Raw genomic sequence first — 72,089 nt, forward strand, 5'->3', positions numbered from 1 at the left:
TAATAGTTATACTAGTAACAGTAATAGCACAATATGTAATAGTTTTAGTAGTTCAGTTGTATTAATCAAAGTAATATATATATTGATATCAGGAGTGGCATCCATCATTAATAGTGTTGTGTAGCCATTTTAGCTATAGTTCCATGCACGTTACTTTAACACACTAGGCCTGCCGCTGTGCACTCTAACCTAGATATATTTTATTCAGCTTAATTTTATTATTGTTACAATAGCCACTTTCACAGTCTTGTTTTTTTCTGTTTATCTAACTGTTTTTGCCCAGGCCAGCACTCTGTTCTCAAACAAGACATTCTTGCTCACTCTGTGCTTCATCCAAGGCTACAGCAAGATAGGTTGCTGATGAACGTGATATTAGTTCAGTCTCCAATATTCGAGAAAAAACAAGCATATTTACGCAGGGACATTTTCTTAGAACATCAGCTGTTTTATTATAAAAGCACTTCCTTGTCCCTTACACATTAGAGGGAGATTCCAGCCAGAGAACCACAACTGTATGCTGATTTTTGAATGCTTCACTACAGATGCTAATGCAGACTTCAGGCCTTGGCTCAGGTATGGGGGATGATGTCTTCCCAGGGGAACCTGAAGGGCAGAATTAGAGCTTAACACACTGTGATCTGTTATAGACTAGGTAGGAATTAGTCTGTTGACTGTAGTGACAATATGGTAGCGTTATTTTTATGCTTCACTCTCCTTGTCACAATTTTAATACTGTCATGTTGTGTCATCCTGGTTATTTCAGCTCACACTTTGCTATCTAAGATGCAGTTGCTTAATTAAAATCATTATTGAAACATATACTGCCTCTGTTTGTCATTGTATATATGAGACTAATGTAATTGTGAGAAATGGATGAGACCTGAGTGACCACGGCTTCCCCGAGAAACCAATTATGTCCTGTGCTCGGCTGCCCAATCATCCCTGCCTTTGGGTATAAGTGAGGCACTGCTAGTTAGATGGAGCAAAACCCGGATTGGAGCAACAGGTGTCACCTGCAGTGGGTTAGACTTACTCTCCCACACCGCAGGCGATTCTGCTGCTCAAATTCCAATAGTCTCATTAGGCTAATGAGAGCCTATGCGACAATAGTACTTGAGGAAGTACAAGGTGTACTATAGCTAATAGCAAATGCAGTAATACCAGAACTGGAACCACTGTAATACATACCTTTCGCTTCTAGGATCTAGCAATCCACCTTTACGTCCACTAGATTTGTGGTTGTGGGGATATATGGGGTTTGTCAGTTTTCCAAGAATGCAAGGTAACCACAGCAAACAACTGAGATGCACTATACAATGGGTTTTCATTCAGTACCGAGTAAAGACCAATTCTCATAGCGAAATAGGTAGAGTGAAACATGGGTATCAAGGAAACGTATGTATTTCTGAAATGAGCACAAGATATGGAGTTTAGGAGCAGTCATTTTTACATGTCTGAATTTGTGGGTACCCGTATTAGTAAATGATTTGAAGGGTATTTTTCAAAATGTCATCTTTCAAATACGCTGCCTTACATTTGAAAGGCTCATATGCAGTGAAATCAAGTTGGTAATGACAAATGTTCTACTATTCTATGCTCCCTCAAGTCTTTCAATAAAAATGGTACCTCACTTGTGTGTGTAGTCCTAGTACCCGTGACAGGAAAAGGCCCAAAATGCAACATGGATGCACTGCATTTTTCCACTGAAAACAGACCCTCTTTTTCCAAAGTGGGTAGCTCTAGATTTTGGACCATAACTCAGCCGGCACCTAGGGAAACCTAGCCAACCTGTACATTGTTTGAAACTAGACACCTAGGGGTTGCCAGGATGGTCTGACTTGTGTAGCTCTCACCACATTGTTACCCAGAATCACTTGCAGACCTCAAATTTTGACTAAAAACATATTTTCCTCATTTCTGTGATGGAAAGTTCTGGAATCTGCAGGAAGTCACAAACGTCCTTCCACCCAGCATTTCCCAAAGTTTCCTGATAAAAATGGTACTCCACTTGTATGGCTAGACCTAGTGTCCATGACAGGAAATGGCCCAAAAGAAGGCAACATAAATGCAGCATGTTTTTCCACCGAAAACTGACCCACTTTTTCCAATGTGGATAGTTCTAGGGTTTTAACCCTAACTCAGCTGGCACCTAGGGAAACCTAGCCAACCTGTACATTTTTCAAAACTAAACACCTAGGGCTTGACTTGCCTGGCACTCACCAAGTTTTTTTCCCAGAATCTCTTTCAAACCTCACACTTTGACAAAAAAAAACAGATTTTCCTCAGTCTTCTGTGATAGAAAGTTCTGGAAACTGCGGGGATCCACAATCTTCCTTCCACACAGCATTCCCCTAATTCTCCCAATGAAAGTCGTTCCTCTTTTGTATGGGTATACCTAGTGTCTGCGACAGGACGAGGCCTAAAACATAACATGGACGCAGCATATTTTTCGACCGAAAGTGGACCCTTTTTTTCCAATATGGATAGCTCTAGATTTTGAACACTAGCTCAGCTGGCAACTAGGGAAACCTAGCCAACTGCTACTTTTTTGATAAGTAGACACCTAGGGTAATCGAGGATAGTGTGACTTGCATGGATCCCATTAGGTTTTTTTACCCACACTTTACCTTAAACGTTTCTTGAAATCACACATTTCCCTAACATTTCTGTTTAATGGAAACTTCAAGAACCTGCAGGAATACACAAAATTCCTATCACCTAGCATTGCCCACCTGTGCTGGTAAAAACTCCGCCCCACTTGTGTGGTTGGGCCTAGTGCTGTGACAGAAACAGATCAAACGAAGGACATTGAGAGCCCTTGCGTGGAGACTCCTATTAAACTTGGTTGGATCAGTTCCTTTCACTGGTTTTAGGCCATCTAAACAAGAAGGGCAGAATTTTTATCAGGTGGGGCAATGCTGAATAGTAGGAATTTTGTGGATTCCTGTGGATTCTGGAAGTTTCTGTTACAGAAATGTAAGGAAAATGTGTGCCTTGAGACAAATTTTGAGGTTTGCAGAGCATTGTGGATAAGGAAATAGTATGAGTGCAAGTGAAGCACACCACCCTGGACCCCCCAAATGTCTACTTTTCAGAAGTGACTGGGTCTGGTAGGTTATTCCAGGTAGCAGCCTATCCAAGCACAAAAAGTGCAACCCTTCACCAGTGCAAGTGGAACAATTTTGAGAGTTAGACAAGATCTGATGGCCCATATGTAAAATCAACAACCAAAAGAATCAAATGTCCTCTTGCTTTCCATTTGGATGAGATGCCTCACAGGGGGAACAGAAAGACTGTTGCCCTCTTCAGGTGGGGTGTGGGAATAACAATGTTCATGGTGGTGGACTGCCCCCACATCTCTATTTTTTAAACACAATCCCTGATGTTTAGTGGGCTGTCTGCCCACTAAACACCAGGACTGCCCCACCAGGTCTGCCTTGTGCCTAGTGGGCTTTGAACCCCCCAAAGGAGCTGATTGGTGGCTACTGTCCCATCTGCCTAAGACTGTGCACATTTTTTTTTGGGGGGGGCTGGGGGCATTGTCATGCCCATACTGGGCAATCCCTACCCCTACAATAATAAAAAAAAGACCCTGATGCCTAGGGGGCTTTCTGCTCCCCCCTGGGGGCAGATCAGGGGCTATTGCCCCATCTGCCCCCCCCCAGGGGGAGCAGAAAGGATGGGCTCATTTTTGGGGGGATGGGCTCATTGACAATTGCCCCTGTTTTTCCCCCAGGGGGCCAGAAAGATTAAATATAGCCACAAAAATACAAAGCAGGAGCAAAAGCCCTTTCCCAAGTTGCCTTCCTTCTCCCTGGTATCTAGTGGTGGAATCCCTGCTTGGTGATTGCCCTCTTGCTGCAATCCCCAAGCAGGGATCCACTAGGGAAGGGTACTATTGGAAAGGAGACATTCTCCCATTCCAAATGATACCTCCCCCATCTGCCTCGGAGCATGGGAAGGCTGGGTTAGCCTCACAAACACCGAGGCATGAAGGGGAAATGAGCCAATCTGCTCATTTCACTTTTTCTTTCAGTGAAAGGACACCAGAGCAGCGATCGTCATTTTCAGTGAAAACAAAGAAACAGCCTCAGGAGTTGGGGAAGCTCTTATCCAGCTCCAGAGGCTGTTTTTTTGCAGCAGGAAATCCCTCTGGTGTGCACACCAGAGGGATTTCCTGGTTTGTGTGTGGGGATGGCTGGGAGTCGTCTGACGCACATGAGCACTGCGGTGTCGGTTGACTGCCAGCCATCTGCGCATAGAAGTGGATATAGTATGTACTGATTATAGTAATAGTATCAATCGTTTATATAGTGACAGTGCAATTGCCCCTGTTGGTCATAATACAATTACTAATACTGGTAATAGAAACAGGAGAGACATCACCATTACAATTTACTATTACTATTACTAGTTTTGTTAATTGAATTAGTTGTGTATTTTGTTTTAGTAAATTCAGTATTGTAATACCAGGAGTGGGAGCAACGGTAGAGTTAGTAGCAATAGTTGCAGAAGTGTAAGTAGGGACCTTTTAAGTGTACTAGCATTAAGTGTACAAAAACTACCTGCAATATCAGTAGCAGTAGTTGTTATATCAGTAGTGTTATCAGTAGTGATCATTTTCTGGATTTGTCATTTAAAAGTATTGTTGTGAGCTGTAAGAATAATAGTCGCAATACAACTAGAGATGATATGCCAATTATAACAACAAAAATATGAGTAGTTCATAAGAAATAGTGGCAGAAATACTAAAGTCATTATCTGATGTGGATCACTTACTGTACTTTGGGCCACTAGTCTAAGTGTGTAAATATCTGTTATAATTGAGCTGTTCTTAACACTTTCATACATCTTTGCATTGGGTTTTCACTCTTTATCCCTTTCTCTTTACTCTCCCCCATTCCGTGTGCTCCTTCAGGGCTTTCATGGTTAAAGATGCAGGGCCAGATTTAAGGAAAGTTGTGCTGCACCCAGTGCAGTGCCACTTTCTTTGTGCACCTTAGGGCCCCCTAAGGTGCCCATGTGTGCACCGTATCTAAGATACAGTGCACCATGCCAGTAGTAAGGGAAACTAGGGTCCAAATTTTTGGTGCTAGTTGGGAGCTTTGCAGGACTAGCGTAATAAATGTTAACGCTAATCCAGCAAAGCCCAATGAGGCCCAGTGAAAACAATGGTATGCCTCCTTTTAAAGCCTGCTCTAAGCAGGCATTAAAAGTGGTGAATAAAATAATGCAAAGAAATCTCTTAACGAGGAAATGCCCCCTCTGCATACATTATGCCTGGTGCAGGCATAATGTAGCACAAACTGTTACAAAGTGGTGCAATGCATGCATTGTGTCACTTTGTAAATTTGGTGCTGCGATTTTGGCCTTGTTGGGCCACATTTGTGTAAAACAAATTATGCTAATGTGCCGCAAGGAGGCGCTAGGGGATCTTAAATCAGCCCCTCATTGTGATGATTTAGTAAAAGACTGAACAAAGGGCCAGAGTTATACTTTTTGCTGCAAACCTGAGTTAGCGCAGGTTTGCAGCAAAAAGTATTGCACCAGCTAGTGCCATTCCTAGACGCTGGCCGGGCGCCATATTTAAGGAATGGTGCTAGCCCGCGCTAAGGCCCTGTTGCGTCCTTTGAAAGGATGCAAACAGGGCCTGGGAGGCGTAGGGGGAAACGGGGCTTGTGCACCAAATTATGGGGCTACACTGTTTAGAGGCAAAAAAATTGCCTCTAAGCAGTTTAGTGCAATTGTCTGGCACACAAGCCCCATGGACATGGCTCCTGTCTCCGAAAAGACAGGAGCCATGCCCACCATCCCAGTGGCCATGCCCAGGGGATGAATCTCCCCTGGGCATGGCCATTGGGGCCAGTGCCGTGCACGGGGCCCCAGTCAGGGCCATCGAGCGGCGTTGGACCCCCCAAAAAAAATACTCACCTGGACATACCTGCGGATGGGTCCCCCATCCGTGGGTGACCTCCTGGTGTGGGTAGGGGTGGGTAAGGATGTCCCTGGGGACAGGGAAGGGGACCTATGGGCAATTTCCATGGTCTCCAACCATGGAAATCTGCCTGCAGGTCCCCTTACGCCTGCCCATATTCAGGCGTTAAATAATGGCGCTAAGCAGGCTTAAGGCCATTATTTAAAACCCTCCTTCTTCCGTGTGTGATTTTTACACGGGACGATAAATAAGGCACTAGGGCCTTAGAGGCATTTTTTGCCTGGGAACGCCTACCTTGCATCTCACTTAAAAATGTTGTTAACTCTAATATTTTAGCGCTAGACATGTCTAGCACCAAAATGTAAATATGGAATTAAGATTGACGCAAATCCGGCAGAAACAGAGTATAAATATGGGCCATAGTGTCACAAAAAGGGGATTTCCTGAAAGGTAATGGTCCTTCATCCCAGAGAACATTGCAGCTTTCTAACGCGTGGTATTTACTAGTCCTAATTCTACTATAAGTAACCGACCAAAATATTGGGCACTCGTCCCCTGCCTCTTCCTGTCACTTCTTTTGGGTATCTAGGGTAAAACGCATTCTTCAAGTTGAGCCTAATTGTTTTATCTCCTTTAGCGTGCGCCTTTGACCTCTCATATTCTTCTCTCGAGGATCATCACCAGCTCTAATTAATCTTCCTCAAATGTAGCTTTCATTTGTCTAGTTGTATCTTGAGCCGAGCCTCCTAAGGCTACAGTGCTGTTTATCAGAGCGCCTTAAGTTCTTGTTTTGCACTGTCAGAGCTGTATTACAATCCTGAGCAATCCTGAAAATCAGTTATGAGAAGTGGTCCTGCTATAGGGACTTGCCACGTGAAGGTACGCCTAAACTGTGGAGCTGGTCTTTTTGTGTTAATTGCTTTTGTGTTCTGAGTGGCATCTTCCTTTATCACATTTAAGTCAGGATATATATATATATATATATATATATATATATATATATATATATATATATATATATATATATATATATATATATATATATATATATATATTTTTAGATGGGGGTGCACTTGCTTCAACAAGTTTAAATATAGTTTCTGACATCTGCCTGTTTACTTGGAGACAGAATTGCTAAAGACTTGTCTGAAGGGAGTATCGCCAAGAATATGAGAGAATATAGTGGAAGTTTCGTCCTTTCCTGGAAGGTGAAATAACTGAAAATGCAACCTTCTTTTGCCCCTATGGTGACAATATGTACGTGCAGTTGGCACGTTCTGTTCTCACTAGATGTAAATTCATGTTTCGGGAAATGAAGGCAGTTTTCAAAATTAAGAGGCAATAGCAATAAGCAATAGACTACAGCTTACAAAAACTGCAAAATGGTAATAATTTGAGTAAAAGAGTCTAAGATGAATTTAAAAGAATGATATGAGAAACAACATATTTTTAACATTTTTACAACAAATTGTCCCTTCCTAGAAAATATTTTAGCCCTAAAATGTGTTTATAATGGGAGTGAGAACGCCACACTTTCTGGAGTTCACATAATAAGCTTACCCTGAGTGAGCAATGTGTTTGGTTAAGTGCCATGCCTACAATTCGTCTATTAATAAAAGGTGAGTGTGACACATCTGGCTGTGGCATAACAGTCATTTTAAACACTACAAATAGTAACTGCCTTCTTTCAGATTCTATGCACCATTCTGGAGCACCTCGGTGGTGTCATACCATTGCAAAGATGCAGCTACCGTCAGTGAATGTAAACATAATTGCTTTATTTGGATACATCATGGAGTTATAAACCCAGGTGTCTGAAACAGACAGAAATAAAAACAACGGTGATGTGACGAACAGTCAGGTATGATTACCGGTCCTTCAGGCGTTGAAAGTTGCGCATGGTAGCAATACACCAGAAATGTGCTCAGCGCTCATTGCCAAGCTATTGATGCTAGAGGATGAATGGAAAGTGCTCACAGACTGGGGGAAAAGTCGGATGGATAATGTATACCATATTGAGGAGTGGTTGCAAATCAAGGCAAACACATATGGGAGGATGACCATCGTGGTTCTAAGTTACCAGCCAGCACACTTCCCTTCCAGTCCATGGGAGACAAGTATTAGATGGTTTGCTGTGGGTGCATGATAGTGCATTGTGCGAAAACCTATTTGCTTTATTATCCTGGGAATGTCATGCACTTTGACGGCCATAATAATTGAGGGTCGACTCATCATGAAGCTTTATTTGCTATTTGGTCAGGTTCAGGAATATGTTTTGCGTGAGTGCTCATTTCTGATTGGTATTCATTGAGGTAGATGTTTTAGATATAAACCCCACCCTTATTTCCCCTGGGTGTTATAGGATGGAGGTTTCAGTGAAAAACAACTCTACAGTGTTCCATTTGCTTACGGCTGCCATTTTCAATAACGGACCTCTTCAGATGCACCAAAGTTTCAAATTAGCATTCAGGTCACAGATACACTTCTTGGTTTAAGGTAGAGGGTCATTCATCCACATCCCTTTTTTAAGGAAAAAATCAGGCACTCTCAGGTTTAGTAGAGGACCTCTGCTGGCTTTACCAACATATTGAACGCAGTCTAAATCAAAGCTGCAATAAATGAGCTATTGAATGGATGGCTGGATTTGCACCCACGTTCTTGTTCTGGCTTATTGGAAAACTGTGAAATTAAAGAGTAAATATATGGGTTGTTAAGTGACACAGAAGGAAGACAGAGTAAGGTGTTTTTATTAGCTTTGCTGTTTTTCTACAGCTGCTTAGATGTAAAATATAATGTTTAATATTGTATGGGGTTTAAGAGGCACACCCCCTACCCTGATTCCCCACCCACCAACATCGTGAAGGGAGTGACAGATAACGTTAATGGCTTCCTATTCAATTCAATTAAGTATACTGTAACATTTCACGTTTGAGTATTTGTGTAGCATGTTACCAATAGTATTAGGTATCGCAGATAGCAAACTGATTTTTGTACCATTTCGTAAAAAGTGTTGTTTACTATTCAGTTTAATGGATCTCAGTTTAGCGATCTCAGTATTCTGTAGCCTTGATTTGATTCAAAATTATGCCTTAGTGGCTATATTCAGGCGCTGGCAAAAGGCATAAAAGTGCAACAACTCGACCAGAACAGTATTATGCAGTTTACAGATTACAATGGAATGCATTCACAGAATGCAGGAACGTGATAACACACAACGCAGCAACACAGTTAATATTAATGGAAATAAATAATTTCAATCTGCTGACGAAAGTGGAACAAAATATATGTAGACTGCATTGCTTGACCAATCTATTTCTGCATCGAAAACTACATGACATTTCAACTTTTCTGTCAGAGAACACATGACCTGTGCTCAACATTTGGCAAGGAGAATACCTTGAATACGTTCTCAAGCAGAGATGGCGTGGGCTAGAAACTGATGTGAGAGGAAACCAAAGTAGCAATGCACTATACGTAGAATTGGAGTGTAAATGACAGGAGCACGATATTGTGCAACAAATTAACATTTATAAATAACGGAATGGAGCTGGCAATGATCTGACTGTATGACTTCGCCAAATTGATGAGAGATATACACAGCGGAAATGGAAGGCTACAGGACAGCAGTTAAAGCGCCTTGACCCAAAACCTGTGTCTAAGAGGTTTAAAGATGGGGTTCGTGATCGTTTTCGTTTCTAAACTTTTCCATTCCTTCGAGTCATTTTCATCGGTCAATTTGGATTTTGAAATTCTCTTTTTTATACAAATAAAAAAGTACTAATTGTAATATTAAAATATCTATTGTTGTCTCCCTCTCATTTAAGGGGCTTTATCTGTGTGACTATGAGTATCATACGCTTTTTGATCAAAATCCAACAAATGTTCACTGACTCCCAGTTAATCAGGAAGCAGCATTTTGTGTCACACTTTTGTAAAAAAGCTTTTTCTTGTTGAGTCTTTCTAGAAAGCATTTCCCAGAGTATGTACTAATTTATTGAAGGCACTTGACATTTACAAAAATAATAATTTCTACAACTGCTGTGAAATTCATTAATCCACATAAAACAAAATGTAAATTGAGTCCGTAATATAAACAAACTGCTGCAGGCTCATTCAGCACTACCTTGAAGTAAGCTGGGATTTGCTCACTGTATCGAAACCTTCTGTTTATCACTCCTTTAGAAAAGTAAATCATGGTTGTGAAAACCCCCGTTTTTTGCTTTTGAACCGCTGGTGCATGGACCTCTCCCTTGAGTGAGTTTCCCTAATGGAGTCTCACACACAAGGAGCTTACGTTAGAAATGGCAACAGTCAGTGGCCAACTTAAAAAATAAGGTCACCAGCTTTGTACAGATGGGATAAATGGTTGTGTTAGACATGTATTTACATGCATGTACCCATGTGTTGAAGCCGAAAGAGGGACTCTGTGTTTGTCTCAGCTTGATATCTGTGCACAGGTATCTCTTTCACAGAAGGAACCCATATTAAATTGTTTCTTACCTGCTAAAACTTTATAATTCGATTGGGAATTCCCCCTTTCGTCTTAGAAAATTTCTAAACGCTACAGTCTTTAATTTGTTTTTACACCTTCCATAAAGTTTTCATTGCCACCCCATAGGAAGGTAATTTATATGCCTTTTTATATAAATGTATGGCTAACAAACTTGTATTAAAAGTTAGATGTAATCTCTATAAGTTTGCTTATGAACTGGTAACAGTGTGCACATTTTCAAGAGCAAGCCGTAAAGGAATTCAGGGTTTGAGCTATCCTAGTGGGCTAGGTTGTTAGCCATCTCCTAGCAGAGAAAGGGAGCCATAAGCTAATTATCCATACGCTAATTACTTCCACTTCCTAGGGAAGCCCTGGATGGATGTTTTATGTAATATAAAATGAGCGTTATCACTCCTTTGGCTTCAGTCACTTCAATAGGGTTTCCTTGAAGCAGAGCTTTACTCAGAGTGAAGGGTCTCTACAAATGTTCCAACAAGCTGCCATTTTAGTTCTTCCTAGCATGATATTCATGAGAGCTGGACAACAAGTGGACTACTCCCTCAAAGTGCAGGCTAAGGGTGCCACGGTCATCCAGCCTCTCAGAACTGGGTATGAGCTTCCAAAATGCAATACCCTTTGCCTCCATGTTTAAACCCTGCACAGGGAACAGCAGTTGAGAAACAAACAAGAACAGAAAGGGAAGAAGATGGATTTGCAAGGTGGATTCATTCCTGTTTAAAATGTGGAGCAGCCATTCTCGAATTTCGTTTCTGGGATCTTGTGGACTTTGTCTCTAGAGCTACAAACACTTGTTCCCCATCTCCTTCTCAGGCCAGTAGAAGGTAGACTTGCTGGGGACACTGAAGGAAATAAGTTTCCTTGGAATTCCGTAGACTGGTCGTATTGGTATGTGCCACATGTAAGGGCATGCCAGGCTGCTGTTAGACACAAAGGCAGATCTAAGGGATGTGAGTGCTGAGGGAGTTCAGGGAGGGAGAGGGGTCAGCCTTGAAATTGTAGGGAGCTGCTTCCAGGGAGACACTAGGTTATTGGATTACCATTGCTGGGCCAGAAAGATAGGTCCAGGGTCTTACAGTCCAGCCTGCTAAAAGAGAGAAAGCAGCAGCTCAAGTGTGTGTAAGAAATCACCAGGTAAGCTACAATAAATCTATGGAAGTCAGGAAGCTCCTCAAGATCAGTCCTACTAGCCAGAGCATGCCAATAGTAGCAAAACATTAAAAACCCTATGTATTTTGGTCCAACGGAGTTATAGACATAATGGAATACATCTGCTGCTTGTGTGCAGTAATTTCTAACTTGGGGGAGATGCCCTGAGAATTGATGACACCTCCTGAAATCCAATCAGAGATAGCATGTTTGCCCTTGGAAGGCCATTGGGAGGTTGGTTCCCTAAAGGGACCAGTAGCCCTGTTTCACAATTGTAAAATACCCCATTGAAGGTGGGGATAACATGTTTATATGGCCCTTCCATCCTACCTTTTGATTGCAAGCAAGTGTCCTAGGTTTGTGCCATGAATTTCTCTAGTGTGGGTCTCATGGGGGTACCATTGTGTTGGAGCTTATTGGTGCACCACATGGTCCAGGTAGTGTGTTTGTGGTGTTTTCTAGTGTCCTGGTGATGCAGGAGAATTGCTGGGTAGGAACATAAAAAAGCTAGTGAAAAAGTAAGAGGAAATAGATAGGAGCCCACAACACCTGGATCAAAAGAAACACTGTGGGACTGCAGAGTGCACAGTACACTTTTGTGTGCGGCTATAAAAGTTTTCATATTTTTCCTGTGGTGCCCTTAGAAGGGCAGGATCATTACATGTGTGCTGTGTACTGTTGAGTGGGGTCATCCAGGATAGCTCTGGCCCTGATAGCCTCTTAGAGCAGAAAGAAAGATCACCAGGATGGACCAGCAGTGGACCCAGGAGAGCCTGGAATCTGTGTTGAGTTTTGCCATAGGTGACCTTGTGACATACCTTTGAGAGTGAGCAGCCTTGTTTGTAATTTGAGGGATTGTTGGTAAAAAGTATAAATTAAGCATGGACAATATTTAAATTACGTCAGTCTAATTCATGTAATTTCGTGAATTTCACATTACTTATGTTAAATGTAAAATTCCCAAACTTATAACATGCCATATTTCACTCAATTATACACACTATATACAAATTTACTGGGGAAGCACAATACTTGGTAATACTTTACCATACCCCCTGCAGTTTTCCAAGATCTTTACAGGTATGTACAACCTGCCATTTTGAAGATATGTGTAGTTTTGACTGTAATATTTATTTTTATGTTGTTAAAAGGATAACACTGACTGACTGATATATTGATGTTATGTGTTGCGCTGCTTAGTTCTAAGCCTCTAGCCCACTACACCCTCCTACACCAGCCTTGTACTCCTCTGCCTCGGTTCCATGAGGGTCAAGAGAAAAAACGGGTTTTTGACCTGCAGTTGAGGATCCACAGTACAGGGACCTCAGGATATTAGAAATGGAAGTCCCTAGTTGTCATAATTGAGGTCCCTATCCTGTACTGCCCTGGAACCTCGACCTCGATTTCTCACAACATCCTACATATCATGTATGAAATGTCAAGTTCTTTGTGATGTTACCATAATGTCACTGTATTTTGACCACAAGCCTTCCTTCATTTTCAACTTTTGGCTCCCCCAGTACCTCCACCTCCAACTGATTGTCAGACCTATCACACTTATGTCATACAGCTCCACACAAATATCCATTGATTCATAACAGCTCTTGTCACTCTGCTTAATGCACAATCAAGCACTTCATAAGAGTGCAAGCACGCGTAACGGAAGCATCAGCTACAACACAACATGTGGCTGTGGAATGTAAAACCTTTTGGTACCTTTGCTCCTGGTCAATGTTTTACATGCTGAGGTGCCCATTGTTAATTGGACACGTTTTCATCACTACCACAATGGTCTGTGGAAACTTTACAGTGTCTCTAGTACTTGACAATATATACTGTGCTATAAAGCAGCCTTAGATAAGTAAATATATTATTGTACAAATTAATAAACCCAGAAAGACAACACTGTGGATGGTCCGAGGTTGTAGGGTGTGTTATTGAATAGAACTTCCAGTAGGGATTGGTTCTTAAAGGTGGCTATGTGGTATATTCTCAACTCCGGCCATTGAAATCATGGCTCAGTGGGCAGGTGCAGGTCTAAGAGGGTACTATTGAATACAATCTTATTTGCTGATGGGACCAAAGTACATGTGGAACACATCTTGCAGGGGTCTGCATCTTACCTCAAGTCCTGGAAAAATCCCTGCAGTGGTGAATGCAGGGGCATGAGGAGAGCTGGTGAATGTGTTGCAGCAGGCCAGTGCAGGGTCGGCAGGAGAGCTGGCAGTGCAGTGTGGGAGGGCAGTAGGAGACTAGCAATGTACGACCCAGCCTGAGAACATCTTTAACCAATAACTGGTTTGCTGCTCCTCTGGCTTTGTCCTTTAACTGTTAGTTCCTGTACTTTCTGTGGACACTGAGTGTAAGCAGGCGCTCTTTCTGTCATTCACACTGCCTTTCAAGCTAAATACTGAATGGCTGCACTATGGGTTGATCTGAAGTGTGACTGACCATATTGACAATAGTTAATCGCTGAGGAAAGCTCACCCATTCCACTACCCTGACTAAGTTATCTTGTAAGCGAAACTAAAGTTTAAATTACTGTCCAATATTTTTTTGCAATTTTTAAGTATTTAATATTTAGTTGATTGAATGAGACTGACAGACTTCTAAAGCGGTCTGTGGGACCTAAAATATTTTTTTTAACTCCATGATAAAGTGCCAATAAAAGCAATGAATTGTATTCCCTGATGTCTACTGCATTCACAGCAAATACAGCTCTCCATTAGATTTATACCAGAGTGGCTTTGAAATGTTTATCTTCTTTTACCCTTCCCATCCTTTTAGTAAATCTACCACCTGGAGTACTTTTAATATATATATTAAAAAAATGTAATTATCCTACTTCCATTTAACATTCCATGGGTGTAAACACAATGTGCACACAACCAGACCTTGCTCCTCTTTCAACTTCCTCTAAATGCCAAGACCGTGTTTCTGAACGAAACTAAAAACTCCAGTAGCTCCCTGGGCTCAGTTAGAGGCGCTCTTGCAAACGTAATTTATTTGTTTAATTCATTATTCACCAGCATAACTTTTCAGCCCTGCGCGGTTCTCGGAGCTTGATGGCGCACTCAATCTGACTAGGGCTGCCACCGCCTATTACTTCTTCCTTCATTTTTTCCTGCGCATGCGAGCAATCACAGAAGCAGGGTTCATCATGGTGATCCAGATTACCTTCAGAAAATGGCGCTGCATAATTGTACTATATATATTATTCATGAGCCATTTACAATCGGCATAGCCCTGCTGGCAGACAGCCTCTCTTTTGTTCATACGACGGCAGGCTTTTATGTTTTTTTCTCCATGGGATGATGGTAAGGGGTACATGCTGCTTTTTCGAGAGGGGTCAGGGAATTTTCGAATAAAAGGCTGCAGTGGATGATGACAAATATTATTGATGTTGTCACATGTTGATTGCTTCCACAGTCCTCGCCGGCCACAGATGTGAATACAGCTGACAAACTAATACATTATTCGGTGTCTGAATCTCTGTTGTTTGAGTCAAAGCGCGATCGTTTCAAACGCGGAGGCAGCCTCCAGCATGGAGTTCAGATCTCATCACCGAGAGGTTGCAGACATATCCAAACCAATATTTTCTGTCCAAGCTCCACTGTGACAGAGAGACAATCTATTCCGCACCAAAAGAACGTTTTGATCATCAAAGTGAGCAAAGTTTTTTCAATCTTTCACAGTAATTATATGACAACATGAGAAAGATTCAACAGGACGCCAGCCTGAAAAGGAGACATTAACATGAATTCACACATTCACAAGAAAGTTAGGGCCGCATTTATAAGGCTCGTGGCGCAGGGTGGTGCAGCAAGTGCCTTGCTAAGCCAACCTGCATCACCCTAAAGGGCAGAAATGCACCATATCAACAAGTTATGGGGCAGGTGTTTTCTTCTTTCTATGTGTGCTGCAGTAGAGAAAGAGGGAAAAACAGGGAGAAATAAACAAATATATTTCTCCCCGTTTCATCACCCTTATACCACCCCAAAGGTGGCGTAGTAATCTGATGCATTCCCAGACTTGTAAATCTGGGAATGTGTCCGATTGCTTTGGGTTCCATGGGTGTTGCCTGGGAACACCCCAAACAACACCCATGGAGCACCCCTTTCACGCAGTTTTGTGAGCTTTGGTGGCCTTCTAAATACGGCCTGGCACACTGTGCCACCATACTGTAAAAAAAATGATGCTGTGATGGCGCAGTGTGCTGCTAGGGCCTCGTAAATGAGGCGCTTAGTTTACATTTCAGAAAATGCCATATTTCTAGAAAATGTCTTTGATTGGAAAGCAACAAACTAAATGTAGCTACATTTTAATTCAGAAAACTAACATGGCCAGAGCAAAGTCACTTTAATTTTGTATTTGAAAACAAGTGGATCAATAAATGAATGATGGTGAAGTTTGGAAAATAATAAAACAAGCTCCTACACTGCACTAAAGGAAGGGGGGTAATACATGAATCATATGTAAATGTAAATGTATAAGTGTGAAAGATTAGCTGAAACTGTGGAACTTTCATTAGGGTTACACTTCAGGGAGATTTCTAGTGGTTGTTTAGTGGTTTCCCAGAGTGCAGCAGGTTAAGTAGAGTTATGTGCATCCCCAACATTGATTCTTTTTGTTGCTTCACAATGACTTGAATATTTAATTAATTTTCACCTTCTCGTTGTTGGATAGTGTTAGCATGGTGTTGGTGTGTATGTACCACTGTGCATACATTATGTTGTCACTAAACAGAGGGATGAGGGAGGGTTTATGGTCCAGTGTATAGCCTCCCAATGAATATGCTAATAAAGATAATACACTGTTCCAACTAGAAAGAGAGAGGATACTCAGAATGGGTCCTAATCTTTAGGAGCAAAAAACCTCACACACCCAAAAGGGTGTCATGCTTCATCATCGGAGTTGCTCCTCGTCAGACTGGCACTGCAATGTCTGACGGGCACCACCCCAAATGGGAGGGCTCTTTGCCGGAGATCTTAATCAATGATTGTGCCACGACCCTACAAGAGAGTATGAAGAAAGGAGATCAAAAGAAGGAGATATTAAGATTGACTCTCTAAACCTGAAATGAGTAATATTTATTAGTCTAAACAATGTTCAGAGGCCAAGATTAAAAAATAATCACGGGAGTGAAACAGAGGTAATGGTCAATCACTCTCTAATGGAAAAGTAAGAAGAGCTGAGGGTGGGGAACTTCCAAGCCATCCCTCGTCAGGGTCAACATGTTTCGCGTCGCTAGTGGCCCATATGGGTCCGGTGACGCTTCTTCAGGACCAGTTAACTAAATGTATCTCCTATTCATGAACAATATGGATAGTCACACACTACAATTGTCAGTACTAACATATCCAGTCACTTACACTAGTATCAGAAGGAACTATTATTCCTAACTGTCACCCTATAATTAAAAAAAAAGGTAAAACAGATGCGATAATATCAATAGGTATTCTCATAGTGACAAACTTATCACAATAAAAGTGGGGAAAGGGGGTGTCAGACCAATAGTGGGGCACAGTGACAGTGTCAACACATGACTGAGTAGATGCATGCACAGAAATGAGGGCAAGCTTACCATCCCCATTAAGGAGCGCGCTACATGGGACAACATGGACCAGTAGTCAGGTGCACAACTTATCTGGAATAAGAGTGCAAAAACAAAAAAAGTAATACAACAATTAGTTGGTGGAACGAGTAGCATGTCTGGCATCAAAGACACAGAGTTATTAACATCCATATATCGAAAGGTGCAAATATTCATAGTGTCACTATCAATGCCAAATTAAGGTAGATATATGGGATACCAAAAGAGCAGCGACTGTCATCAAGTAAAGTATAGCCTTCTCAGTCATACACAAAACAAGTCAACTGGAATAGACCCGCTAGAGACAGCAAAAAAACATTTAAGGTAATAAGGTTGGAGAAATGACCACCAGAACCGGTTATTACAGAGGGTTAAGTCCCTGTAAACCCTAAGCGGGATCTGAACAAACTAAAACTAGCGCAGAGCCTCATCGGGTCTCAGAAGAGGCGCATGTCGCAGGCAACATAAGCAAAGAAGGTGGAAAGTGGCACTTACTAGCTATCGGTGCTCCTACTTGCGAGCAACCTACCGGGGTCCGCGTCTCCCGAAAGATAAGGGAGGCACGGGGAAATCCAGTTAAAAGCAATCTCTACCGGACAGTCGCTGCTCTTTTGGTATCCTATATATCTACCTTAATTTGGCATTTATAGTGACACTATGAATATTTGCACCTTTCGATATATGGATGTTAATAACTCTGTGTCTTTGATGCCAGACATGCTACTCGTTCCACCAACTAATTGTTGTATTACTATTTTCGTTTTTGCACTCTTATTCCAGATAAGTTGTGCACCTGACTACTGGTCCATGTTGTCCCATGTAGCGCGCTCCTTAATGGGGATGGTAAGCTTGCCCTCATTTCTGTGCATGCACCTACTCAGTTACGTGTTGACACTGTCACTGTGCCCCACTATTGGTCTGACACCCCCTTTCCCCACTTTTATTGTGATAAGTTTGTCACTATGAGAATACCTATTGATATTATCTCACCTGTTTTACCTTTTTTTTTTATTATAGGGCGACAGTTAGGAATAATAGTTCCTTCTGATACTAGTGTAAGTGACTGGATATGTTAGTACTGACAATTGTAGTGTGTGACTATCCATATTGTTCATGAATAGGAGATACATTTAGTTAACTGGTCCTGAAGAAGCGTCACCGGACCAATATGGGCCACTAGCGACGCAAAACATGTTGACCCTGACGAGGGATGGCTTGGAAGTTCCCCACCCTCGGCTCTTCTTCCTTTTCCATTAGAGAGTGATTGAATATTACCTCTGTTTCACTCCTGTGATTATTTTTTAATCTTGGCCTCTGAACCTTGTTTAGACTAATAAATATTACTCATTTCAGGTTTAGAGAGTCAATCTTAATACCTCCTTCTTTTGATCTCCTTTCTTCACACTCTCATGTAGGGTCGTGGCACCATCATTGATTAAGATCTCCGGCAAAGAGCCCCCCCATTTGGGGTGGTGCCCGTCAGACATTGCAGTGCCAGTCTGACGAGGAGCAACTCCGATGATGAAGCATGACACCCTTTTGGGTGTGTGAGGTTTTTTGCTCCTAAAGATTAGGACCCATTCTGGGTATCCTCTCTCTTTCTAGTTGGAACAGTGTATTATCTTTATTAGCATACATTATGTTGTCCACGGAATGATATCAGTATGCCAGTATAGAAACAGAGGAGTATAAGTGAAATCACAGAGGCACATGGGGTAAGTAGTAGCCAAATTAAGTGGTTCAGTATCACTATCTGCTGATGGAGGTAATGAGGTAAAAATAGATAATTGCTAATTTTGTGGTTGGTGTTGTGTCCTTGAACTCTAATCATTAGGACATTGTGACTAGACACAGACTTCTGAAGAACATTACATCATCGGTCTGGTAGGTGCTATGGTGGGGTCTTTAACCGTTATTGGTATATTGAGGTTTTCGTTGAATGTTGTACCCTGATGAGTGAAGATGGTGACTACAAGCTCCATGTGGGATGTGTTCTTGTGCATGCTACTGGGCTGTGGAGGACACAACTGTCAGTGAGTAGCAGATAGGTGCCCCCTGAGAGTTTGCAAGAAATAGCAAAGTGCTTGTGCGTGACATGTGTGACTAAGATGAAATGAAGAAGTCTAGAATTGGTGTATGTGGAGTGCAAGAGCCACTCCAGCCCGTACAGGGCCTGGTGGAGAAGTTGAAGGCCCAACAAGGAAGAACCGTTGGAAAAGCCCACCAAAACTTGCTGGTCACACTAAGAAAAAAGGATGCCTCAACAATGAGCCATCAGTCATACAAAGAAAATGCTAAAGGCAACGACAACCAGGTACAACACAGGCAGTGATAACCAGATATAATGCTAGAAGGCAGTGATAACCAGTGAAGTCTGCTTCATACTCGACGAGGTGACTCGAAAGCGAACACAAAGGTTGTTCTCAACAAGCTGCTGCTCCTCGAAGAAGCACGGGGACAGGGAAGGCGGCAGCCACTGGCTTCAGCAGAACTCATAAGATCTTTAAGATAGTGAACATTTCCTACAACTGCCGCAAGAGAAATAGAATACAGTGCTGCTGTATTCTTGAAACCTCCTCCACCATTCGATACTGCCAAAAGAACAGAATATTGGTGCCGGATAGACTACATGGATTGAGACTTTTGATGATTCCATCGAAGCTCTGGAAGAAGTAAGTGATGAGAAAATCATTAAACACTTAAAGAATCTCACTGGCGATGGAGTGAAAGAAGTGACAAAGAAACTCTCACAGACTGACAATGTCATAACGTCAAAGCAAAGTAGCCTTAAGAGCTAAGTTCAAACCAATGCCAAATGTTTACTATGAAAGGTACATTTTAAATAAAGCAAGACAAGTTTATAAAATGATGGATGAGTTTGTTGAAAGACTTGGGGGGTCATCCTAACCCTGGCGGTAAAAACCGCCAGGGCGAATGACCGCGGTAGCACCGCCAACAGGCTGGCGGTGCACCGCTGGACATTCTGACCGCGGCGGTTCAGCCGCGGCCAGAAACGGAGTCGGCGGTGTACCGCCGACTTTCCGCTGCCCTTGAGAATCCTCCATGGCGGCGGAGCACGCTCCGCCGCCATGGGGATTCTGACACCCCCTACCGCCATCCTGTTCCTGGTGGGTCTCCACCATTCGGAGCCGGCTTCATCGTTGCTGGGTCTTTCCCGCTGTGCTGGCGGGCGGCCTTTTGGCGGTCGCCCACCAGCACAGCGGGAAAGCCAGAATGGCCGCCGCGGTCTTGTGACCGCGGTGCGGTCATTTGGTGGTAACCGCATGGCGGGCGGCGACCGCCGCCCGCCGCAGTTAGAATCACCGCCTTGATGTGCTGATCAAACATTGAAAATTTAGGGAATTTAGAAAAAGCCATGCACCTCAGGGTCATTGATGGCTGCCTGTCAGACTCATGCACGATATGCATGTTGCGAGAGACATTCAGTCTAGAAAAAGTATTTGTGGCTGTTAGAGCTGAGGAACGAGCCGATCGGCAAGCCGAGGACCTGTAAGAAGGAACAGCAAAGGGTGACTCAGCTTGAGTCATTATTGGAAATGGCCCTTTGTGCAAGGTCATACCCACTTTTTTGCCTTCATCTTTATCTTTTTGTGACCCAGTTTTTGTTGGTTTCAGGACTCTGGACACTTTACCACTGCTAAACAGTGCTAAAGTGCATGTATGTTCTCCTCTAATCATGGTATAGTTCATTTATACCAGTTTGGCATATTTAATTTACTTGTAAGTCCCTAGTAAAGTGCACTTTATGTGTACAGGGCCTGTGAATTAAAACCTACTAGTGGGCTGTAGCAGTGATTGTGCCACCCACTACGTTAGCCTTTCAAAAACATCTCAGGCCTGCCATTGCAGAGCCTATGTGTCTAGTTCAGTTTAAACTGCCTTTTCGATATGGCAAGTGTATCCACTTCCCAGGTCCAAACCTTCTTTTTATTATATGTGAGTCACCATTAAGGGAGGCCCTAGATAGCCCCCAGGGGATGGTGCAATGTATTTAAAAAGTTGGATATTTATGTTAAGCTTAATATGACTAGGAAGTGAAAAAACTGCTAAATTAGTTTTCACTATTGCAAGGCGTATCTCCCCTATTGAATATCATTAGAATTACCTTAAACAATCTTTTAAGAGTAACTCCCAATTAGGAAAAGCTAGAAATCTGGAGTTTGGTGTCTCTAGACTCACAATTAAAAATTACAAATTATGACTAAGTTGGATTATAAATTGCACGTTTGAAAATGCCACTTTTAGAAAGTTAGCATTTTCTTATTTTAACCATTTCATGCCTATGCCTTTCTCTGAATCCACATCTGGGTTAGGTGACAGCTGGGCTCTGTGCATTCTCTCTAGACAGCCACAAACAAGGGGAGATTAGGGGGCATATTTATACTCTGTTTGCGCCGGAATTGCGTCGTTTTTTTTTACGCAATTTCAACGAAAAACTAACTCCATATTTATACTTTGGCGTTAGACGCGTCTAGCACCAAAGTCCATGGAGTTTGCGTCATTTTTTAGCGTGGACACCTACTTTGCGTTAATGAGATGCAAGGTAGGCGTTCACGTCTAAAAAATCGACTCCGAGGCATGTGCGTCGGATTTATACTCCCGGGCAAAATTCACGCCCGGGAGTGGGCGGGTCAAAAAAAATGACGTACGGCCGCTTTTGCACAGTTTTTTTGCGCCTGCAAAAGGCAGGCGTTAAGGGACCTGTGGGCTCTGAAGGAGCCCAGAGGTGCCCTCCCATGCCCCCAGGGACACCCCCTGTCACCCTTGCCCACCCCAGGAGGACACCCAAGGCTGGAGCGACCCATCCCAGAGACATTAAGGTAAGTTCAGGTAAGTGTTTTAAAAAAAAAAAAATGTGGCATAGGGGGGCCTGATTTGTGCCCCCCTACATGCCACTATGCCCAATGACCATGCCCAGGGGACAGAAGTCCCCTGGGCATGGCATTGGGCAAGGGGGCATGACTCCTGTCTTTACTAGGACAGGAGTCATTTCTATGGGGGTTGGGAGTGAAAAAAAATGGCGCAAATCGGGTTGAGGCGAAAAAATTGCCTCAACCTGACTTGCCCCATTTCTTGACGCCCAAGCTCCATTTTCCCCTACGCCGGCGCTGCCTGGTGTACGTCGTTTTTTTTAACGCACACCAGACGGCGCCGGCGGCTAACGCCGGCTAACATCATTCAATAAATACGGTGACCGCATGGCGCTTCAGAATGGCGTTAGCCGGCGCTAATTTTTTTGACGCAAAACTGCGTTAGCGCAGTTTTGCGTCAAAAACTATAAATATGGGCCCCAGTGTGACTTGATGGCCCTTAATTGCCCTTAATGGGCCATAATCTGGCTTGATGGGGGTGGAATTTAGCACTGCCTCACATACACCTGAATAGACTTGTCCTGTCCACCCACAATAGGGCTTAATAACACAGAATTTTCACTCCAGCCAGTTTTTAGCCATGACGGGAGGCAGAGCATCAATACACTTCAAAGGCATACCTTTGTAAGCTACTCCCACCTTTTAGAACCAGGGTACCAAGGTATAAAATACACTCCTCAAACCCCACCAAATCAGATCTCTACTGGAACCAAGGACACTGCCAGAAAGAAGGACTGTTGTGCTGCCAGGAGGGACTACCACTCTGCAACTGCATTGCTGTTTTGACCTACTGCTGCTGCTGTAGGAAGGACTGCAACTTTGCTGCTTGCTTTGCTGTGTTGGCCTGTTGTCTGCCGCTTCTGTCTTATATTGAGAAGGACTGGACTCGCTCTCAACATCCTTGAACCTAAGAAATCTCCAAGGGCTTGCTGGCTTGTCCTCTGTTGTTCTGCAGTCTCAGGGACATCAAGGACTGCTGCAAATAACTTGCTACAGCACCTGCCAAGTGTTGCCAACCTAGTCTTGGACCCTTAGATGTGAGACTAAGGTGCTCTGACTTGTGGTTTTCATCAGGACTGCTGCAAAGCAACGCAAAGCCCTACAAAGCCTCACCAAGCAGCTGCCAGCTTCAACAGAATTGGCTCCAGGCAACGCAAAGCCACCCAAAGGCATGCCACACAGCTGACCACCCATCAGAACCAACACACATTGATGCCAAGCCCTGCAAAGCCACCCTGTACAACTCTCCAGGATTGACCAAAGCAATGCAAAGCCCTGCGAAGCCTCGCCACTCAGCTTCTTGGAACCGATGCCAGGCAACGCAAAGCTTCTCAAAGCAACGGCACACAGTCTGCACACCAGGATTTAAGGTACTGTGTTTAGCGGGCCCAAATGGATCAGCCTGAACTTCTGATTTTGCCCTGGTTCAGCACGACCAGATAATCACAGTTGGCGGTTTACGCTTCTATTTGCTATTTTCACCAATGTTTTTAAAATTGTATATCTCAGGCTCTACTTAATGGATTCTTGTAATTTTGGTCTTGTTTTAGTCAGATACATGTTCTTTATGTTCCTAACATGGTGTTGAGTCCTTTTTGTGGTGTCTTTCACTGTGTTACTGTAATTAAGTGTTGCACAAATACTTTACACATTGCCTTCTAGTAAAGCCTGCCTACTCTGGGTCAAGCTACCAGAGGGTGGACCCAGGTTAAATTATGTTGTGTATTTGACTTACCATGACTAGTATTGTGGTCCCTACTTGAACAGGGTGCATACCTATGCCAACTAGAGACCCAATTTCTAATAGTCATGAGGAGTAGACACCAGCAGCAAGAAAGTGCCCATAAGTCAACATGCCCAAAAAAAGAAAGATTTTGTTTCTGATGTGGATTTTCATTTCCACATGAGAATAAATGTCCATCAATCAGACAAACGTGTAAAGTGTGTGGAAAGGAGAACCACTTCACAACTGTTTGTATAGCAAAGGACTGGGCCAGGCCCAACTCATGCTCTTCAAGATACTCCATCTAGTGCATGCCCACTTAGCTCTGCAGCTGCTGTTGACATGAGGCTGATATCCATCAATTACAACTTAAACACACAAATTGAAATTGATATGCACCAAGCCAACAAAGCAGTTGAAAGAGTGAGACATCCTAGTCCGCACATTGCGGATATGATCATGCAGTTAAATTAAGCCTAAGTTCTCTCCCATCTTGACCTGAATAAGGACTACCATTGTAGGAGAGTAGATGTGTATGTTCTGCGGATATGATCATGCAGTTAAATTAAGCCTAAGTTCTCTCCCATCTTGACCTGAATAAGGACTACCATTGTAGGAGAGTAGATTTGTATGTTCTATTTTTCACATATGTAACAATACTCATATTTTGATATGTTAATTAGTGTGTATTATTTATTTTTATGGAAAGTCAAATTTTGTGGTTGACTTGATGGCCACCATTATATGTAAGGACTACTTTATGTTTTCCACGCTAACTTAACCTAATGAAATATTCTATGTTTTCAACAGAGTGTGTTTCTTTGCTAAAATAAATGTCAGAATTAAATGTGTATTTAGTGACCCCTGCTGGACTAAAGCAGAAGCAGATGCAAGGTCACTGAGAATGTTATCTGTGCAAAATGCTTCTAGTGTGTTTTTTTTTTCCTAGCTGCATTTCCGTGGCCTAACTCACTTCATTCATTGTATTTGTATATTTTGCTTGTAGTTATGTTTCTAGCCTATGTTCTTTTCCTCGAGGGAGAAAATGGTGCGATGAGAAATGTATCCATATTTTACCTGGTGTCAACATAATTGAAGTTTTGAACAAAGGGTCTACAGATGCAATTGAAAAATAAATAAAAGTTCATTTTCATTTATTAATTTTTAATATTTTAGCAATGCTTTTAGAGGGACTGTTTTTTTTTTTTTTTTGATCAGCTGCCTTTCCATGCAGGCATTGTCATTAGTTCTTTTGCATGACATTTCATCTTCTGCTTTGCTCAAGGTTGCACATGATCATCTACCAATTATTGCCTGTCCAAGAGTATGAAGTCTAGCTTATACAAAAAGCACATTATCACGTCAACAGATTACGCTGTGGAGTGTCCTTCACTGCAGAAATATTCCAAGATGTTATACGTAGGATTATTCAGCCTATGACACATGCATTCCATTACAGTAATGATATACTGGTATGTGGTGCAACACGAAAGGATCATGATAAAGCCCTCAAACAAGTGTGTCAGTTACTTACAGATGCAGCCTTCAACTTAGATGCAGAAAAGTATGAATTTCACAAAACAGTGCTCGAGTTCTTTGGACATGTATTTTCTGAGAAGAGTATGACTCCTGATCCTGACAAAGTACATGCACTGGCAACCACCAATCATCCACAATATGTCACCACGGTACGGTCCTTCTTGGGCATGACCAGCTATTGTTCAAGGTACATTTATGATTTTTTTACAATGAGTACCCATTTGAGAGACCTGAAAAAATGAAATGTCCAGTTTTGATGGTCCGCTGAATGTCACTGCAGTTTAAAAAATATAAAATATGCAATTGAAAATGCTACTGAGGTGGCTTACTTTGATCCTAAATTGCACACTGAGATCACTGTAGGTGCGAGCCTGGTGGGGTTGTCATGGGTTCATTTTAGCGTTTTGTTTGACCAGACGTATTTTAGCTTCAGGCCTGCGGCTTGTGCCTTTTTACCTAGTTCATTTTCATTTATTAATTTTTGTTATTTTAGCAATGCTAAATTTTAGAGGGACTGTTTTACTTTTTTTTTCATCAGCTGCCTTTCCATGCAGGAATTGTCATTAGTTCGTTTGCATGACATTTCATCTTGTGCTTTGCTCAAGGCTGCACATGATCATCTACCAGTTATTGCCTGTCCAAGTGTATGAAGTCTAGCTTACACAGAAAGCTCATTATCACATGAGGCCAGTACTCAGAACACAACACATTTTATAAAAAAAACACCACAATGGCAAAATAAGGTTAGAGTGGACATTCCAGTCATCCATTTTATGCTGTAGCATGTTGCTGCAGCTCTGTTGAACTTGGCCTTGTCTTTCTAGCCACTTAGGGGGACTGCCAGCAAATCATAGGCCAGTCCTTGCTTATTATTCAGGAATGGGACTTGGGCTTCCTTCTAGGGACTAGTACGGGCAGAGAAGATCTATCACTGCTATCCTCTCATCTCATGTGGATGCTAGAAATGTCAGGATTTTAGATTCACTAGTGTGCCAGGATGCTGGGGCTTTTTATCTGTTTCATGCCAATGGTTGCAATGATAATGGTATTGTGTTTCATTTTTCTAATAATCACAGCTCATGCCTTTTTACATAGAATGCAGTTTCCTCAACAAAATTTATTGAACCATTTTCGGCATCTGTTTGTCTTCACATGTATGAGACTTATCTAACTGAGAGAAAGGGGTAAGATCTGTACTACCATGATTTCCCTGAGGAGTCAGAGTCTCATGCATCAGGCTGCCACCAATCACCTTTACTTTCTAGGTTTGGGTGAGGTGCTGCTAGGTAGTCAAGAAGGTTAGACCGACAGCCTCCAGACACCATGGGATCGACTCAGTCACCCACATGCAGTGGTGCTGCCACCCAAAACTAGCAGTTTTACTCCCATGATAAGAGTCCTACAACAGGGTTGGAAGAAATCCTTGCTCAGCATAGTGGACATCCAAATTCTGGGAGACACATTTTGGCATATGCCAGTCATTGTTTGTTTGACATAGAACATGCCTATTCTCAGCTGGAAAAGAAGAGTCTAGTGGTGGTATGGACCTGTGAACATTTTTCTGTTTTTCTGTAGGGAAAGCATTTCATGTGTGTCACTGACCACCAGGCATTATTCACAATTTTTGACAATCCGAAAGCCAAGACGCCCCTTTGGATTGAGAGGTGGGAGTTGTGCTTACAAGGGTTTGACTACAATTGTGTGCAAGGTAGGCAAGATACTTAGAGGCATATTTATACTCCGTTTGCGCCAAATTTGCGTCGTTTTTTTCGACGCAAATTCAGCGCAAAATTAACGCCATATTTATACTTTGGCGTTAGACGCGTCTAGCGCCAAAGTATGGCCAAATAGCGTCATTTTTTTGCGTGAACGCCTTCCTTGCGTTAATGAGATGCAAGGAAGGCATTCCCGTCTAAAAAAATGACGGTGACGCAAATGCGTCGTATTTATACTCCCGGGCAAAAATCACGCCCGGGAGTGGTCGGGTCAAAAAACCCCGCATTTGTGCCACTTTTTAACGCCTGGGTCAGGGTAGGCGTTAAGGAGCCTGTGGGCTCAAAATGAGCCCACAGGTGCCCTCCCATGCCCCCAGGGACCCCCCCTGCCACCCTTGCCCACCCCAGGAGGACACCCAAGGCTGGAGGGACCCACCCCAGGGACATTCAGGTAAGTTCAGGTAAGTATAAAAAAAAAAAAATTATATTTTTTTTTTGGCATAGGGGGGCCTGATTTGTGCCCCCCTACATGCCACAATGCCCAATGACCATGCCCAGGGGACATAAGTCCCCTGGGCATGGCCATTGGGCAAGGGGGCATGACTCCTGTCTTTACTAAGACAGGAGTCATGTAAATGGCGTCTGGGCGTCGTTAAAAATGGCGCAAATCGGGTTAAGACGATTTTTTACCGTCAACCTGACTTGCGCCATTTTAAGACGCCCTAACGCCATTTTTCCCAACGCCGGCGCTGCCTGGTGTACGTGGTTTTTTTCCACACACACCAGGCAGCGCCGGTCTGCTTGCGCCGGCTAACGCCATTCAATAAATACGGCGCCCGCATGGTGCTTCAGAATGGCGTTAGCCGGCGCAAAAGTTTTTGACGCTAAACTGCGTTAGCGCAGTTTAGCGTCAAAAAGTATAAATACGGGCCTTAGGCCTTCCGTGCTTATTGGTCAACTCCTCCTACTCATTCCACTACAGGTGCTATTCCTGTTACTTTGATTTTGGGGAGAGCCATCAGAACCAAACTACCACACTGGACCCCTGAGTCCACTACTGTTGCTGCTAGGAAGCATCAGATGAAGATGTGTGCTGATCGATGGCATCAAACTTGAGAGATCATGTTCAATGTGGTGACTTGGACAAAAGCTTATACAAAAGACAGATCTTCCATTTGATGTTGACCCAGGAAAGGGACATATGATAAAAGTACGTTGTCCCGGCAAATCCATCATAAGGGTCTCACCCCACTTCAGACATCTGTCTTGTTGATCCTCAATCCCCACAGGTTCAAAGGAAACTGCCCCACCTGAAAAATCTGATCAGACAATAGACACTGTAGCCCTGTGGTCAACCGTGGGTACAGCTCAACTACCTTATACCACACTGTCTGGTAAACTGTGCAATCACCTAGACAGCTCATTGAGGAAATGTGATTCTGTTATTTGTTTTCGAGCTGTTAGTACTAGGACCCCATAACTGGGGCAGACTCATGAAGGAAATTACGTAATTGCTCTTGGAAGTGTTAATGTGTTGTCCAACAGCTATGGGATGTCGAGAGTTCAGCTGAATGCTGGACATTGATGATTAAAGAGGTTAACTACAAGCTCTGTGTGTGGTGCTTTCTTGTGCATGCTAGCAGGCTGGGGAGGAAGCAAGAGTGGGCACCTGTACTATTTTGCAAAATAAAAGTATTGAGGTGGGAGAAGCAAACAAGGGCAGTTTTGCGTCAAAAAAATTAGCGCCGGCTAACGCCATTCTGAAGCGCCATGCGGGCGCCGTATTTAAGCAATGACGTTAGCCGGCGTTAGCTGCCGGCGCTGCCTGGTGTGCGTTGAAAAAAACGACGTACAGCAGGCAGCGCCGGCGTAGGGGGATATGGAGCTTGGGCGTGAAAAAATGGGGCAAGTCAGGCTGAGGCAAATTTTTCGCCTCAACCCGATTTGCGCCATTTTTTTCCACTCCCAACCCCCATAGAAATGACTCCTGTCTTAGCAAAGACAGGAGTCATGCCCCCTTGCCCAATGGCCATGCCCAGGGGACTTTTGTCCCCTGGGCATGGTCATTGGGCATAGTGGCATGTAGGGGGGCACAAATCAGGCCCCCCTATGCCACATAAAAAAAAATAATAATACTTACCAGAACTTACCTTATTGTCCCTGGGATGGGTCCCTCCAGCCTTGGGTGTCCTCCTGGGGTGGGCAAGGGTGACAGGGGGTGTCCCTGGGGGCATGGGAGGGCACCTCTGGGCTCCTTTCGAGCCCACAGGTCCCTTAACGCCTGCCTTTTGCAGGCGCTAAAAAACGGCGCAAAAGCGGCCGTACGTCATTTTTTTTGACCCGCCCACTCCCGGGCGTGAATTTTGCCCGGGAGTGTAAATACGGCGCACATGCCGCGGAGTCACTTTTTTAGACGGGAACGCCTACCTACCATATAATTAACGCAAAGTAGGTGTCCACGCTAAAAAATGACGCAAACTCCATGGACTTTGGCGCTAGACGCGTCTAACGCCAAAGTATAAATATGGAGTTAGTTTTGCGTCGGAATTGCGTCAAAAAAAACAACGCAATTCCGGCGCAAACGGAGTATACATATGCCCCCAAGTGTCTAGTAAAGTCAGCAATGTGTGGTTGATTCTGAGCATGCATATAGTATTTATATTTGTTTTAGTTTGGCTCTAGTATTAATATGTTTTAAAGGTTGGGGAAAGGGAGAATACAACTGTATAAGTCGCTAAAGTATTTGTACTGGTAGAATAATGTCCGTATCATGGTCAAATGTGGTTCACATTAGTTACTGTGCATGCATTTATTTGTTTTGGAAATTGCCTTATACATATATTTTGGAACAGGTAGGTCCCCACATGACTTTACAAGTGTCCAACTCTCCCCTGTAGTAAATCACTGACATTCTAATCCTTTTTCTATTTTTAGTCTAAAAGTGTAAAAAGTCACTGTGCACACTGTGGACCACTGAACTACAGATTGAGACCCAGAACACAGGCCTTCAATCAGGAAGGATGCGCCAAGCATGCCATTCATACTGAGTGTAAGTCACAGGGGTTGCTTGGCTCGTGTTGATTACTGAACATCCCAGAAGGCGCTGGTAAGCAAGCAAGGAAAATGGAGTCGGAACCTCTTCCAGAGTACTACGAAAGAGCCGGTGCATGCCCTGCTGCACAAGAACTCACTGCTGTTGCTGGATTCACTGGACTCTTGCTTGTGATGTCATCTTCTACAAGGCACTGGGAAGCATGGAGGAGAAAAGGAACTGTGACACGCTCAGGAGTGCTACAAAGAACCTGTGTAGGAGTCTGGCTCTCTATATAGTGCATAAAAACGATTTCAAGCAACACTACGTTGGTTCACGGAGATAAAAACTAGACCACCTAATGCTCTAATTCTTGTGGTAGCTTGGTCGAGCAGTTGGACCAACCTTGGAGAAGTGCTAAGCATGTGTTGTACTGACAGTATCAATAAATGTGGACACACACTCAAAAGAATAACTCAAGACTTATAACATTTTTAAGACCAAGCTCATCAAAATCAGGTAAGTACTTTGAAGTTATGATTTTTCAAAGATTAGCAAAAATAGTCTTTTTGTGCGGAATTACGCCCCATAGGAATCAATGGGAGAAAACTTTAAAAATGCATATAAAATCAGGCAATGCTTTCATAAATGTCACCTTCTGGTTTTAGGTCAAGGTCTTCGAGTTATCCTGTGGGGCAGCTGAAGAAGTTCGGGCAGTTCCCGGTTCAAGCAGGAGAAGCCACTGAATGTCTTTGAGATAGTGCAGGACAGGCAAAGGGGACGACTTGGAAATGCACTGAATAGGTATACTTAAAGGTGAGTCCAGTGGGTCCCCTTGGAGTGTGGAGATCGCAAGGGGTTGTGGATCCCTACAGCACAGCTAGTTCACTGATGCAAGGGCCAGGGAGGCCGGGTGCAGAGCAGATAGGTCAGGCAAGAGATGTGCGCAAAGGAACCTCTGGAACCAGGGGGCAGGTCACTTGGAGGGTTGATTACAGGTCACCTCACCTGCTACAACTGAAGGGTGGTGCAGGCAGAGGATGACCTGTCCTCCTAGTCTTTCCCACCATTGCTCCTGCCAAAAGTGGGGGTTTGTTAGCAGCAGGGCTGGGGGTCAAGTTTCAAGGGCGGAAAGCCTTGGAATCTTACAGGCAGGGTAGTGCACATTCCTGGGGGAGGAGGTGCAAATCTCTGCCCGAGAAGGGCTTTGTTTTCTGGTCCCACAGAGCAAAGGTCCTCATCCCAGAGACCCAGAATCTTGTCTGGTGGTGGCAGGCTGGTTGGGACTGGCCAGCAACCATGCCAGGGCTAGTTAGCTTTGCAAGGATCACCTCTAAGGTGGCCCATGCGTACATTGTGTAATAAATCCAATACTGGTACCAGTTGGGATTTGTTGTTCTGAGTTCTTTGATACCAAACAAACCAGGGTTCAGAGTGGCCTCCATGTAGCTGTGAAACTCATACTGAACAGTGTCAGGCACATGCATTTAAAATGGCTGCTCTGTTCAGTTACTATGTCCCAGGTTTGGCAAGGACACATTAGGGGCATATTGCTCATGTACCTATGCCCACACATGCATTATAGTGCACCCTGCCCTGAGCTGTAAGGCCTGCCAGAGGGGTGGCTTAGGTATATTGCATGCAGTTTGTAATTTTCAGATCACACAGGCTGTGTGCCATGTCATGTTTGCATTTTAAGATGGCACCAGGACATCCCTTTCAAGGGATGAAACACAATGGCTGTTTCCAGTGTTTATATGTGATGATTTTAAGAAGAAAAAATAAAAGGAGACTCTAACAGCTTATCAATGTAACTGGTACTCTTGAGTTGTTATTCCATCTGTGGTGCACCTCTTTATTTCCATATTGATGTTTATAATGCCTTTTTTTAGGGTTGCACCTGCAATGGTTGCCTGCAGCAATTTAAATCTTGTTGCTTGTTTTTTTGAGTATTCTATCACACCAGGACACTCAACCTGTAATGGCAGTACTGAGTGCACTTGGATGCACGGTACCTGAGGGTGACACAATCTGTGCTGTTGCCCTCAGAGGCCTACTCTTAGTACCCCATGCCTGAGGTACCTAAGTACAATTTATTAGGGACTTATAGTGTCCACCTAACGTGTTGCAAATTGTGCCAATGCATCACAACAGTTGTGGGAAAGAGATCTGGCCCTGGGAACCTGTTTAGCAGGGGCCTAGAGCACTTACAACATTGAAACCACATAAGGAGGCAGGCAAAAAGTAGGGGTTAACCATGTCACAAGAGACATGTTCTCGAAGCCTACACTCACCTGCTGCATGATAACTCACTGCTGTTGGTGGACTCACTAGACTGTTGATGGCACCTTAATCTCCAACAAAGCACTGGGAAGCACAGAGGATAGGAGGAGGTGGGATGCTCTCAGAAGCACTACTAAGAGCTGGCATCTGCTCCACTGCAGAAGAATTCACTGCTATTCTTGGACAGATTTTACTCTTCATGGGTACTTTATCTACCATAACATTCTGGAAATCAAGAATGGGAAGAATTGCTTCAAAAAATGTACGGCTGCCTCACTACTTGCGACATGCCCAGGTGAACAGATAGCCTAACACTGGGTGTGTCTTTGCCCATCAGATCCCATAAAAGACTGAGCTGAGCTCTGTCTCGGCTGGTGAACCAATATTTCTTGGGATATTTACCATTGTGTAGCAGTTCTTGACTGACTTGTGAGTGCTAAGGACTCAATCCCTATGAGAAAGTAAACCGTTATAAATTCCCACATTCTGCTTCACTTCTTCTATTTCTCGGTATCCAAAGTTTTATTGTGCACCATATATGTAAGAAACTTGGGATTTAGTTGAGGGGGTTATGTTTCCAACTCAAGTAATAATCACAATCCTTGTGAGGGTGAGTCACTATAGTCACTATATAAACATGAGCTCAACCCTCTGATAGTTATGGCACAGAGCTGATAGACTTAACTTAGAGACACTGTGTAAAATATTTATGCAGTATTAAAACAGTAATAAAGTAAAAACTCAAAGCAATACAAATGTGAAAATAAATTTGACAGATTAAAAATAAATAAACAATATGACACTAGGGGCCAGATTTTTGACTCTAGTTCAGGTCTTTGCAGGATTAGAGTAAAAAATGTGGATGCTAATCCTGCAAAGCCAGTTGAGGCCCATTGTAAACAATGTTGTGCTCCTTTTAATGCCTGCTCTGAGCAGGTGTTAAAAGTGCTGAAACAAATGATGCCCCCATACATGCATTATGCCTGCCATAATGTGGCGCAAGGGGTTACACAGTGGCACAATGCATGCATTGCACCACTTTGTAAAATTTGGTGCAGCGATTTCGGCCTGGTTGGGCCACATTAGCATAAAAAAAGTGTAAATAGGGCCAAGAAACACAACGTGTAAATGATATTCAACAGTCACAGTAGAACAGTAGCTAGTTGCAATTTGACATTGAACACATTGGTTCAATGGTTTGCAGGTCAAATACACAAACCAGGTTCATCCTGGTCAAAGATTTTACCTTCTGGCATTAGTCCTTTAAGTCCAACCCATGACCGGAGTATACTCACGATAACATAAGGACCTCAGGGATGGACTTTAGAGACTCACAGGAAGGAAGGCAAAAGCCACAGAAGGGTCCAGTCCAGGTCCAGTTGCTACTAGTCAGCTAGGCAGTTAGGGAAAAGACCTCTTGTAATTACTTGTGCTCCAATAGCCTTACAAGGAGATCAACTTGATGACCCCTGGAGTCCACTTCTTTGCCATGTCCTGGGTACAAGGGAAAGTGCAGTTCCAGTCTCCAGGCATAAGGTGTGCTTAGGTGTGTGTCCCATTCTCACTGTGTCACTGGAAACACCTGAGTGAAGAGCCCCAAATAGGGAACACCATTATTGTGTTGCTTGTGCTCTGGTTCAGGAACGGCAGGACTGCCCCTATTGGAACAGAATCAAGACCGATTTACATGTGAATGGGTCCAATCTGAGGTGGCATGGGTGGAAAAAAGATGGGTTAGAATGGTACCCCAAGCAGATTGTTAGTGACTAGAGTTATTGGAAGCATTCCTCCTATCATTTTTTGAGTGTTTGATGTAATGACCTAAGTGGCATAGGATATGCCCAGGCATGTGTCCCCTGCTCACTGTATAACTGGAACTAAGCTACTCCCTACTGAACAGCCACAATTAGGGTGAAACCAGTCTTAGGTTGCTTGTGTTCCAGTATAAGAAGGACCTGGCATGGTATTTTTGGCAAAACTCTTTCTATTGGAGAAAAATAAGGACTAATTTTTACACGTGACTGGGTCCAAACTGAGGTGGTATGGTGGGGAAAAGAGCGGTGGGTTAAAATGCTACCCTGAGCTATTGCCAGTGTTTAGACATATTGCAAGAATTCCTCCCATCACCTTTGGGTAAATTATGACCCTCAATTGCTGTTCCTGACTCCCTGTGACCCTTATCTGTGTCTAACTGGACGTCTCCTAACATCCCTTGAAACATGGGACTTAAAAAGTTTTGGACTTGAACACCTCTGGAGAACTGTGACCAACTTACCAATCAGATCCTCCCAAGGTATGACCTTGCTGGGCTGAAGAAGCAGGTTTCCCCCACTCTGAGCTTCTCTGCAGCAGCAAATATGTTTCAAAGGGACCTCAACAACAAGTTATCTGGCCTTGTGGAACTCTTGTCAGACACAACCCACAGCTTTGCCTCTCTTTGGAATATCAATCTCCGCTCAGGCACAGATTTTCAAAGTACTTCTATTGTTCTTGCATCATACAATTTGAAACAAGCAAGGCAAATGCACAAGTGAAACTTGCAAAGCCATGTAAATCAATATTTGCATGGCTTTGCACCACTATCCACTTGCAAAGTAATGCAGCACAGCACCTTTCAATGACTTGTGTTACTCTCCATCAGGTATGAGATACTTGGGTGTGCATGACGTTCCAGTTTATCCACTCATATATTTTGATGCAAACTAAGAATTACTAAAGTCAGTAAACCTGGGTTCACCAAAATGATGTGCCTCCCTGATTTTGGCGTACTGATGGGAAATATCTTTATTCCTCCTTGTTAGTTCTTCTTTGCATGTGTGCAGAATTCTGCCTGATACATACAACAAGGAATACACCTCTGTAGATTGTTTTTGTGCATAAAATATCCTTTCCTGTGCAGAAACCATTCTGCTCACAATACAGACACCATTGCCTGCTCTGGCACTAGGCAGCCACAATTGTGCCAGTGTAGAGAGAGAGCTGAACAGTGCAATATCTTTGCAAATATAGTGCAGTTTAACTCTCCACACTTCAAGCAATGCAGTGTAGCAACTGGCCTAGCAGAACTGTGTTGCACAACTGTTAGTAAATCTTAGGCCCTTCTCCAAAGGTATATATGTTGACTGGGCAAAGGTGCTAAAAGGAGCCAAGCAGCTACAGGACTTCCTTGGGCTTAAACTTAAAATTTTCAAACTAACAGTTTTTTAAGGTAAACCAATGGCTTCACTGGGACCTCGTCCAATGCCTATCCAACAGCATGGAGAATTAATTGGATACAGTCTGGTGCCTTGCCCTGCTAAAGGATATTGACTCCCATTTTAAAGTCCCAAGGTCAAACCTCCAGCTTGGAGGGTGTAGGATTTTTATTGTGTTGTTGTTTTTGATTTGTTAACTGTTGTGGTAATACTCAATGTTTTACGTATTTAAACCTGTCTACTCTGTGCCATAACTATTAAGAGTTGAGCTCAGCTTAAATTTCTGAAAAATTTAAGTGGAGCTTTATTACTTGTGGTGGTCCTCAATCCACCCCAACTAATAAAACACTGCCTCACAGTGTACCAAATGACTTATTGAAACTGATTGTTTAAGTACTAACAATTCTGAGACGGTGTGACATGGGATGCCTGGGGCAGACTAAATCACAGTTTCTTGTCAATATGAATGTGCTCCAAGACCATGTCTTGGTCACAACACCATTTATTTTATGTCTGGTTGCATTCATGTTGCGCTTACACTAACTGATGAAAACATATTCACCTTATTTTTTGCTGACAATGCCCTTTGAAATGGAAAAACAGCCAGTGGATTCCAACTATGTTATAAATTTTTTCTGAGTTTTGCAGAAACAAATACCTTAGATGACACAAAAGTAGAGCACATTCACAAAGCTGAATATTTGAGCATAGGTCTAAATAATGTTCTTAAATTTAGTAATCCAACTGAAAAAAGTGATAATATTAAAGCTCAGTACAAAGTGAATTTGTACCTTTGCTAAATGCCTACAGTCAAATCTCATCACACCACCAGTTGAAGTTTACAAAACACACATGAAAATAGTTGCACTCTGTGGACCAGAACTTGGGGAGTTGGTAAATGCAAAGCATTTGTTAAACTTTTTAAAAAACACTGCTCCATTGACCACAGTATGCCCCAAATGTTCCTTTGTGATTAGACTTAGGTATGAGATGTGTTGCTCACTTGTTTACATTGAGATCTTCGGCATGCCTGTGCTGGATTTGGCCTAACAAAGACGTTTTTGGAAAGCCCTCAGGGAATTAGTTTCTTCCAGGGCAGTAGACTGTCTACTGTAGTTGAAGTATATTCAAACATTGCTGAGTGAGCTTGGGCTATCTCATTGTTCAACCAAACTTGAATCAGTTACATCAACAGATACTGGGTTCCTGATTTACTAACCTTTCATGCAACACAGCAAGATAACTTTCGGCACTGTGCTGCAATGTGTGAAAGGGAGAGATCAGAAATGCACCATATCTACTAAGATATGGCAAACTTCTGCCGTCTCTTTGCACTGTTGCACTTCAAGCAGCCAAGCAGGGGTTATATGATACATTGGTGCCTGCATTATGTCAGGATTGATTCTGTGCAGGATGGGGTACATTCTAGCAAAAAACAAACCCTAGATGCATATTCCTTTTCTATGCGTGCTATTGAAACTCACATGGAATATGAAAGTAACAAAGAGAACTAAAGACATTTCTCATTGTTAAGCATCTCTTTGGTTGGCACACCATTTTGCCACAAACACAAGTTTACTGTCTGTGTTAAATCTCAGTGTGGCATTAGTGGATGCATGGGAACGCCCATGCAACACCCATGTAATGTCTACCTGGAGCAGAGTAATGCAGCACAGCACAATGCACTATGTTGCTTTTTTTTCACAGAGCCATGCAAAGTGCTGGAAATCGGGCCTTGCATGGTTTTTGACTAGCATTTTCCATTGTGGGTGTGCCAAAAAGTGGTGAAATCACAATGTGAAATGCTAGTAAATCTGGGCCCACATGTCATGAGAGTATTTACTGAGTAACATTTGAACAGAAACAGATTACAAGAAATCGCCCATTAAAGAGAATTTTCTATATCATAAATATGAATTGACGTTTATGACATTTCTGGATGAAATCTATCATTTAGGGCTAAAATTATTTTTTATGAAATGTAGATGCTTATTCTTGTCACTGGCTCATTTGATTGTAAAATAGACAAGTGATACGAGGTGTGAAAAACTGGGTAGTTGGTTGAGTTGAGGGTTAATCCTGCTCAAGAATCAGCCACAGTCCCTGTCAAGGTGAATCACAAAGGTCACTAAATTAATGTGTGCTTACCCACTGGTAGCTTGGCACAAAAGCAGTCTGGCTTAATTCACAGGCAATACGTAAAGTATTTATGCAGGACACAAACACCAATAAAGTGGAAACACAACAAAAGAAAAATCCCAGACCTATTAAGTAAATAGACCAACATTACAAAAATCCAATCAGTAGAACCAGAGTTATGAATTTTTAAAGTTTAGGGTAAAAAACTAGTGCAGAAAAGATCACAGCATCAACCACAGACATCCAGTTGTGATACACTGGGTCAACGTAAAAAAAATATGGCTAACAGTGATGGAGCGTGAATAGGATACAAAGAGTGGATTGGGGCCAGTGGGTTCTTAGCTTTGGACTTCATAGAAACTTCAGCAAAAAGTCTCTGAGAAGGTCGATGGTCAGGGGAGCAAGGTTGTATGTGGTGTCCAAGGAGGAGGCATTGTCTTTGGGGAGCGGATGGACAAAGCTGCAGTGAAAATTTCTTAATTCAGGCATTTCCTCTTTTTTGAAGTAGAATAGCTCCAGCAGGCCAAGGATGGAGGCTGTAGCCGATAAGAGTTCCACAAGGCCAGATACCTCTTTGGTAAGTGTCTGCTAAAAAGGATTTGCTGCTGTGGAGAAGAAAGTACGGGAGCTGCTGCAAAGTCAAGATGACAGGCAATGTACCTTGGAAAGATAGATGAGCAGGTTGGTCCTGGACTGCTCTCAGATCACAGAGCGGTTTGAAGCCAAAAATGTTCTAAGTTCCAAGTTTTGGAGTTTGGCTATCTGGGAACCTTTAACACTAACACCAAGGGTCCAAGACTGAAGGGGCAACACTTGAGGGGTTAGGACCCACTCAGGCTGGGTCCAGGTGTGGGGTCAAAATGGTTGGACCCTTTTATGTCCCTGAGACTCTGATCAGGGGGCCAACCTACTCGCCTTGGAGTCACTCTGGTAGTCCTGGGTTCAAGCAGTGGAACAGGGCTCAAGCAGCAAGCCTGTGATGGTTCAGGGCAGGGTTCATGCAGCAAGGCATTCCATCTAGGTGCAAAAGAGCAGTCTTGTGGAGTGCACAGCAAGCCACTGCAACAGGTAGTCCTCTGAGAGTCCGTCCGTCGGTCCAGAATGTTAACCGAAGAATGAGTCTGAGTGTGCTATTTTTGCATCTGGTGCTTTCTGTGAAGTGGAAATGTTTCTAGAAAATTCCCTTTGAAGTACTTGACATTTTCTCCTTCCCCGCCCTAGCTCTTAGCTGTCTTCATGAACAATGCAGTGGTGACAAGTTCTTTGTATGAAGGCAGGGCACAGACTATTCAATTGTAAGTAAGTTAGTAAGGCTTTGTACAGCTCTACCTCATCCAACTAGTGATGGCCCTCCATGCACACCTAATCTCCCTATTGTGTAGCTGTCTGGGAGGAATAAAGAGATTCCAACTGCCAACTCTAACCAGTCATATGGCCCAGGAACAGGCTGCACACACCAAACAGTTAAGGCAGGAAAATGACAACTTTCTAAAAGTGCCATTTTAAAAGTTGTAAGTTGAAATGCAACTTTAGCATTAAAGAAGGTTTTTATTTACAATTTATCAGACACCAAACATGACATTTTACCTAAAGTGGTAGGCCTCACAGTACTGAAGAACACATTTGTGAGTTTTTCACTACTAGGACATACAAAACTTAAAGTAGATATCCAACCTTTTAATTACAATGCACCTGGCCTACCACAAGGATGACGGATATGTAACAAAATGGGAGTTTAAGGTTTGGCAAGGGGTTACTTTTCCCTAGTCGAACACTAAGTGCTGCAGACCCAATAGTAGCATTCAATTTACAGGACCTAGGCATATGGAATACCACTCTACAAAGGACTTGATAGTGCATTAAATATGACACTCAGGTGTAACCCAATTTTGCCATGTCTGAAGAATTGAGCACAAGCACATTAGCACTAGCTAGTGGTAGTAAAGTGCACAGAGTCCTTAGGCCAACAATAAGGAATTCAGCAAAATAGAAGGAGTGATGACAAAAAAATTGTGGTGACTCTGCAGAGAGGGCCAAGTCCAACATGAGAGCTTGATCAAATTCTATTTTTATAACCATTTTGAGACAACATCACTGCATTCTTTCCTGTTTTGTCCTTTGTGTCATAGCTGTCTTGGGATATGAAATCACGTCATCACATTTAAGTTAGTCCTCACTTCTGTGAATTTTGCTTTATTAAATATTTTGTATTCCTGGTTGAAAATAACAAATGATATTGCCTTTCCATATTTTTGTATATTTTATCTGAATTGGGTATTTCTGAATTGTAAACATATTTTTAATCTAAAGATTATATTGTCTTCGCATATTTTTGTATATTTTGTCTGAATTGGATATTTCTGAATTTTAAATATATTTAATCTATTTGATATTGTATGCTTTATTTGATGTTGTTTTATGGACAATAATGTCCACAATATACTAATTGATTGATTGTTTGAGAGTGACTACTGTCAGTGAAAAATGTTCCTCTTTATTGACAATGATGACAGCATGTTAATTCATAGTGGCCGGAGAGATCCTTACACATGGTTTCTGAATGGGTTAGTTGAATGTCTGGCCAGTGAAAATGACCTTTCCAGTAATCTACAGTCTTGGCCTTTGCTGCAATCAGTGCACATGGTTAGTCACATACATATGTTATGTGTCCTAAGTAGGATGATACATAAGTGTGTAATGTCATGGATGACTATGAGCATGGTGGAACTCTTTTTGAATCTACAGTGTTAGCAAGGTAGGGGAGATAAGATTGAGGTACCCATCTGGGATAGCAATGTTGATTGTTGACATGGCTGAAGCTTAACACGGTCAAAAGACTTGAGGGTGAGGGATGAATTGAGATATCAGTCTATTGACAAATGTATGGATACCTTTTTGTTTGATCCTTCTAATTTGTTCCCTTTGGTTATCAATTCCCTCCAGTTCATATGCAGAGTGAAAGGGCCAGAGGCAGAGGTTGTTAAAGATGTGCATTTTTAGTCATAGACTCTAACTTGCCCTTTGGTTCCCCTGAATGTACAGGTCCCAAAAGTTTAATTAATGCAGGGTGTTAATCAGACCACCCAGGATATTGCAGTATGGGCTGGGAAATTTTGCGGTACAAAAAAATTAATTTTGCGGCACACTTTTCTTTTTTGGTGGCATTTATGTGGCTGTTTAATTTGGTTATTTTCAATAACTATGCGTTGTGTCATCTTGTGTTTAATAGTGGACTGTGTAGAAGCCTCAGCTGATGTTCATATTTTGGCCTGGGCAGATGTGATGAAGGCTGGTTCCATTTTACAAATAAGGATGAACTGGGGAAATGCCAAGCAACCTCATGCATGCATGAAGTACACCCTGAATCTTTTTGCACATTTTGTGGCAGCCTATCTTATACTGTGTGTAATACAGTTTTAAAATAATGACTTACACATTTACAGTTCTACCTTTCATAGACGTGGATCTCCTATCACTATAAAATACATAAAACCTTTATTCCCCACTGTGCCAACCAGGATTCATTGTGTGACTCTCTGATTAGACCCAGACATCATCAATGATTGCATTAACCGATTGAGATCTCATAACTAAAAGAGGGGATTTCCCAGTAATTATGTGAATTTGCATTTATTTTGCATTTAAGGTGTGTGTTATTTTCAATCCATTTATATGAATTTAAAAGACAAACAAAACAGTTACAGAATATTCTGTTCTGTTCTTTTGTTTAGCCACATCTGTGCCCTACCCCCATCCAGATTCCACTCAGGATCACAGCACTCCATTTTATAAGCATTTCTGCTACTGACCATGCCCTATTTGGATGAGAGTAACATCTGTTGTGCTCTTTAAATACGGTGTATTTCTCTTGCAAAAAATCAGAGTCATTTGCAAGTCCCCTAGAATACAAAGACAAACCCAACTTCTTTACGCTCCCACAGCAATTTATTATTGGTCACAGGTTTACATGAAAAAACAAACAGCATGGGAGAGGGACATGCTCTTGAGAAAATCTTCAAGAAACTACATACATGCCTATCTTCCTTGCTGTTCTTAAACCAGAGAGGAGAAAGAGTGGGGGAAGGATTTCATATCTGCATCAGGCTTGCAGTAAGAGAAATACTGTACGCTGAAGCATTCACAACATGCTGATCTGAGCCTGCAATAAAAAGGTGAAGCAAGTGTTTACTGAGACAGTTTTTTTCTCATTTTTTCAGTAATTTTGCAGTAATTTTCCAATTCACAAAATAGAGATAAGCTGGGGGGCGTTCTGGTTAATGCTTCTCTTCGTTTTGTGCCTTTGATTTGAGTCTTCCTGCTGTAACTTGAAGACAAAAATGAGCTGACTTTTTGGTTGTTGAATGCACAACTGACAGAACATCCCCTAACCAGTACCAGAACCCTATAAGAGAATCAGAGGACATTACCTGAGACCTCTGCAACTTTTTTCTAGCAGTGCTGAGGATCTTCTTGGATGGGAAGACAGCCTTGCTGCTGAGAGTTGTCCCTGTAGGATGATTCAGTCCATAAAGGAAACCATGTTTATTTACTTATCTGCAGAATTTTATATAGTGCAAACATAATCATACAGGGTGTCAGAGCGCAGTAGATATTGCAAGTGGGAAAATCCAAGGAACAAAAGCATATATTAATACAGATACATTATACAGATACAATATAAGAAAAACGGCTTGGAGAATCCATGATCCCAAATTACTACAATGACTAGGGAAGGGACCCATTTATCAGAATCTTTGTGCTTCTTTTTTGAAGAAGGAACAGGAAGGGTTTGTTGTAGTTTCTGGCAGAAGTGAGTTCCATATTCTAGGGGCTAGACCAGAGGAGGATCTGTTTTAAGTCTGTTTTTTTTACCTTCTATGGCTTCAACAGGAGGGAGTTAGAGGTTCTTGAGGTGTGGCAACCACCTGATAGTTCATATTTTTGAGTTCAGTGTGGTTGCCTGGTTGAAGTACTGCCCAGAGAGTACAGACTACATGGCTGCAGGTGACCACTGCTTTATAAATTTCCCCTGGTAGGAAGTGAAAATGGTGCAGATATCCCATCCTCAATATTACAATTTCCATGGGATATAATGGAGTTGTAATACAGTGGTCTGGATATCCATCACGTATGAGATGGAGTAACTTCATCTGCCAAACTCTAAATCAGGTCCTATGTGTGGAAAATGCAGGGTGGATCTGAAAAGCAGCATCATAGTAGGGTCAGCATGCAAGATAATGAGACATTTAATCAATGGCACAGATTTTTTGACAGACCAGTTTTGCCTTCCACAGACTGAAAGAGAGGACAATTAAAGGTGCTACTCCCAGTGGTGAAGCCAATAGCTTCCTGTCCTTTGATGCAAACTCTGAATAGGAAGGTTCTTCTGCTCAACTTAACTGAAAACCTATTTAAACATCAACATCAGACTGGCCTGCACAAATTATTTGGTGGTGCTAATTTGATATGGAAAAGAATACAGTCAGATTCATCAAGGCTAGGCTAGGAACACGCATGAAAGCCATACTAAAGATTTGCTGGTCTGGCCTCTTGATCCTATTAACCTTGTTTGAGTGGTTTTGCTATGGAGCAGAAGTAATCCAGTAGTCCTACTACTGTTATTAGTAGTCTTTACTTTCACTCATTATAGACTAGAGAATTTCTGTACAAAGAACCTACACAAAGAATCTAAAACTACAGGTGAGCTGTCATCGAGGGTCACATTCACTCCCTGTTCCACATTGATTTTGCAATCCTAACCCTGTCTATTTCTGGCCTTCATTTTAGCCAGATCACAAAACCCAGTGAAGGAACTGAGTTGTCCCAGCATATGCCAAATTACTCATGAGCCCACATCTCTTTTCATTATTTTTTCCAGACAGCAGTCTGCATCTCTGGATCACCCATGCTGTTCCACCTTTGTTCAGAATGGTACAGGTGAAATCACCAGCACCTCTGGTTTTAAGATATTCACTTTGTAAGAGACCAGCAAACACTAACCATAAACTGGTAAGGTAAGCAAATACTTTTGCTATAAGGTAAGGTAAGCAAATCATTTTGGTGAAGTGACAATTATGTTTTCCTTTAAGCTCGTTGTTATCGTAGACATTGCGATTTGTTTTCTTTTAAAATACATCCCAAACAGTTTATGTTGGCAAACAATATTCTTTGGGTTGAATTGTCCAACCATTTCAAAACATTTCTTCATGAATATCATGGTGGTTGCTTCATGTGCTTCATGATATAGCCTAAAATGACCCTGAGTTACAACAGGAAATCTATATTTGATGCTCTCCATATCCATAGATTTCCACTTATGTCTGGTCAGAGCTCTCTGTTTGGATAGTATTCACCAGTTACGTTCAATCTCCATCTAGTGATAGAATTTACAATTTACCAGCCCCCTAAGAAAGGTACAATGATATATGGATCCTTGGTGCTAATTTCTGGTCATGGGCGAACAAGAATTATGCATGTGCGCCATAACCTAGGCCTGCCTCATGGGCTACTGCCTTGCTTATACTTGGAATGGTTCCTAAAGCCCTACTCCCATAAGTGGTAAAGGGCTACTGTTCTTACTAGGAGTTAAGTAGCATGACTGTGGTGGTGGCAGCATACCGTGTTTTAGTAACTATGATCAGTAATGTGGACAGCCAGTTATACCAGTGTCACTTAGTGAGGCCTTATAGCCCACTCATGTAAAGTTCTGCAGATGTGTGCCTAACTCACCCTTAGTTTAAATTGTGTTAGCATACAGCGCTGTGCAGCACACACATGTGCCTGTGAGTAGACTTTACTTGGAGGCCTGTGTTAAGAACAAATTGGGCAACACCATATCCCGGAGGGAGCTGATGTAAAAAGTTTTGTTGTCACACCAATTGAGCTGTTGTTTCTGGGCACTCCACAGTCAGTGCCAGAGGGGCTGCCGTGAAGAGCGTAGTCCTGGGGCTCTGTATGCCAAGAGGGAGAGCTGTCACTGCGTGAATGCACATACCTAGCAGGTACTGACCTGTGCACCTGGTACACAGACTGAAACATCAGACTGCCCCTGACCTGCTGCTGGGATTGTAGGAACTTATCACATCATTGAAAGGAGCACAGCTGATAACCAACCACCTTGTCTGTTGTGACAAGATTATAGATCATTGTCAGCATCTGCTCCAGTCCATTACAAACTCCCTAGGTCTTCCAGATAACAATACCAGCAGGAGGGCTCAAGAATGATCACTGGACCAGAGAGCCCAGGGGAATTTGCTGTGCCTCATAACACTGCAGCTCTGTAGCATTGGGGGTCTGATTCACAAATGTACTCACAATTTGAGTAAGTTTATATTTTTTGATTAAATGTACTATTTTTTGATATTCACTAACTTAGGGCCTGATTTGGAGTTTGTTGGAGGGGTTACGTCATCTCAAATGTGATGGATATCCTGTCCACCAAAGTACAAGTTCCATAGGCTATAAAGGAATTGTAATATGGCAGACGGGATAGCTGTCATGTTTGTGACGGAGTAACCACCTCCACCAAACTTGAAATCAGGGCCCTACACTTTACTCTTTATTCTTCTATGGATTTGTAACATTAATTTTTTCAACAATTTGAAATATTTTAATTTCATTTAGCTTTATTTCCTATGGATTTTTCTTATAAGTCCATACTTCCATTAATTTCTATGCTAGGGTGTTGCAGTGCCAGTAGTTGGCTATTTGTAGTTCTGTACTTAGTAGTAAACTTCCTAAAAAGTGTGAACTTATTCAAAATGTGCTGTTTGTAAATCAGGCCCTTTGACTTCTAAAAGTTGCAGTGGGACTTATAATCCTTGGACTCCGACTTCTGATAACCTGAATGTTGCCTACTGTAAATGGGGGATAACCATTACCAGTAGTAAGGGAAGTGGGTTTCAGGGCTCTGCTTGCTCAGCACAACAGTATTGGTCTTAGAAGGGCTGTGCATTTTGTTTATTTATATGGCATTTCACTTTGTGCCTGTAAATAAATACTATTTAAAAAAACAAATTCAAGCATCGGGTTGGATGTTTATTTGTTGGGGTTGCTGGGTGTATTTTGAGTCTTGAGCCTGAGTTCAGCTTGCACCTAACTCCTCCTTGTGAAGCTTTAGTATGCTGAACCTCCAATACCATTGAGAGACAAGTGTTCAAGGGGTACTTGGCTCAATTGCTTAGGATCCATAGTAGGTTGGCCCCATGACATCCAGAGTTAAAGGTCTCAATGACCATTCTTGGGCCCAGTAGCCACTGCTTGCCCCGTGGCGCTCTGAACGGGGTTCTGACAGCAGTGACATTTGAGGGATATAATAGGGGGGCCATGTAGCATTTCTCTTTATTTATGGGAAACGGAATGGAAAGTATCGGCAAACATGAATGGAAAGTATAGGCAAACAGCATTCACCTGAGCTTAGTCAAACACAAAAGACTCACAATAGTCCATCAAAAACATAAATTCAGTCCACACCCTTACCTCATCCCCTGGGAGTTTGTGTCCTTTAGGATGCTGCACTCCAGCTCAACCCTCCTGATTGCAGCCAGGCTCACTGATTAAGAAGGAGTACCTCACTGAGGAGGATAGAAACGTCGTGGTTTCCTTTGTTTTTTGCTGTTCTTTACAGGGAACAACATTGTCTACCTCCATATACCCTCAATAAAGCAAAGGAGGTGGCTATGAGGCAGGTGTTAGCAGAATCTGTCAATGCATTTTGGGGTGAAGTTATGCTCCATGGTAGACATATAGAAATGTGTCCAAATGAGAGGAGGCAGGTGAAGGAAACATTGAGGTCTGCTTCCAGGAAGGCAAACACTTGGCTAAAGGTTGACCTGAACCTGTCTCCATCTCATCCCCTTTGATGAACATATCCTCTCCACCATATATCCTGACCTGCTATGTGGCCTGCCTTTTCCAGGAATTCTTGGCCTAAGGTAAGGTTCACAAATTCCTATATTTTACCACCATGTTTCAACTCAACATTAATGTCACACTCTCCCCACAACAGATAGGCACATATGTCACACTTCTGACTCATACACAGTTTTACACCACATACATTGTTTTCATGATTAGAGTAATCTTAGTACACTTTTTAATACAGTCCCTTTGAGAAAGTGCCTCTTTTTGCAAGGTCACCCCATGTTTTTATGGACTGCTGCTGGGTTGTAACTTTCCACTGGGGTAATGCTGTTCAGGTCCTGTTGCATGTGCTATGGCTCATAAAACATTGTGAAACTGGTTAATCAGTAACTTGCATCTAACTTTCCAGTAATGCTGTAGTTTATGGTCAATAAATGCACCAATGCCATGGAAAGTTATATGTCACCTGTGGCCTTCAGTGCATATTACAACTCATATTGTGCCTACTGCCAGGCTGGCAAGGAAAATATGGTATTAGGCCTACATGTGTACCCCGACCGCTGCAGCTTTTAACATGGAAAAAAGCCTGTCAAAATAACCTGTTTGACAGGTTGGAAAACTGTTTTTAAATATTAAGTAAGTAACCCCTCAGTACGTCTTGCAGCCCAAGTTAAGATGCTATGTATTTGAAAGTGAAGCAAAAATTTAAGGTTGCCATATCACTACTGTGACTGGTCCCCAAAAGCTATTTTTACTGTATAGGTGTCATGGCTTTTCCTTTTTCTGTTTCAGTTTTTATTAAGCCTAAAAAGCCGATGCAACCACACTTTTTAACATTTATTAGCTTTCAATTCAATGCTAAATTTGGATTTTTGAATAATGTACAGGAAACTTTACTTTCACAATGCACAATAATGCTTGCATTGAGGCCTTATTTGATTTTCATGGTATAGAATGATAACTGTACACTCATTAACTCTATGCTGTATTTGACTATGGTGTTGCAGTGATGTCATCAATGATTCCTTTTGAGATGTAATCAGTGATTCGTCAATAATGTCATGTAACATGTCATGAGTGATGTAATATGTGAGGTCAAAAGCAGTGCATGGCAGAGGTGCAAGTTATAGTAAGAGCTGTAAAATATAAATGGTGTTTATTTTGTTTTTCAACAATAGTTTTTATATTACTACAGGGCCTAACTATAAGGTCAAGTTAACCTTTGATTATTTTTAGGAATTATTTAATAAAAACTAAAATCTTAATATCTTATCTAACTATAATGTCACCGTAGCCTTTGTTTTTTTTCAGATAATTTCAGAGATTTTTTTAACGTAAAGTAAGGTGTTATTACCACAGTGTGAGAAAACAGGACTGATTGCATAGGCCCCCAACTTTTTGCCCCCATTGTTCACTTTTTGCTGGTGTTTTCCTTACTCTGAGGGTGCCCTGGGTACTGCTAACCAGTCCCAGGGCCTGGTCTCTGTATAAAATAAGTATGCAAATTAGGCTAATTTTAATTGGCTATATCAACCTACCTATAAGTCCCTAGTATATGGTAGGGCATGGAGGTTTAGGGACCACAGCCTAGATAGTGCACCCATAGGTGCACTGCTGAGGTGCCCAGCGTCATTTTAAAGGCATGCCTGCCTTGCTGTCAGCTTTTAAATTAAAGTTGTATGCTAATTTGACTTTGAAATTAAAAGTACTTCCAAATGGTAAACTACCTTATTTTTACATATAAGCCTCCCTTAAGGTGTGCCGTACGTGCCCCTAGGGTTGGGTGACATGGTACTATAAGCAGGGACCTTATAAAAATAGTGTTATGAGCCCTGGAGAGGTAAAAACAGACAAATTTGTTTTTTCCTCACTGTAGTGAATGGCCTCCATAGGCTAAAATGGGGACACTTTATTTTAATTTATAAAGTACCCTTAAGTGTCAGATACATCAAGTTTGGTATCAATTGAATGGTTATACTAAACCCCACAACTTATAATTGTTGGATTTAATATAACTTGTTCAGGTAAAGAGTTTTAAACTCTACCTAAAAAGTTGCCAACTTCAGCCCTGTAGTGCTCTGCTCTGATTGGCTAGCCTGTGCCTTGGTGAAGTATCCTGGGCTGAGCACAAAGGAATGTGCCTGGGGGAGGAGATCTTCCCTCAGCCGATGGAGAGGCAGGAAGGGGGAGGACTTCTAAACTGGTCTTCAAAGACAGGGAAGGACATCTGGAGCAACCCAGCACCTCCCTAACATCCTGCAAACCCAGACAATTATGTGTCCCCCTGATTAGATTAGGAGAGGGCAGGAGAAGGGCGTGTTTAAGATTTTTAGCCACACCAGTGGGTGGGGTCGGCCAGATGTAACTTACAAAAATCAGTTTAATCTATGATGGATTTTTGAGGAATGTTGCTCCCTAGGATTGATTTTTGCCACACTTTCTAGGAAGTGGTCATCACAGGGGGAAGGACCCTGCATTTAATGGGAGAACCAGGAACCCCTGCCTTTAACCCAGGAACAAGGATAAAACTGGCAGAGCTGCAGCCTCACCTCAGATCCCTACCAGATCCCTATAAGAAAGAACGTCAGAAGAAGAACGATTTCCCTGCTGGACCCCTGACCTGCACCTGGACACTGCACGTTGAAGGACTGCACCAGCTGCACACTTGGACTTCACCACAAGAAGAACTTTATGTGGCTTAAACTGGTTCAAGGAGGGACTCCCTGTTTGCTACAGGTACAAAGGAGCTGCCCAGAGTCCCCTGTATCAAGTCTTGCAAGCCGTGCCCACTGACCAGTGTCCAGTGGACATTTGAGGATTCTTACCAGGTGCATTCTAGGAATTGTAGTCCTAACTCCCAAGGAACAACTCAGAGCTTCTGGAACCTTGGATCAAGTTGTGGACACTTCAATGACCCAAAAAGGACCTCTGGGAGAAGATCCGGAGGTTTGGAGACATTTGGAGCAACTCCATAAGTTGAAGAGGTGCATTGTAGGAGTTGTAGTCCTAGACTCCAAGAGGGAATCCAGAGCCTCTGAACACTTGGCTGGTGTTGTGGACCACTTTCCTGAATCAAGAAACACTTCTGAAAGTAAGTGTGATAGTGTTACCTCGTGGGTTTCCTCAACTCTGGACTTTGTTCCTTTCCAGTATGACCTTTTTTAACCCTTTGAGCGCTAGTTGCTTCTTTACGCTAGAAAGCATTAAGGGGGTTATTACAACTTAGGAGGAGGTGTTAATCCGTCCCAAAAGTGACGGTAAAGTGACGGATATACCACCAGCCGTATTATGAGTCCATTATATCCTATGGAACTTGTAATACGGCTGGTGGTATATCCGTCACTTTACCATCACTTTTGGGACGGATTAACACCTCCTCCAAAGTTGTAATAACCCCCTAATTCTTTAAAAAGTCATATCTCTGGTTCCCCTATTGGATTTTAATCGTTTTGGTGTCTTTTGGAAGATAAAAATATAATTCATTTTAATAAATTGGTTTTGGATTTTTATTGTGTGTTTCACTTATGTACTGTTTTGTGATTTCTAAATGCTTTATTCATTTGTCTCCTATGTGAAGCCTTGTCGCTCGTTGCCAAGCTACCAAGGGTTGAGCTGGGTTTAATTTATTGAGACCTAACTGGACCTAAGTGGAGGTTAGTGGCCTATTGCTAAGTGTAGGTACTTACCTGCCTTTACCAATAAGCCATTTTCCAACACACAGCTAACTATGATGCCATACTACCCTTTGTTTTTTTTCTAGGCTTTTGGAATGCAAATTGGGATCTTATTACCATGCCCAACTGTAAAGTTGCATATAACCTTTAATTTTTTCAGGAAATTTCAGGTTTTTTTTTATCACAATCATCCAACTCCCCCACTGAGCATAGCTCCAAGTCCCATATGGGTTGCCAGCCCACTATCGCTCTAGCTAACCCCTCACAGTTGTGCAACCCCCCCAAGGACATCCACTCCCGTTTCAATTTTTTCCTGCACTTCCAGCAGTACTGTTGCACAAGGAAAACTCCAAGGTACCCCTAGACAGTGCAAGCTTCAATTTCCAGTATTTGCATAGTTCCTCTGTAGTACTGCAGGACCACAAGGGGGCCACAGTGCGTACCACGGTACTGCTGTGGATCCTCACTGGAATCCTCACTTTGTCCTGTTGGAGTATCAAGGAACTTGTGGCACAAGAAGAAAGATTTTGCCCCCCTAGGGGTCTACCACAAGGGCCGGGAGTTAGGGTACCTCTTCCCTGCACCCTTGTATCTTTTTTGTTTTAAACTCAAGACACAGGGACCTAGTCCCTGAGTCCACAAAGGTTTTCTGTTGCATTCAGTCAATTATATTTGTCCTTGTGGTACCAAATGGGTCAATGAATAAAAATGCCTTCTCGGCCAATCAAAGTGGTTTATTTGTTCAATTTGCAGTACATAGGGAGTAGCCCAGTACCAACAATCCCAATATCTATATATTTTGATATTTCATTTCTCAAAAATGGCTTTACATATTTACTCCAAATCACAAAAAGCATGCTTTCTGAGTAAATAACTAGGTTTCTGATAAAAGTGGTGTAATTCCGTCCAGTTGTTTTTTCCTGAATTGCTTCCAAACATTTCTATTGGAAATTGCATGGGATTAATGTGTTTTGCCCCACCCCTTCCCTTTTCTCTACCCCGACTGATGCATTATCCCAAAACATTTCAGGAAGGAGCTGAGGTGGATGAACTTTTTTTTTAAAAGTGCCATATTTTGCTCTAGGCCACATTACCCAGCTGGGGGCCGCAATTCAGGAGTGAAGTCTACTTGTAAGCCTCATTACATGGCGATGTTTTAAAATAAACTTGAACAATATTTTTGGGTAGAACTGAATCACCCTCATCATAACTTTAAGACATCTGAAATGTGACTTGAGGAGACCAAAATTGTACACTATGATGTCCCTTATGCATGTGTACACTGTTGTTACTCTGTGAGGTTGTGTGGTTGGACGTCTGAATGGCTGCATGGACATATAGAGCCTGATTAAGATTTTGGCGGACGGTATGAACCATCCACCGAAATTCCGATTGGGAGGTTGCCGCCATTGTGACTGCCTCCCCGCCGGGCCCATTATGAGTTTCTCGCTAGGTCGGTGGGCGAAAACCTAAGTTTCCACCCGCCTGCCTAGTGGGAAACACCCTATAGCATTGTCTCCTGCTCGCAATAGAGCAGGTGGGACTGCTGTAGGATGCAGGGTGCACCAGTTCCACTGTCTGCAAATAAGACAGTGAACATTGCAACGGTCCTGGACGGGGGGGGGCTGCACTGCCCATGCCAAGCACATGGGCAGTGCATGTGCCTCCCTGGGGCCCCCTGCACCCATTCTTCACCAGCCTTTTCATGGCAGTGAAACAGTCATGAAATCGCTGGCAGAGAATGAAGTCATAATCCCCAGGGCAGCGCTGCTTGCAGTGCTGCCCTGGTGGATTAGGACCGTCAGGACCGCCAGACTGCCAGGACGACTAATCGTGGAGGTGCTGGTGGTCCGACCGCGACACTACTGCCACAGTCATTATGTGGTGCTCAGACCATCGTATTGGCAGTGGTCTGACCTCCATCAGCAAAACTGGCGGTCATGAGACCACCAGGTACGCAATGAGACCCATAATACTTATCTAATGTAGTATCAAACGAAATGCTGCACACAATCTTTAAATATGTGCACTCAATACAGTGAAGTTATGAGTGACTACATTGTTGATGTCATTTACTAATTAATTATACATATAGTCCTAGTACGATATGTTAAACGTACCTAGTGGCCACAGGTCTACAGAAACCACAGCTCACTCCTGTTTTGCAAGAGGTAACTACTGGAATAAGTAGCTGTCATGTAGGCACCCAGAAAAGACAGCGTACACATCAGTGAAGCAGCCCCTGACATCACAGAGAGCTTGCACATTGACTGAGTGCTAGTAGTGTTATAGAAATGTAATCACCTGTGTTAGGGTGGTATTTATGTAACCAATGACATCTACTGCTTTTGCTAAGTGGGCAACAGCATAGTATTTTTGCAACAATTTTTTCAGAAGCCATTTTCTATGGCATGGTGATAAACTGGTGCACTTATTTGGTGATGCATCCTAGTGCCTGTCACAAGGAATATGAATCACTTATCTGTGAGATTCCCACCATGTCCCCAATGGCCCTCTAAAGATATCCTGTGGCTAGGAACTGGAGTGCTTTCAATAATTATTTTTTACATTTGCAGAGGTGGCCTCTGTGTGAGCTGTAGGTGAATTGAGCTGCTGCTCCCGGTCTGCAACTATGTCACTAGTCATTTCAGGAGAGAAGCAGTATGTAGCAATTACCAACTGTATTGCATCCTCTGCCTGGAAATTCTCTCTCCTCATCAACTAATTGTTCCTCAAAATGAGGGCAAGGTAACAACGATATTTATTGACATTGTGGAATATTTTATTTAGAGTATGTCTTGTTTTCTTATGTGAGCAGCCTATGTGGGAATGGTTGATGTTGTGGTACACTTCACCTGCTCATGGTTGTGGTTAAGATTGAGTCCTGACTTTTCACGCTCCTTTCAAAGCATATGTTCTGAATGTGACTGAAGCTATACTGCATTATTTTGTTTGCATAACATATAGCTAAGTTAATGTTTCTATGAGAATGTGTTGCAGTACCAGTGATTGGCCATAATTGATGACTGATACACTGATTCACCTCATGCCACGTGTGGAATAACTTTAAGTCTGTTTTGCCAGTAGTACTACTGATGTAGATATAGGAGTAATACGCAATGAATAGCAAATGTTTTACTCATTTGTGGATGTGTTTTATTGGGTGTGTCTCTGTAAACCTCCACTTAAATTCCTCTTAACAGAACCTACTAAGTAGTATATATTCCCACTTTCCATCCACTTATCCTTGTCCTTCTTTCATTTACTACTAAGATGTTTGCCTACACATGTGCTGTTCTCTGCACTCATGGCTGAGAAGCTTGGAAATAAGGTTTGTTTAGGCCTCAGCAATCTCAAAGATCTCAGGAATTAGTGAATAACATGTGTTAGTACATAAAGTAATACTATTGGAGTGCTCCTTTATACTCAGAAGTATTTCTACTATAAGGCACTGATATTAGATAGTGTTATCTATTTTTTTATAGATGCTAATTGCATAGTTCTTCATTATTTCATCAGTGACTTACCTTTTTATATATTTATACATTTCTTAAGTATTATTAAAATGTTAGTTTCACTTTGTATGTCTGTTGGAGGTGGCACATTCTGGTTGGCACTCACTCTCTCATACTGCTCCACGCACCATAATGTGGTGCACTGATATCCGGAAGGCTAGTGGTCACTGCACTCACAAACCACATTTCAATCCAAACCATCCTCTACCCTCTAACCAGTTCCTACTACCCCTGAAACGAGCTGGAGATGGTAGCATTCTTTACCCAGACACGAGACAACTCGAGGCTGGAAATACACCTATTCAGGATTCCAGGGCAAAGGTGGGGAGAGGGAAGCAAAGAGATAACAGCCGATCAGGCAATAGTCAACAAATGGAGATCTGGCCATCCCTCAGGGAACTCACTCAGGAGTCTCTGCCCCATGCCTTCTGGCACGGGCTCTTTCTGTTAAGCACTGCTCACAGTGGTGCCCAGCCCAGACAGGCGCTTGAATATACAGATAGCTACCAATTCCATACCTCCCTGGTAGGAGACACAGCATCTGGCATACAATGACTTAAGTTGTTCGGACAGTACCGGTTGCACACAAAGAGTTACCAAAACCATACCTCCCTGGAATGAGGCACCACACCTGGTATGCAATTATGTGAGTCACACCAGACAATTCCAGACATGCATGTAAAGTTTTCAGTGCTGTACGTCCTTGGAATGAGGCACAACATCTGGTGTGTGATGACTTGAGTTGCACCAGATACATCCAGACACACATGGAAAGTATTGGAAAGTGGAGTATTGGTAAGGGCAAGTAGGTACCTACACTTAGCAAGAGGCCACAAACTCCCACTAGACCTAGTCAAGGTCTCAATAAATTTATCCTTGCTCAACCCTTTCTAGATTGGCACTTAACTCAGGAGACAGGTATGTGAAGCATTGAATATCAACAAGTAAAACACAATACACAATAAAAATCCAACACTAATTTATAAAAATATAAAAAAATGTATCTTTAAAATGACATCAAAACAACAAAAATCCAATGTAGGGAATGGAGATGTGAATTTTATATATTAAATGTTTTCTAGCGACTAAAAACAAAAGCACCGCTCTGGGATATCTGGTCGCACTCAACTGAAGCAAAGTCAAAATTTGAGCCCAACTGCAATGGAGCCCTGCTCGGCTACCCTGAGTGGGAGGCCTTGATTAAAATTTGACCTTCACACTCAGAAAATTCCCTGAAGATTTGCTTCCATCTGGGACGAAGTCACAAGTTGAGGCTAACCACGACGGAGCCCTCTTTGGATACACTGCATGGGAGACCTCAGTCAAGTTTTTACCTTCAGACTTAGAACGTTTTTCGGAGCTTTTCATCCACAACGTCAGGCGATCGTCCTTAGCAAGCTGATTTTACTGCAACCTTCTCAGATTGCCTTTCTGCGAGCTGTCGGTCAAATCCTGGTAGTCTGGGGCTCCAGAGCTTTTCAGCGGAACGACCATGCAATCCAGGCCACGTCGTGGTTAATGTTGGCCGGCTTCATTCTCTACATTGGGTCGGTCCACTTATAAAGCTGTTTTTCAAAGTTGCTCAGAACTTCTACAAACTTCTGGATCTTCCTCCAGAAATGTTGATTGGAACCTCAAAGAGTCCACAAACTTACTCCAAGGTCCCAGAAGCTCTGAGTTGCTCCTTGGAGGTTGGGAATGCAATTCCCAGAATGCACCTGGTCAAACTCCTTAAATTGACACTGGGTACTGGTGAGCTGGGCTATTATGGCAGGACTTGATCCAGGGGACTCTGGCCAGCTACTTTTTACCTGTTGCTTACAGGAAGGCCTTTCCCGGGTATATAAATGTAAGGCAAAGTTTTTATTTTGGTGAAGCCAACAGTGTGCAGCTGATGCAGTCCTTCTGAGTGCAGGGTCTAGGTTCTGGCCAGGGGTTCACCAGTGCAGTCCTTCTTCTTCTTGCCTCTTCTTCCAGCAGGGATCTGAAGTGTGGGATAAATCTGCCATATTTATCCTTGCCCCTGGAGTGGAACACAGGGGGTTGCTCCTGTCACATGCAGGCCACCACCCTCTTGAGTGACCACTTCCAGGGAAGTGTGGCAAAAATCAATCCTAGGGAGCAACATTTCTCCAAAATCCAGGATGGCAAACATTCAATCTTAGAGTTTAGATCTGGCTGAATCCACCCACCTGTATGGCTACGTTTCCCTTAACACACCACTTTACAGCCCCTCTTTTAATCTAATGAGGGGGCATCTGGCTGTCTGGGATGCAGGAAATGGGGGAATTCCAGTAACTGCCTCAAATGTCCTTCCCTCATTTGAAGTTCAGTTTGGCTGCTTTTCCCCAAAATATTCTACCATCTGCTGAGGCAGTTCCCCTCCACCAGATGCTTCCTTTGTTTCAGCCCAGGCCCCTTCACAGAGGCTGACCAATCAGAGAAGGGCACTACAGGGCTGAAGTTGGTAACTTTTAGCAAGAATTCTAAAACTATTTCCCAGTCCAGGTTATATTAAATTCAACAGTGACAAGTTGTTGGATGTATTATAATTTTCAATTTGGTAACAAACTTGCTATATTTAGCTCCTTCCAATGAAAAGTAGGACTGTATTATTTTAAAATAAAGTCACTCCTTTTTAGCCTATGGAGCCCATTCACTAGAACAAATTTGGTTATTTTTCCCTCACCAGGGCTTACAAAACACCTTGTATAACTGTCCTGCTTATAGTTACACTGCACCCAATTCTGGGGGCACTTAGGGCATACATTGGGGTGATATATGTAAAAATAAGGTAGCTTAGGACTTTTAATTCCAAAGTTGAATTTGGGGTTAGCTTTAACTTAAAAGCAACCAGTAAGGTAGGTCTGCTTTCACAAATGACACTGGGTACCACAGCAGTGCTCCTATGGGTGTAATTTCTATACTCGGGCCCCTAAATTTACATAAACCAGTTTACACAGAGCACTGGCCCTGGGATTGGTTAGCAGTGCCCAGGGCAAAGTCCGAGTCAGTAACCACCAGCATTAGTCAAAATGTATGGGGGTGACCAGGGCCAAAGGGGCGACTTTCCTACATTACCAATGCTGTACCTCCCTGGAATGAGGCACAACATCTGGTGCACAATGACGTGAGTCACCAGCAAGGCAGGACTGCTTTTACAAATGATACTGGGTACCACAGCAGTGCACCTATAGGTGTAATATCTATACTCGGGTCCCTAAACCTGCAGGTCCTACCATACACTAGGGACATATAGGTAGGTTGGTACAGCCATTCATAATTTACCCAATTTGCGTAGTCCATTTTACATGTAGCACTGTCCCTGGGACTGTTTAGCTGTGTCCAGGGCATAGTCAGAGTCAGTAACCACCAGCATCAGTCAAAATGTTTGGGGGTGACCAGGGCAAAAAGGATGACTTTCCTACATTACCAATGCTGTACCTCCCTGGATTGAGGCACAACGTCTGGTGCACGATGATGTGAGTTGCACCAGGCAAGTCCAGTCACAAACACACAGTCTCAAGTTCAGCAGCGCCGCAGAAGGTAGAATGCAACACTACTCGGGTATGCCCACTTCTCTGAGAGTCACAACCAGTGACACGGACACTGAAGACAATGAGCATGCAGTCGGGTGTCTCAGATGAAAAAATGCTGCCTGCCTGACAAAGGCGGACCACACGGGGACCTGCAATTGTGGAATTCACTGACTATCAACCAGATGCTTATGTGTGTGGTGGCCCCATGATGAAAGGCCATACTCTTTGAGTGTGGGCAGTACTTTGAATGCTCTGTGACAGGTAAATCTGATCTCCATGTGCAATACTTAGGGCCACATGTATGAACACATTTTCCCATAGACATAAAATGGGTAAAAACCTTTGATACACCGCTGCTACCAAGTGACATCCAGAACTCACTGTAGGCACTTAAGAGGACACCACTCACCAGAGCACACAAGTACAAGGCGTAGATCCATTGCAGGCGGTCTTTGATGGCCCTGAGACCTCCACCAAAGAACAGGTGCACAAGTCAACAAGCCCTTGGAGAACACACTTCAGAGTGCAACACAGCAGCAACCAGGCTAACCATGATGCAGAAAGGATGTGTGGGCCCTTCCTAGGGCAGTATTTATGCCTTGAGCACAAAAGATTCTTCTGACAATGTGCACTGCAAGCGTATCTCTACTTTACTGCAGTGGGGCACCAGAAGTTTTACTGTAGTGTGCATTTGAAATTGGGGGAGGTTCAGAGGGTTCCCTTTTGAACCACATATGTCTCCTCTAAATTTCAGTCCTGTCTGCCATGGGGCTGTGTGATGCAGATCTTAATATTTAGTAGGGCCATGATCTAGCTCCAAGAGGCCAAGTGTCAGAACCTCTCCCTCCAATCTATCCAGCCAGTCCCACAAATGGCAAAGATCTTTGGTCAAGCTGTGTGCCCAACTGGAGAATGCACAGATGTGTTCCTCCATTTCCTAGTGTGAACTCGTCCATAAAGCATTTTATGGCAGAGAAATATCAACTTTCTAGAAGTGGCATTTCTCCATGATTGACAAAACCACCTTTACCACAGAAAGGGGTTTGTCAGGACGAATCCAATGATAGTAAAAAACATGAGGCTGCTCTGACGCAATCCACTATTGCAATTAGGGGTGATTGAAACACTTCTCCCATGTTAACCTATGGGCAGAGCAGCTCTCCTATTTAGTGAAAACACACTTGTGTATTCTTCACTCCCGATGCATACGTGCCTTTTTGCACATACAAGTCTGCTGGACACATTTTTAAAAGCACCAAAGGTGCAAGTGACCACACAAGCCTGCTAAGTCAGGCGAGTTACATGTTTAAAGCACCATAGGTGCTACTGTGCACACCTAGGTGAGCTACGACAAGCTGGATACATATATTTAAGACCCCCTAGGATCTAGTGCGCATGCACAGGTCTGGTACGAGAAGCTGGCTACAGGTTTAAAGCACCATCAGTGCTAGTGCACACACCCAGGCCTCGTATGACAGCTGGATACATATTCAAACATGTCATAACAGTAGGTGTGCACCCAGGCCTGCCATGACAGGCCCAGCACATGTTTGGCTCACCAGTGGGTCTGTGCGCCCACACTGGCCAGTGCCATTTCCTTGTATATGTAGGAAGTTGCACCCACTTCCACACTGTATTGACAGGGGTAAAGTGCCCAGAGCCCTAAGGCCACCAGGCAGGGAATCAGCAAAAACCTATGGGAAGAGCCAACCTCTCTAGGTAGGAGGTACCCACAAGGGGATCTTCACTACGGGGCATGGGACAACTATGGGTACCTGCCCAGCCTCCCGTCTACCACCTGCCCCTCCCTTCAAGGGGGAGTCTAAGGATAGTAGAGGGTCTCCTTAGAATTGGCTATGTTAGTAGTGCCAATCTAAGCCCAAGCATAACTGCACCTCTACAGGCCTGCATTGCAAGGGCCACTATATGCTTTGCAGGGGGTACACTCAATGCAAGGTCCCACTAGTAGCCAGTGCTGTACCCACCCCAGGTATTTGGTGTACCTTTTTAAAGGGCACTCTCGGGTACAGCGCCTGAACCAATCACATAAGCATGTGTCGGCAAGGCAAACACATTTACCCACTGCAGTACAGTGGGAAAGTGCCCAGAGACCTAAGGCCACACAAAGAGAGTCAGCAAAAACTGGGAGGAAAAAGCAAATACTTTCAGGGAAATCCCCTAAGAAGGGCCATCTCCAAAAACTCCTCTTTACAAATAAATTAAAATTAAATTAACACTCCTCTCTCCGTTCTTCTGTTTGTAAAATTTTTATTTTATCATGTATCAGAATCTTTCTTGTTAACTCATCGAGATTCATTTTTATTTTGTTTTGCTCTGACTTTAGCCCATTGAACTTTATTATCAAGTATAAACTCCACATCAATGGTCCTTTTTTAAAATATTCCCTGTGCCAACATCTGTTTCACTCATCCACAAAAAAGCTTTTAAAAGCTTTTAGGAGGCTATTATAAAATAAGTCTACTTAAGGCTATGCTTCAAGGAGATATTGGGGGCCAATTCACAAAAGCATGTTTAAGTACAGAAAATAATACTCCAGTATTCAACCACTAATTTAATCGCATGGAATACAGCTGGGGCAAGCAAACTTGCCAAAGACCCAAACTTAGAACTGCTTTTGTGCAATTTCAACATCATCTGCCTCCTAGAAACCTTGAGTGAAGATGAGAACCAACTACCTGGATATGTTTAATTTGCAAATCTAGCAGGGAAGACAAAGACCAAAGGACACCCGAAAAGTGGATTTTCAACTAACATAGCAACTAGCAAAATCTTTAATGCAAGCCAACTAGATCTGAGGATCAACCACACGCTGGCATCAATTATCACAACCTGGAAATCAGGATCGCTGGCTACCTCGCTCATTATATTTAACCCCTTTGGTGCGGGCGTCGGCCACTGGCCGACGCCCACACACCCTCCCTGGTGCGGGTCACGACCAGTGGCCGACACCAGGGAGGGGGTTAAAAATCCTCCGGAGGATTTTTTTTTTTTTTTTGTTTACCGTAGGAGACGTGGAAGAGCTTCCGCGTCTCCATCCCACCCCCCTCCCGCCCCCTTCTGACGTCAGCGCGCCATGAGGCGCGCTGACGTCACAGTTTTTCCCCACCGGAGAAGGAGAGAAGCAGGTAAGCGTTCTCTCTTTCTCCGGTGGGGAAAAAACGGCCAAAACGGCCTCCCCAGATGCCAGGGAGGCATCGATGGAAAGGGGAGGCTCTCCCCTTTCCATCGATGCCTCCCTGGCACCGTTTCCTGGCCGTGGATCGCAGCGTGGCTGCGATCCACGGCCAGGAAACGCCCCTAGGCACCAGGGATCTTCTTTGGGGGGGTCGGCCCCCTCGTAAACGGGCTGCCCCCCCGGGGGCAATATTTAATTATTTACACAGTTTTGGGGGGCGATCGCGCCCCCCACAATAAAAAAAAAAAGAAAAAAACAAAATGGTGGGATCGGCCCTTGGAACACGGGCCGACCCCAGGGGGCAAAAAAAAAAACATGTAGTTTTGCCTGGGGGGGCCGATCGCCCCCCCCCCCCAGGCTAAAAAAGAAAAAAAAAAAACATTTTTCGTGGTCAGCCCTTAGGGTGACCATCAATGGGGCCAATTTTTTTTTTTATACATGTGTGCTTTGCCAAGGGCAAGCACACATGTATAAAAAAAAAGGTTTGTGACATGAGTGTCATGTTTTTTCTCTCTCTCTCTCTCTCATATATATGTGTATATATGTATACACATATATATATATATATAGATAGATATAGATATATATATACATATATATTTTTTTTCAGGACATGCATTGCAGCGTCCATGTGCTGCTTTTCTGACTTGTTGGTGTGTATCTGGGCTTCTAACAACGCCCACCTCACGCCCATCACTACCACTCGTTCGTGGGCTTGCCCTTCAAAAATCCTTTGATGACATTGGAAAATGATTTACCTTTGTCCCTCCTTGGGGAGGTTTTGTTACCGCCTTGGCCATCGCCCCTGGTACATGGCTAATTGCACTTTTGCTGTTACGTTTGCGAGCGAACTTCTTTTCCTTTTGTGTAACTCTTCACATGATGCTCATGGTGGCCGTGACGATGTGAATCAGCTCTCTTATGTGAAAGAGTTTAACTTTCAATTATCAATTTATGTGGCAAGAAAAGTTGGGTTAGGAGTTTATAACGCTAATAGCTCTAACTCGAGCAGATGCGAGACCCATTACATTGTAAATGCTTGTTATTCTTGTGTGTGTTGTTTTATAATGGTGAACAATTTCACCGCACTCCACGAGGACCGTGATCAAGACTCCTTGGTGAGTTGAAACACGTTGGTGGTTATTGACTGCAATAAAATACACTTTTATTTGTACTTCGTGGAGTGCGGTGAAATTTTTCGGCATTAGATAATTTCTAGATTGGTCTTCTCTGTCACTGGGCACCGGCAGTGGAGTGTGCCGCCCAGCAACCCTTCAACTACTTTGTTTCTAAACATATATATATATATATATATATATATATATATATATATATATATGCAACACAAATTGGTTAAAAAGACTGTTGCGCAGTGCACTCCACTGCCGGTGCTCAGTGATGGAGGAGAGCAACCTCGAAAATATTTTGTGAACAAGAATCTCACCGCACTCCACGAGGTTCAAATTGACATGTTTTATCGCAAGTATAAACAATGAAAGAAAAGAGGGACTCATTTACTGTGATCAAGAATCCTTGAGAGTCGAAACGCGTACGTGGCTGTTGCTTGCAATAAAAGATGTCAATTTGAACCTCTTGGAGTGGGGTGAGAATCTTGTTCACACAATATATATATATATATATATATATATATATATATATATATATATATATATGCATGCATGCATGTCTTTTCTGTAGTGGCAGTTGCCATAAAGTAGCTGAGTGGATTAGTAAAGGCAAGCGTTACCTGCGCTTTAAAACAAATGTAATGCCAGGGGGACTATGGAGATATGAGTGGCACTTTTGCTGGGTAGTACTGAGGGAATTAGAAGAGGAGGTAATGGGAGGCAGAGCACCAAAAATGACTGTTGCACAGGGTGTGTGGTAAGGTGAAGTAATACATTCTTTTTTTGTTTTTTTCAGTGTTTTCAGAAAATCTGCAGAATTGGAGAAGAAGCGAAGGTAAGGTGACGACATTTCCTGTTGTACACAACAAACATACCCACATGCAATTTTGTGACTATCTGCCTTCTACGTAGGCTAGTAATTTAGAGGGACAGTTTAGCCAGTTGCAGAGATGGCGTCTCGTTGGATGACTGCTGATCAAGCCCTAGCTCGGGTTATGGAGGACAGTTCTGATGTAGGCTCAGAGACTGAGACAGAAGACACTGAGACAGCATCTGAGGGGGAGGACAATGGGGCAGATTCTGGGAGTGATTTTTCAGTCGGCGGAGTCCCATCTGACGACACCTCTTCCAGTGAGTCTGAAGGAGACAATGACGACATCCGTGCTGTCCCTTCGCAAGCACATTCTGGGCAGCGGGACCACATTGGGTTAGCCGAACCCAGAGAGCACGTGCTTGCTGCCGCAAGCACGGAGAGAGTGCTCTCTTGGCAGCCCCCCTGTTTGGTTCAGCCCCAAATTCCACCTTTTACTGGTGACGCTGGATGTAAAGTCGATACAGCTAACTTTTTGCCAGTCGACTACATCTATCTGTTTTTGGATGTTGACTTTCTTCAGAAAGTTGTGCAGCAAACAAATTTGCGTGCAGACCAATTTCTGAGGGAGCGCGGAGGCACTCTAGGGCCCCGTTCTAGGGCACGCCAGTGGACTCCCACTTCGCTGGCGGAGTTGAAGATATTTTTGGGCCTTACGCTCAAAATGGGGTTAGTACAGAAACCCACCTTGCAGTCCTACTGGACGACTCGCACGGTTTGGGTAACTCCCATCTTCGCACCATACATGAGCAGAGATCGTTTTTTGCTACTGCAGCGCATGCTGCATTTCAATTACAATTCTGCTGCATTGCCCCGGGACCATCCAGATCATGACAGGTTGTTCAAAATTCGGCCTGTCGTGGAACATTTGTCTGCCAGGTTTCCAGAGATATATACTCCTGGAAAGAATATAGCAGTCGATGAGTCCTTGATCCTGTACAAAGGACGGCTGCTTTTCAGACAGTACATTGCGAGCAAAAGAGCTCGCTATGGCATAAAGCTGTACATGCTGTGTGAGAGCTCTACTGGCTATGTGTACAGCCTGAGAGTGTATACAGGGAAGGATTCTACCCTAAACCCTGTAGGTTGCCGTCCCGTGTTAGGGGTCACAGGTAAGATTGTATGGGAACTTGTCCAGCCACTTCTTCACAAAGGTTATAACCTTTATGTGGACAATTTCTATACAGGAGTAGAGCTGTTCAGTGAGCTCTACAAATCTGGCACTGTGGCCTGCGGTACAGTTCGTTGTAACCGCAAAGGATTCCCGCGGGAGCTTGTTTGCAAGAAGCTCCAGAAATCACAGAGTACTGCATTGCGTTCTAACGAACTGCTCGCAGTCAAGTTCCTAGATAGACGTGATGTATACGTGCTCACTACAATTCATGATGAGAGCACTTCTCCCATCACGGTTTGGGGTCAGATGGCCGAAGTCCACAAGCCCATCTGTATACTCGATTACAATAAGTACATGGGTGGAGTGGACAAGAACGACCAGGTTCTTCAACCATACAATGCGTGTCGTAAAACTCGCACTTGGTATGAGAAACTGTTTACCCACCTGATTCAGATGGCAACATATAATGCGTATGTTGTTTACCGTCAGACAACAACAGGAAGACTCATGACTTTCCTTGACTTCCAGTTGTCTGTAATTGAAAGCCTCACTGCTGTTACAGAAGAAGCAGCAGCCTCCACCTCATATGTTCTGGAGGATGTGGCAAGGCTGCAGGAGCGACACTTTGCTGATCGCATACCTAAAACACCCAAAAAGGATCGTCCATGTCGTCGCTGTAAAGTGTGCTCAAAGCATGGAAAGCGGCAGGAGAGTCGGTATTACTGTCCCCAGTGTCCATCACAACCAGGCCTCTGTATCCCTACTTGCTTTACGTTGTATCATACTAAAGCAAAGTTCTGGGAAATCGACTGAGGTTGAGCTGCTGTTGGGTAATCCTTTCAGTGGCAGTGCATGGATACTGAACGTCCATGGGCCACTGCTTCGTTAGGCAAGGAGCCACAGAATTTTACTTCATCATGGACTTCCTTTTGGCGTGGTCGGTGTTCTGTTCAATTAACATGCATTTTCTTCCCCCTACTGCATATACTAGTGGACAGAACATATGCCACATTGCCACGGAGTACCCTTTCTTCACCTGCATGTCTACCTTACTTTCAACGGTAGATATGCTCTCTCAGTTCGAGGAATCACTTTGTAGGGCATACTTGGAAGCCCCCAACTTGCTTCCACAAACTAGTATAGGGTCACTTGGCTATTATACAGGATTAGCCAGGACTCTGATGAGAACAGAGACATGAATGGGTAAGGAAAGCTTATGGTAGGAGTGCCTTCACAGGGTTATTGCACAGGTAGAAGGCAGATAGTAAAGGTAGTACAGATATACATCATCTACACCTATGGATTCAAACCCATTGGTGCCATCCCAGCACTGAAGGAGAATGACTTGTATAGGTCAGTGTTTGACCTGCTTTTCATGTTCATCCTCCATCAGAACTTAGTAGATGTTCAGTTTGCTGTATAAGTGCATTATAGTCACATCACTGCACATAATGTTGGCTGGGACATATGCTACGTTCTCATGGACTCCCCTATGTACCAAACACTACCCTTTTCCATAGCCTATGACCTTCTCTTTAGGGAACATCATGAGAAATCCCCAGCATGTCTCCCTTAGTTTCAAAGGTAGATATGCTCACTCAGTTCGAGGAATCGCTTTGTACGGCATACTCGGACACCCCCAACTTGCATCCACAAACTGGAAGGAGTTGGATTTAGCACAGAGAGTGCGTTAAAGGCGCATGAAAAACATGTCTTCCTGAGCCTCATGTGGCTGTCACAGGAGTTATTAGTAAAGGTTTGTTACGCATGCATTTGGTAATGTTAAGGAAGAAGGAGGCAGGTAGCCTATGACCTTCTCTTTAGTTAACAGCATGAGAAATCCCCAGCATGTCTCCCTTAGTTTCAAAGGTAGATATGCACACTCAGTTCGAGGAATCGCTTTGTACGGCATACTCGGACACCCCCAACTTGCATCCACAAACTGGAAGGAGTTGGATTTAGCACAGAGAGTGCGTTAAAGGCGCATGAAAAACATGTCTTCCTGAGCCTCAGGTGGCTGTCACAGGAGTCATTAGTAAAGGTTTGTTACGCATGCATTTTTTTTAATGTTAAGGAAGAAGGAGGCAGTTACTTGACAGGTGGTAAAATGTAGTCAAACTTATTCCGTTCTGTGGCGTGTGAATGTGATGGGCCCTTGTCTGGCAGCGGTAAGTTAATGTGAGTGGAGTGATTGATTGGATTGGGCCCGTGGCTGGCGATATGAAAGGGTTGTTTGTTGTGCGTGAATGGCGTGTGAATGGACCATAAAGAGGTTGGTGCCTGGACGCGGCTTTATGGCCCACCTTCAGAAGGCTTGGTTTCAATATTCAGATACTTTGATAAGTAATCATGCTTTGAAACCATCATTTCTGGAGGTGCTAAAACCAACCAGTGTGAGTGGTGGGTTAACTTTAACAAACTAGTACCAGGGGAGTCCAAGGGTGCAGGACTTGCATGGCTCTCACCAGTTTTCCTTCACCCAGAATCCCCTTGAAATTACATTATGTGCTTAAAAAACACATTTTCCTTGCATTTCAATGAGCAGAAGTCCAGGGATCTGCAGGGATCCTCAAAATTCCTACCACCCAGTGTTTCCCCACTTTTCCTGATAAAAACACAACCCCGCTTGTGTGCCTGCGCCTAGTGCATGCTTCAGGAATGAATCACTCCAGGGTTAACAGTAGACCTCAAGCAATGACTACCATTGACCCTTGTGTGATCCATTCCTGTCGCGGGCGCTAGGCCTACCCACACAAGTGAGGTATCATTTTTATCGGGAGACTTGGGGGAACACTGGGTGGAAGGAAATTTGTGGCTCCTCTCAGATTCCAGAACTTTCTGTCACCGAAATGTGAGGAAAACTTGTTTTTTTAGCCACTTTTTGAGGTTTGCAAAGGATTCTGGGTAACAGAACCTAGTCCGAGCCCCGCAAGTCACCCCTCCTTGGAATCCCCTAGGTCTCTAGTTTTCAGAAATGCACAGGTTTGGTAGGTTTCTCTAGGTGCCGGCTGAGCTAGAGGCCAAAATCTACAGGTAGGCACTTCGCAAAAAACACCTCTGTTTTCTTCCAAAAATTTGTATGTGTCCACGTTGCGCTTTGGGGCGTTTCCTGTCGCGGGCGCTAGGCCTACCCACACAAGTGAGGTATCATTTTTATCGGGAGACTTGGGGGAACGCTGGGTGGAAGGAAATTTGTGGCTCCTCTCAGATTCCAGAACTTTCTGTCACCGAAATGTGAGGAAAACTTGTTTTTTTAGCCACTGTTTGAGGTTTGCAAAGGATTCTGGGTAACAGAACCTGGTCCGAGCCCCGCAAGTCACCCCTCATTGGATTCCCCTAGGTCTCTAGTTTTCAGAAATGCACAGGTTTGGTAGGTTTCCCTAGGTGCGGGCTGAGCTAGAGGCCAAAATCTACAGGTAGGCACTTCGCAAAAAACACCTCTGTTTTCTTCCAAAAATTTGTATGTGTCCACGTTGCGCTTTGGGGCGTTTCCTGTAGTGGGCGCTAGGCCTACCCACACAAGTGAGGTATCATTTTTATCGGGAGACTTGGGGAAACGCTGGTTGGAAGGAAATGTGTGGCTCCTCTCAGATTCCAGAACTTTCTGTCACCGAAATGTGAGGAAAACTTGTTTTTTTAGCCACTTTTTGAGGTTTGCAAAGGATTCTGGGTAACAGAACCTGGTCCGAGCCCCGCAAGTCACCCCTCCTTGAATTCCCCTAGGTCTCTAGTTTTCAGAAATGCACAGATTTGGTAGGTTTCCCTAGGTGCCGGCTGAGCTAGAGGCCAAAATCTAAAGGTAGGCACTTTGCAATAAACATCTCTGTTTTCTTCCAAAAATTTGTATATGTCCACGTTGCGCTTTGGGGCGTTTCCTGTCGCGGGCGCTAGGCCTACCCACACAAGTGAGGTATCATTTTTATCGGGAGACTTGGGGGAACGCTGGGTGGAAGGAAATTTTTGGCTCCTCTCAGATTCCAGAACTTTCTGTCACAGAAATGTGAGGAAAACTTGTTTTTTTAGCCACTTTTTGAGGTTTGCAAAGGATTGTGGGTAACAGAACCTGGTCCGAGCCCCGCAGGTCACCCCTCCTTGGATTCCCCTAGGTCTCTAGTTTTCAGAAATGCACAGGTTTGGTAGGTTTCCCTAGGTGCCGGCTGAGCTAGAGGCCAAAATCTACAGGTAGGCACTTTGCAAAAAACACCTCTGTTTTCTTCCAAAGATTTGTATGTGTCCACGTTGCGCTTTGGGGCGTTTCCTGTCGCGGGCGCTAGGCCTACCCACACAAGTGAGGTATCATTTTTATCGGGAGACTTGGGGGAACGCTGGGTGGAAGGAAATTTGTGGCTCCTCTCAGATTCCAGAACTTTCTGTCACCGAAATGTGAGGAAAACTTGTTTTTTTAACCACTTTTTGAAGTTTGCAAAGGATTCTGGGTAACAGAACCTGGTCCGAGCCCCACAAGTCACCCCTCCTTGGATTCCCCTAGGTCTCTAGTTTTCAAAAATGCACAGGTTTGGTAGGTTTCCTTAGGTGCCGGCTGAGCTAGAGGCCAAAATCTACAGGTAGGCACTTTGCAAAAAACACCTCTGTTTTCTTCCAAAAATTTATATGTGTCCACGTTGCGCTTTGGGGCATTTCCTGTCGCGGGCGCTAGGCCTACCCACACAAGTGAGGTATCATTTTTATCGGGAGACTTGGGGGAACGCTGGGTGGAAGGAAATTTGTGGCTCCTCTCAGATTCCAGAACTTTCTGTCACCGAAATGAAAGGAAAACTTGTTTTTTTAACAACTTTTTGAGGTTTGCAAAGGATTCTGGGTAACAGAACCTGGTCCGAGCCCCGCAAGTCACCCCTCCTTGGATTCCCCTAGGTCTCTAGTTTTCAGAAATGCACAGGTTTGGTAGGTTTCCCTAGGTGCCGGCTGAGCTAGAGGCCAAAATCTACAGGTAGGCACTTTGCAAAAAACACCTCTGTTTTCTTCCAAAAATTTGGATGTGTCCACGTTGCGTTTTGGGGCGTTTCCTGTCGCAGGCGCTAGGCCTACCCACACAAGTGAGGTATCATTTTTATCTGGAGACTTGGGGGAACACTGGGTGGAAGGAAATTTGTGGCTTCTCTCAGATTCCAGAACTTTCTGCCACAGAAATGTGAGGAACATGTGTTTTTTTAGACATATTTTGAGGTTTGCAAAGGATTCTGGGTAACAGAACCTGGTCCGAGCCCCGCAAGTCACCCCTCCTTGGATTCCCCTAGGTCTCTAGTTTTCAGAAATGCACAGGTTTGGTAGGTTTCCCTAGGTGCCGGCTGAGCTAGAGGCCAAAATCTACAGGTAGGCACTTTGGAAAAAACAGCTGTGTTTTCTATAAAAAAAATAGGATGTGTCCATGTTGTGTTTTGGGGCATTTCCTGTCGCGGGCACTAGGCCTACCCACACAAGTGAGGTATCATTTCTATCGGGAGACTTGGGGGAACATAGAATAGTAAAACAAGTGTTATTGCCCCTTATCTTTCTCTACATTTTTCCTTCCAAATATAAGAGAGTGTGTAAAAAAGATGTCTATTTGAGAAATGCCCTGCAATTCACATGCTAGTATGGGCACCTTGGAATTCAGCGATGTGCAAATAACCACTGCTCCTCAAAACCTTATCTTGATCCCATTTTGGAAATGCAAAGGTTTTCTTGACACCTCTTTTTCACTCTTCATATTTCAGCAAATGAATTGCTGTATACCCAGTATAGAATGAAAACCAACTATAGGGTGCAGCTCATTTATTGGCTCTGGGTACCTAGGGTTCTTGATGAACTTACAAGCCCTTTATATCCCCGCAACCAGAAGAGTCCAGCAGACAAAACGGTATATTGCTTTCAGAAATCTGACATCGCAGGAAAAAGTTACAGAGTAAAACATAAAGAAAAATGGCTGTTGTTTTCAGCTCAATTTCAATATGTTTTTTATTTCAGCTGTTATTTTCTGTAGGAAAACCTTGTAGGATCTACACAAATGACCCCTTGCTGAATTCAGAATTTTGTCTAGTTTACAGAAATGTTTAGCATTCCGGGATCCAGCATTGGTTTCACACCCATTCCTGTCACTAACTGGAAGGAGGCTGAAAGCACCAAATATAGTAAAAATGGGGTATGTCCCAGTAAAATGCCAAATTTGTGTTGAAAAATGTGGTTTTCTGATTCAAGTCTGCCTGTTCCTGAAAGGTGGGAAGATAGTGATTTCAGCACCAGAAACCCTTTGTTGATGGCATTTTCAGGGAAAAAACCACAAGCTTTCTTCGGCAGCCCTTTTTTCCCATTTTTTTGGAAAAAACAAAATTTTCACTGTATTTTGGCTATTTTCTTGGTCTCCTCCAGGGGAAACCACAAACTCTGGGTACCATTAGAATCCCTAGGATGTTGGAAAAAAAGGACGCAAATTTGGTGTGGTTAGCTTATGTGGACAAAAAGTTATGAAGCCCTAAGCGCGAACTACCCCAAATAGCCAAAAAAGGGCTCAGCACTGGGGGGGAAAAGGCCCAGCAGCTAAGGGGTTAATATTTAAATCAATACTAAAAATACACAGAAACAAACTCTAATTAAAGGTACAAAAACAAATGATTTTAATTACAAGCCACGCATGTGGAAATACTGTTGATTATTAATTGAGACTTCAATCTAACCATGACAAACCACTACAAGAGTAGCACTAATGAATGGGTCCAAGATATGAGGTTGGGAGTTCCATTGCAGGTATTGCAAAGTATGAACATCAACAAAAGTGATTGCATCCTCCTGCGAGTCATGGATGCTCTGGGGCTGAGGGCCCTCAATGGCAGAACCCCAGCTGAATCCCTAGTGAAAACACATCTAGGAATTCTGAGTCAACCTTGGACTACACCTTCACAGCTACCTCTATATTCCACGACAATCACAGCTTTCACATAGAAGTTACATGTGAAAGTCACCACCATCCTTAAATGAGGAAAACATTAAGCATTAACCAGCAGAGAGACCATATTAAAAATATCTGTGCACAAGATCCAAGTAGTTTTTGTCTATAAATAAAATGGACACACTAACCTTTGAAAAACTATGATAACTGGAAAGCAAGCTGACCAATTGAGCAAGGGGAAGAACCAGACTTGATCTTTAAATGGGAGACTATGCAGGTACCACTAAAAAAACAGCTTAGTCCTAAACAATGGACGATCCATGTGCAGGGGGTTAGAAATGGGGTCTTCGGTTGGCAGTCAGGTTACCCCCTGTCCAAGAAAGGACCCTGACTCTGGTCAGAATAAAAGAGAATCACCCTCAGCTAACCCCTGCTTGCCCCCTTGGTAGCGTGGCACGAGCAGTAGGCTTAACTTTAGAGTGCTACCAACACACACAGTAACTTAATGAAAACACTACAAAATGACACCACAGAGGTTTAGAAAAATAGGAAATATTTATCTAAACAAAACAAAAACAAAACAACAAAAATCCACCATACACAAGTCAAGTTATTAATTACAAATCAAAAAGAGTCTTTAAATAGTATCAAACATACACTAACACTGTTAGCGTGAAAATATAACTTGGGCAGAAAATAACCCCACACGGCGAGTGTGCATCAAAAAGGGCTTGCGATGCATTGATTCCACTCACAAGTGGGACCTTGTGTCATTTCTCCTTTCGCCGGGTCAGGGCGCGTTGTTTCTTCTCTCCACAGGAGAGCGATGCATCGATCCGGTCAGCACTCTCGGGTCCGGGCAGGCCTTGCGTTGTTTTTACACACCCAGCGGTACTTGAGTCGGAAATCCAGCCGCACGATGATCCAAAAGCCACGCAGTGCGGGTTGCGATCTCCCAGCCTCCGTCAGTGATGCTGCGCGTCATTTCTTCAGTCGCATTTCCAGCGAGCGTCGATTTTCAGCTGCAGAGCTGGCGGCGTGTTGTTTCTTCAGCCTCTGATCGGAGTCGCGTTGATCTTTTCCCCGTACGTTGCTCTGTGCATGGATTTCTTTTTCTTTAGGCTGTCAGCTTCTCCTTTCAGGGTCCCAGGAACTGGATGGGCACCACAGGGCAGAGTAGGAGTCTCTCCAGAGATTCTGGGTGCTGGCAGAGAGAAGTCTTTGCTGTCCCTGAGACTTCAAACAGGAGGCAAGCTCTAAATCAAGCCCTTGGAGAGTTCTTCTCAAGATGGAAGGCACACAAAGTCCAGTCTTTGCCCTCTTACTCTGGCAAAAGCAGCAACTGCAGGATAGCTCCACAAAGCACAGTCACATGCAGGGCAGCTCTTCTTCCTCAGCTCTTCAGCTCTTCTCCAGGCAGAGGTTCCTCTTGTTTCCAGAAAGGTTTCTAAAGTCTGTGGTTTGGGTGTCCTTCTTATACAGAATTTCTCCTTTGAGGTAGGCCTACTTCAAAGTAAAGTCTCTTTTGAATGTGAAATCCTGGCTTGCCCAGGCCAGGCCCCAGACACTCACTAAGGGGATGGAGACTGCATTGTGTGAGGACAG

This window comes from Pleurodeles waltl, chromosome 1_2 (assembly GCF_031143425.1).
Source record: "Pleurodeles waltl isolate 20211129_DDA chromosome 1_2, aPleWal1.hap1.20221129, whole genome shotgun sequence".
NCBI classification, from domain to species: Eukaryota; Metazoa; Chordata; class Amphibia; order Caudata; family Salamandridae; genus Pleurodeles; species Pleurodeles waltl.